Source organism: Zootoca vivipara, chromosome 7, assembly GCF_963506605.1.
Source record: "Zootoca vivipara chromosome 7, rZooViv1.1, whole genome shotgun sequence".
In the NCBI taxonomy this organism is placed as follows: domain Eukaryota; kingdom Metazoa; phylum Chordata; class Lepidosauria; order Squamata; family Lacertidae; genus Zootoca; species Zootoca vivipara.
The window spans coordinates 54,011,105-54,083,193 of NC_083282.1; positions in this window are offsets into that span (position 1 = coordinate 54,011,105).

Genomic DNA, 72,089 nt, shown 5'->3' on the forward strand with positions numbered 1-72,089 from the left:
GGAGGAATTAAAGAACCTTTTAATGAGGGTGAAAGAGGAGAGTGCAAAATATGGTCTGAAGCTCAACATCAAAAAAACCAAGATCATGGCCACTGGTCCCATCACCTCCTGGCAAATAGAAGGGGAAGAAATGGAGGCAGTGAGAGATTTTACTTTCTTGGGCTCCTTGATCACTGCAGATGGTGACAGCAGTCACGAAATTAAAAGACGCCTGCTTCTTGGGAGAAAAGCAATGACAAACCTAGACAGCATCTTAAAAAGCAGAGACATCACCTTGCCGACAAAGGTCCGTATAGTTAAAGCTATGGTTTTCCCAGTAGTGATGTATGGAAGTGAGAGCTGGACCATAAAGAAGGCTGATCGCCGAAGAATTGATGCTTTTGAATTATGGTGCTGGAGGAGACTCTTGAGAGTCCCATGGACTGCAAGAAGATCAAACCTATCCATTCTTAAGGAAATCAGCCCTGAGTGCTCCCTGGAAGGACAGATCGTGAAGCTGAGGCTCCAATACTTTGGCCACCTCATGAGAAGAGAAGAATCCTTGGAAAAGACCCTGATGTTGGGAAAGATTGAGGGCACTAGGAGAAGGGGACGACAGAGGACAAGATGGTTGGACAGTGTTCTCGAAGCTACGAACATGAGTTTGACCAAACTACGGGAGGCAGTGGAAGACAGGAGTGCCTGGCGTGCTATGGTCCATGGGGTCACGAAGAGTCGGACACGACTAAACGACTAAACAACAACAACAGTATAGTTACACACCCTGATTCATAAAACAAGAACCTTTGTTTCCAGGCAATGTTTTTTTTTTTATTTAAATAAATAAATAAATAAATAGCAAATGTGAAATACATATTACTTTTTTTGCATGCATCCTGGTTGCACAAGGTTGTGGAGGTCAGGAATGTTTCAGCTTCCAAGAGCTAAGTTTCCCAGTGAGAAATAAGAAAGAAACACTATATTTATTTGACCAACTAGTTTTTCAAACACCAGAAGAGAGCTTTCGGGCAATGCATTCTTTGTTCAGATTGTGGTGTTCAGAGCAAAAAAAAAAGGGGGGGGAATCATAGAAAGAATGAAGAGCAGAGTCAGCCTATTTTCTGGAAAGGGACCCAATCAGGGCCCCTCTTTGTGCCAGCCTGGAGGTCATTGGTGTCTTAAGGCATTCTGAAACATTTGTGTTTATTCACAAATATGCAGGTTGCACATAGTTGGAGGTTTACAGCATTAACACTTCACAAGACAGCCTAAAATCGTCAGTGACTGCATCTGTCTCTGGGACCTGCTGCCTGCAGTCTTGCGCCAGTCTGATGTCAGGGTTTGTCCACAATTTCTCTTGTCCCATGCCTAGGAAGCACAGGCCTGAACAGTTTTCCACTTGACCTACTCGTTTCCCAGGGAAAACCCACTCTTTAGTGCTAAAGCAAATGTCAGTCTGGAGAAAACCCAAATTGCTGTTTGCTCCACTTAAGTTCTAAAGAGTGACTTTCCCTGAGGAAAACAATGGGGCAAGAAGAACTGTAGATAAGCCCCCAGGTGCACTTTTGTTATAGCTGCACTTACATGGACAAGTATGGACACATTGCTTAGGAGAAATCCTTGGTTTGCAGCAATGTTTCCCAAACTCGTCAGCTGTTTTTGGACCACAGTTCCCATCATCCCTGACCACTGGTCCTGCTAGCTAGGGATGCTGGGACTTGTAGTACAAAAACAGCTAGAGACCCAAGTTTGGGAAACTGGTTTACAGGTATTGGCTGTGGACTTCCTCTAGGAATTCCAAATCTTTGGCTTGGAGACAGGTAGAGGGCATAATGGAATGGTCATTTCATCCCAACCAACCATTCATCTGCAGAGGTTATCCTCTGTTCTCTGACCAAAAAGCAAGTGGAGCAGATCCTGTCTATCTGCCTGTTTTTGTTTTTGTTTCATTAAAAAACAGTTCTAAAAATCTCATGAGTAGTCACAACAGAATAAAATATGCAAAGGGCAGATTTATTCTGTTTATTAGCCCAAGTGCTTTGCACAAAAGAAGGATGGAAGGGATTCATACATTTTTTTCTGAGGGTTATAGTGCTGGTGATGAACTGCTCACTTTTACAGGTTGGAGCAGAGCAAAACAAATGATATATGTCGGGTGAGAGAGAGATAATCAAAAAGGAACAGACCCAAGTAATAGATCACAGAAGAAGCTTGCTGAGATCAATGACATAGCGGAGCACCAAAACGATATTGCAACAGCCCTGGAGAGAACCATGTGTTGAGTCATCTGACAGTTCTATTTTGTTTATTATTCAATATAGTTGTTGATTATCTCCACATGCCTGCAGAATCTCAGACTCTTGTTACAGAGAATATCATGAGATAAAAGTGTATCCTCATACCAAAACCAAGAGAGTAACCATACAGTCACGGTCTCTTAATGCCCTTGGGGAGAAAATGATTGGTTTATGTTGTTGGGGTGGGGGTGGCTGTACTTACAAAGGTTAAATAAGATCAAATGGCTTGGAAATATAAGAAGCTACAATATGCTGAGTGAGACCATTGCTCCATCTAGCTCCATCCTGCCTGCTAGTTTTTCTCCAACATCCCAGCCTGCCAGCTGAGGTCCTTTTAGCTTGAGGTTCAGGGCCGGCTCGCCCATTGATTCTAGTGGCGCGGGGCGCCAGGGCGCCTGGGTGCTCAGGGGGCTCTGAGGGGCACCCCAGCAAGTGGGGGAGCTGCGCGGCGGCCTCCCTTTTCCGCTCTGCAGCGCCCATCTTCCGGCGCTTGTTGCTTGCCGCTGCTGCTGGTCTGGCGCTGCTCCGGCTCCGGCTTTGCCTCGGGGCGGCTGGAAGCGCACGTAGAAGGCGGCCAGCTGCACGCCCGGCCCAGGAAGGCCGGGACTGGAGAGGACTGGGACTGGAGAGGTAAGAGCCCAAAGGAAGCTGGAAGGACTGGGGGCGGGGTCAACTCTGGGAAATGGGGGGGGGCGCGCCGGGTATGCTTAAGACAGCCCTGTTGAGGTTGAGGCCCAGATGATGATAAATCTAAAGCATATACTTTCTCTCCAAACTATGGGCCTGTCCCTAAACTGGACAAATTCAAATGAGAAACAACAACAACAACAACAACAACAACAACAACAACAACAACAACAACAACAACAACAACAACAACACAAGATGGAACTAATCACACATGAAAGAAAATGGAAACATTCTCTCAAGAATCAAAGTGAATTGTATCTAGCGCTGGGATCAATAACCTCCCAGCAGTAGCATCACTCCAGCTTACTGGGAAGGAAAAGGAGGAGGTGGGTGGTTGCGGTAAGTTTGGGGCACCAGAGCCAATCTAGCACAACCCGCCATGCAGATGCACAGCCCCGCCCTCACCACCACCTCACCCCTCCCACTAAGTGGCACTATCACTGTTACTGACAGGTTGCTGTTGGAGTTGTTCCCTATTGAGGGAGCTGCTGAGATGAAGGACCCTTGCTTCCGTCTTATTTATTCTACCTCTCACTTATTAACAGAACTAACAGGGATGGTCTGGGGTAAGCCGAGCCTCCTCCCTATTGCTCCCCTTAGCCTTTCTGTATTCCCTCATGCACTTGAGGGTTTTATTCTATTTCCTCTTCTTTTATACAAAAGAGAGTCCTCTTCCGGCACAACCATGGCCAGGTACCTATTAAAGTTCAGGGCTGTATCTGAGACTATCCCTTGTGTCCACAGTATAGGGAGTTTTGCCTCTAAGAATCCCTTCCTGTAAAAGCTTGCCCCTTTCCTGAGGTATCTTTATGACACCCTGGGTCTGTCTGCCTGGCTCGCCCCAAAGATACAAACTAACAGTTCCACTCTTGAAGGAAATGTTGTCCTTTTAATGGGTGTCCTCATGAATGAGTTTCATGTACCTTGGCTGGAAAATAACACAGACGATTTTCTGATTGGCACTGGAAATTTTATTTCTCAAGAACTTAATGGTTGCTTTAAGGTATTCCTGTTGTACAAGCTTAGTTTCAATGGTAATAACCTTGTTACTCATGTACTAGATAACCTAACTCTCCTAGATCTTCTTTACAACCACCCTCACACTCCCGCTCCCCCAGCACCCTCTCAACTGACCAAACGGCTGTCCCTTCTCTTTAAACATACAACCATTCCCCTCCCCTCATGGAATGTCCATTCAGTCAACACGGAGTCTGAGTTAACCCTTGATAGATTGATAAAGCTATAACAAACAGCGTAAAAATGTCACACTGCTCTTGTCGGGAATGCCACAGGTTCCTTGTCCCTCCTCTAGATCACACTGAAAGATCTTGATCTACCTGTGCATATTCAAATGTTGGCAGGTGTGTGTACACACCCCTCTGAGACCTTTTAAGGGAAGCAGTAACAGAGGGAAGCAAGTGGAGTTTGTTTTCCTCCTCCTGATCTGTCCCTGCTTCCCCCCACCCTTCCTCAGGATTTTATTGAATTAACTCCCCCCTCCCCCCACAATCTAAGGAGACCAGAGCACCAAAAGTAATAACTCTAAAATGAGCTCTAAGGAAGTTGGAAAGCCCCATCTCACAAAAGAGCAATCCATATGTGACAGGCTGGGTGTGGAAATGGAGAAACATTTCTTGACATACGGGCATCAGCTTGGACTATTCAGTTTCTCCAAGGAAAGCTCTGAGTTGTTTACTGAAGCAAACTTGGATGCTCCAAGCTGAACTACAACCAGAACGGAAGGAAAGGAGTGGAGACAAAGCAAAAACATCTTGGTTATGCATTTCCTGTAGGGCAGCTCCTGCATCTTCATAATAAAATCCATTTCCACATCTGTCAGGAGCTGAAAGATCCATTTTAGGAAAGCTATGCAGCAGTAGCGATGGAGGGGAAAACAGTCCAGAAATATTACATTTCCCCCCACCTTTTTGAACACTGGGTTCCCTAAGTGGCAGGTGGGACGCCTCTGGGGTTTACCATTCAGAATGTACTTAAATCTCTTCCACTGAAATCAGTGTGATTGAACAGCTGGCTTGTATTTAATGGCAATGACAAGTGTGAACCAGCTCACTCTGGGACAAGGGAAACAATGTGTAGGGAAGGAGGTTCCTGGTCCACAAAGCAATAGATAACAATGGGCCTTGATCCAGGGTAAGCATAAAACCAGTTTTGTGGGGCAAACCTCTATTGAGGTTAACTTTCTTTCGGCCTGAAACTACTATCTGATTTAAATGTCAGATCAGAATAACTAAAAGTTATGTCAAAACGTGAGCATAGTTGTTGTTGTTTAAAAAAATAAATCAGTTATGCTCATGGCTAGACATACTGAACCTAAAGAGAAGGCAGCAATCTTGGGAGGAGCGCCAAATGACCCAATTTCCTTTATATTGTTACAAATCCTAAGTGATTCTTTAATTAGATGCTTCATTGCCCTTGCACGTGCCCAAGTGCTTAGGAGACAGAGCAGACAAGGAGAGAGAGAAAATGAGGATGGGGCAGAGGGGAGAAGAGAAGTCTGATCCACAGAGGGCCCTTTTCAAATCCTGGCGTTTCATAAAAGCCAGCTTGTCAGCTCTACTAAATGGAAGACTACAGTCACCAGCTGCTCTGTGAAGGAATGTACTGTAATCTATAGCTATGCACACTTAGGGAATCTGTGGTCCTCCAGACATCATCCCTCACCCACTGACCATGCTGGCTAGGACTGATGGGGCAGAATCCCACAACATCTAGAGGACCAAAGGTCCCCCATATCTCACTTAGAAGGAAGTTCTACTGAATAGAGTTGGAGTCTGGCAGCATGCACACCATGCTTTGAAAGCACATTATTTCCTCCAAAGAATCCTGGGAACTGTAGTTTGTCAAGGGAGCTTGGAATCGTAGCTCTGTGAAGGAGCAAACTACTTCCAATGTGTGTTGTGTACAGAACCTTACTCCCAAGTAAGTGTATAAGAGTCCAGCCTTAAATAATTAGAAAATAGAGTGCGTGACACAAAATTGCAGCTAGTCACGGTGGCTGTCCAACCTCCTACAGGGCCATCCGAAGGTGTGTGTGAAGAAGGGCGTTGACCCAGGGCCTCTGACCAGCTCTGCCACTTCCCACCTCCATCTCCGTCCTTCCTAGAGCAAGGCAAGCAGGGAAGAGGAGGAGGTGGAAAACCTCACTGGCATGGCAGCCACTACTGCAGTGGCAAAGGGGGGTGGAGGCAAGCTGAGAGTGAGGGAATGGCAGGAAAACCACAAGTAAGCTGGGGGATGGGAGGAGCAGGGCCTCCATTGCCGCTGCCACCATCACCATGAAAAGAAGGAGGGGCAGCAGAGACAGGGAAGGAGATAGAGGCAACTGGGAGACCCCACCCCCCTAAGGACATGCCTGACCTCCTTTGTGAGAGTCTGTTTACCTTGAGTACTCGGTACTGGGGAACACAAGTGGTAAGGGGTCATTATGGGCTTCCCATTGGCATCTATTTGGCCACTGCGAAAGCCAACTTTTGGTCTGATCCATCAAGGCTCTTCTTCTGTTCTTAATATCCTCCAGCTTATTCATTCGTTTTTGAGCTCTTCATGTTCTGATCTCTCAGTTCATTATATAGTATCCGTCCCGTGTTTGTAGCATGCAGTCCTCCCCTTTTCCCATTGGACTCAGAAGCAGATGGCATGCAGACTCGACCTCTGTGCCTTGGCAGGTCCTGTACTTCTGATACATGAAAATTTAGCAGAATTTGGATAGAATTCCTAGATAGAATTTCCTAGAATTGAGATGTGGGATGTGGGTGGCGCTGTGGGTTAAACCACAGAGCCTAGGGCTTGCCAATCAGAAGGTTGGCGGTTCGAATCCCCATGACGGGGTGAGCTGTTTCTCGGTCCCAGCTCCTGCCCACCTAGCAGTTTGAAAGCACGTCAAAGTGCAAGTAGATAAATAGGTACTGCTCCAGCGGGAAGGTAAACGGCGTTTCCGTGTGCTGCTCTGGTTCGCCAGAAGCGGCTTTGTCATGCTGGCCACATGACCTGGAAGCTGTATGCCAGCTCCCTCGGCCAATAACGCGAGATGAGTGCCGCAACCCCAGAGTCAGTCACGACTGGACCTAATGGTCAGGTGTCCTTTACCAGAATTGAGATAAGCAGTGGGGGGGGGGATTCACTTCCTAACTTTGTGAGTGTCTGGATGCTGCCAAAGGAGCAGGGGCAGTTTTCTAAAAGTGGAAGGAATGGATGCCCTGTTTCTAAGCACTCAAAACTGTGTTTTATATTTGGGAAATACAATCAATGCTGTCTTCTGGTACCGTATTAAATATCACATCTCCTGGAGACCATTTTAAATATCACATCTCGCTTGCCATGGCCATCTATTGAATATATGTGTAATTTAATTAGGGGCAATACATCCATACTCAGAAACTCAAATACACTTCCTCACATGCCCTTATTGTTGTTGTTGTTGCAGAATAATACTTGGAGACCCTTGCTGCACCACTCCAATTCAAGATTGCTCATCTGGCCGTAATGGCAAAGACCAGAAATGATACCATCTCTTCCTGCAGCAACACTCAGTCTTAGTCCACTGTACACTCCTCCACTCCTGGGCAGCTGGTGTGTGTAGCAGGATTATTTTTTCCTCTTTAGTGTAGGAGCAAACAGCACAACTGTCCCTCCTGCATCCCAAATCTTTGCCCTGTTTCAACCAGGCTGTGGAAACTCACAAGGTCTGGAGAGAACTAAAATCATAGAGTTGGAAGAGACCACAAGGGCCATCCAGTCCAACCCCCTGCCAAGCAGGAAACACCATCAAAGCATTCCTGACAGATGGCTGTCAAGCCTCCACTTAAAGACCTGCAAAGAAAGAGACTCCACCACACTCCTTGGCAGCAAATTCCACTGTCGAACAGCTCTTACTGTCAGGAAGTTCTTCCTAATGTTTAGGTGGAATCTTCTTTCTTGTAGTTTGAATCCATTGCTCCGTGTCCGCTTCTCTGGAGCAACAGAAACTAACTTGGAGCAAAACCAGCAGGAGTTTGGCTCAGCAGAGATCAGCTCCATCCTCAAATTTCCAAGTAAGACCTAGTGATAGCCAGAGATCCACCCACAGCTGAAGTTTTAAAAATAATTTTTAAAGGGGGCAATATTCTGGAGCCATGGATGTGTACAAACAGTGTCTTTTGCCTTCTCTGATGGGAACTTTGAGGATAAGAGAGGGTGCCATTTAAGAGGGGTGATTCAGATCTCCGTTTCAAAATGAGTGGGCTGATATTCCCAGGTTTTGGATCTGGGAACTCATAGTTTTTATCCTCTATGGAGGACAGATCTGGGGTCAGTTTCTCCTCTTAGTTTATGTCTGATTGATTCAGGACCTTCTGGGCTAATGCACCTGGCTCAAGGCGGTGCTCAGATGGGTCAGAGTCATCATTAGAGAGCCCTGACAACTAGGTTACAACATCCATTGCATGAGGCTAACGAAACATGGCACACATGGGGATATGAAGCAAGGATACAAAGGGAGAAGGGTAGCAACATTTAAAAGGAAAATGTGCACAGTATAAAGCAGATGGAGGCATATCTCTTATTGGTGTCATGTCTAGCCTTTGCGAACTAGCCAGTCTTTCATACTCCAGTTATACTTTTGGAGCAGGATTAACCCAATGAGTCTTGTCAGTAGAAGCAGTGCAAAATGACATCTACTGGGGCAATGGGCTTCCCCACCACCACCTTCTCCCCTTGTGTGCCCCCAGCACACAAACACAAATTGGTTCTGGGGGTATCAAGAGAACACCCAGAAAAGTGTGCAGGGGAGACAGATGGGGAACCATTCCATTTGAAATACTTTTGCTGATGGAACCACCAGAAGATGCTGAATTCTTCCTCTTCTTCTTCTTCTTCTTCTTCTTCTTCTTCTTCTTCTTCTTCTTCTTCTTCTTCTTCTTCTTCTTCTTCTTCTTCTTCTTCTTCTCTCATCCTAAATGTGCATGTTTAAAGGTAAAGGTAAAGGGATCCCTGACCATTAGGTCCAGTCGCGGATGACTCTGGGGTTGCGGCGCTCATCTTTACTGGCTGAGGGAGCTGGTGTACAGCTTCTGGGTCATGTGGCCAGCATGACAAAGCCGCTTCTGGCGAGCCAGAGCAGTGCACGGAAATGCCGTTTACCTTTCCACCAGATCGGTACCTATTTATCTACTTGCTTTCGAACTGCTAGGTTGGCAGGAGTTGGGACTGAGCAACAGGAGCTCACCCTGTTCCGGGGATTTGAACTGCTGACCTTCTGATTGGCAAGCCCTAGGCTCTGTGGTTTAACCCGCAGCACCACCTGCATCCCAATGTGCATGTTTAGATACTAAATACAAACAACTCTTGGAAAGGGTCACTGTCACAACTACTGTCCTCCTAAAATGGAACACACCAGTCCATGTTGCTGTAGATTGAAGGGGTTTAACTTTAGGGCATACCATTTCCTACTCACTTTAAAACAACAACCTTTAAACCCCCCTGAAGCATTTTCCTTTGAATGAATGAGAAGTGAGATGGCTCAGTGGCAGAGCATGCAGAAGGTCCCAGGTTCAATCCCTGGTATCTCCAGTTAAAAAGATTAAAGTGATGGGGAAGATCCTGAGATCCTGGAGAGGGGCTGCTTATAGACAATGTTGGGCTGGCCAGGCCGATAACCTGTCCTGGTATAAAGTGGTTTTCTTTGTTCCTCAAGGGAGTGAAGTCAGTCATTCCAGAGCAGCATGCAGCATCACAGATGTCCAGTAGAGGGAGCAGAGGCACTATCTCCAGGTAGTTTTCAAAGGGATTTCCACATGTGTCAAAACACACCCTCAGGCAAAAGGTCTGTTTCTTGATTCCTCTTTAACATATTTATTTTGATTCATCCAAAACCCTATTTTTCTCAACAAAAACAAGTCTTGGAAAATCCCATTAAGCAACCTAATGCATGAGTTAGAGCGAAGGGGAACCAAGGGCCATTTCACCCACACCATTCCTGCAGAGAGCAATCTCCTGAACATTGAAAGACTAATGGACTTGACCTGGAGTTCAAAGGCCCATTAGTCCTTCGTTTTTGAATCCTGAGGATCAATTTTGTTTTTCATTAAGCCAAATGGCTCCAAAACAGCTCCCTTAGCCAGGTTGTCTCTGGACCTAAATTGTCTGAAAACCAGTAAGGCCCCTATGTCACTGGCAGAGCTTGTCATCTCTCCAGTCACATCAATACAATTTCTCTGGAGTAAGTAGTTTGAAGACTGCCACTGAAACAACTTGGCTATCGTTCAATAAGATGTTTTAGGACAGTGTTCACAATGCAGTTAAGATATGCTTGATTTCCCTAAAGATATGAACCCTTGAAAGAATCTGGTTAATCAACCCACTCTGCGATCTTCAAATGTGTTACCTATTTTGCAGGTGAGAGGGAGATTACTGTGAAGCACATAGAATCATAGAACTGTAGAGTTTGAATTTTGTGGATTATTGAAAACTCTAGTGAATGGCAATAACTTACAATGTTGACCCAGAACAACAAGAAACTAGAGGATAATCGAGAAATGTTCAGTGATTAGGGCTGCAATCATACAAAGGTGTTTTAGTTTGTGATGTTTATGAATGGTGACAGCTTATTCCAGCATACAATGCACACATGATACCTTGACCAATATTTGGAAAGGTGAGGTAGGTATCTAGGAAAGAAAGAAAGAAAGAAAGAAAGAAAGAAAGAAAGAAAGAAAGAAAGAAAGAAAGAAGAAAGAGTGGAAAATAAAGCCATCAATGTCTATCACATTTCACAGAGTACAAGAGAACAGGTCCCTGTCCCAAGGCACTTACAATCTAAAATTTGGTAAGAGGGGAAACAGCAGAGAAAGAGAGGAAGGGAAAGCAGTATGCAGCTGTTTCAGCTCTGTGTGCTTAAGCAGAGTTATAAATAAATAGGCACTGCTATGTAGAGCTTGAAGCTTTAACGATCAGAATATAATAATTTAAAAAGAGCCCCGCTGGATCAGACCAAAGACAAATCTATGCTTCGAATGCACCTGCAATACTGTGCACGGTTGGAGTTCAGCATCCTCTTGTCACAGTGCCCAACCAGTGACAAGCCTCTAAGCAGGACCTGAGTGCAACAGTCTTCTATTCACGTGATTCCCAGCAACTGGCATTCAGTAACATATTGCCTCCAACATCTTTTTTGAGGCGAGGCAACCAGAACAGTACACAGTATTGCAGGTGCATTCAAAGCATAGATTTGTATAATGGCATTATGATATGGCCAGCTTTACTTTTAGTCCCTTTCCTAAAGATCCCTAGTGTGGAATTCACCCTTTTTAACAGCTGCTGCACACTGTGTCAATATGGTCATCAAGCTACCCACTGCAACGCCAAGGTCTTGCTAAGAGTTATTCTCTGCCAGTTCACATCCTATGAGCAAATATGTGAAATTAGGATCCCCCCCCCAATGTGTACCACTTTACAATTGCTTAGATTGTTTTGTATTTGCCATTCTACCGCCCATCCACTCAGTTTGAAGAGATTCTTTTGGAACTCCTCAAATCCTTTTTTTTTTTACCAGCCAAAATTATTTGACATTGTCAGCAAACTTGGCTACCTCACTGCTCACCCCTATCATTAGGTGATCAATGAACAAGTTGAAGAGCACAGGTCCCAAGACGATCCTTGGGGATCTCCAATTTCTACACCCCTCCACTGGGAGAACTGTCCATTTATCCTTTCTCTCTGCTTCCTATTTCCTAACCAGCTGCTGGTCCATAAGACGGCCTCTTCTCTTGTTCTGTGACTGCTAAGCTTACACAGGAGTCTTGTAAAGAATGATTCAAAAGTCTATGTACACAATGTCAATTGGATCACTGCTATCCATTTGCTGAATATACATGTTTTCTTAAGCACTTTATTAACAGGAGATGAAGACAAGATGCAACATTTCAAAGTGTTTACTACAGTCCTCCAGCTATAACGCGGGAGCCCAGCTTGTTTCTGCCTTTGCAACTGAAAATGGCAGGTTCACACACTTGCTAATTGAATACTGGCTCAGCTGCTTATCTTGCTTCAAGGAGAACTGCTGCCCTTTTTTATTTTTATTTTTTAAGTGCCACTCGATCATTAATGCTTTTATCTGGTCATTCATATTCATTTTGAAAGAAAGCACCCGTGGAAAACTGCTCCAGTGATGATGGAGGTTTCTTGGTGACATCACAAGTGGCCAGCCACTCTGCCTCACAAACTTGCAGTAGCGGTTGTTGTTGTTTTCAGACCTCCACCCTGGAAAGGAAAAAATGCACCCAGACATTGTGTGGGCGCTTCCAGATTGGCCCCGCTGCTTTGAAAACGTTACACCTGTCTTCACCATAAGTTTCAAACACAGAACAAAGGTGCAGAGATGTTTTAATATTCCTGATTCTAGCTGTTCATATAGCATCACATTCAGCTCTATTTTGCATTCCTTCCCCACAGCATGGAAAATGTCATCTTCAAAGACACTGTGTGCCATAACATTTGCATTTTCTTGTCTGCGTGAGGCATCTTGGGAGTTTTCCAATGCATGTTTATGAAAATATTTGCAGCTGCGTGACTTGCAATGCAGTCCACATTTTTAATCTCTTTCGAAGGCAGAATAACCTCCACCTCTGAACTCCGGCATTACCAATGTTTAGGGATGATAAGAACTGCAGTCTTGCAGCTTATGAAGGACTACAAGTTCTTCGCCCTGATACAGATAGATGCCCACTCAACCACAACAATCTGCAGAACTGGCTCCATTACAGGTGCTACGGCGTCACACTCATTCCATACTTGTAAGAAACGAACTCCCTGCCTATTGGCACCAGGCAGGCTCCCATGTTGTACTCTTTTCAGCACCTGCTTAACCGCAGCCATTGGGCTTCACCCCCAGAGGCGCACTCCATTGTCTCTCAAGACAGACAGGTTCCAACAACGGGCAATCCTATTCAGACATGTAGAAGCCGAGATTTAAAAACACACATCTCTTTAGCCTATTGTTGGTTCTAAACATCTTTTGGATGTTTTTAATACCTGTTTTTACAGTCTTCTGTTGATAAGTTAAATGCTTTATTTTTATATTTTTGTAAGCTGCCTAGAGGTTTTGTCATGATCCAGTGTTAATTAATAAAAATAAGAGTTCTAATACAAACAAAAGAGAGGGAAATAATTGTAGTGGGCATCTATGCCCCAAACAATAGAAAATATAAGTTTTACAAGAATTTAGAAGAGAAACTATGGGGTTATATTAGTGAAAATATGATAATTATGGGTGATTTAAATTCATTTAGCATGAATTTCTAAAATGCACACATCTGTGTATGAAATGTTGACTGATGCACACATTTTTGCAAGCAGGTTTCCCTTATGTAATGCATTTTTGTATGCTGTTTCCACCAATACGTGGCGTTTGATACACACTCAATCCTAGTATATGTGTTTTATACATATTACTTTGTTGGAGAACTGCACTGCAAAATTAAGAGAAGCGGGAATTTCAAAGCCTGCCTTTGTTTCAGTTCACATATTGTTTCAGAAAGTGCACACTGAGTAGGTTTCCTCATAAATACAAACTGAATCAAATTTATCCCTCATTTTTGTTAGAATCCCACTGGGGATGCTCAAACCTAAAGCAATTCTTTAGATCCCACATTTTCAATTATTCAAGCAACCCTATTTTAATATCCAAGTGATTTTTGATCTGTCAGCAGAATGGGGAGGGGAGAATTCTTGGCAATTTCCCACTTTGGAGGAGATTTGGGGAGTGGGGACTGCACTGGGGAGGAGGAATTGCCAAGAATTCTTCAGGAATTTCTCAAGAATTGAGAGTCAGCATTGTGTAGGGTTAAGGCATAAGACTAGGATCTGGGAGGCCAGGGTTCAAATCCCTACTTGGCCATGAAGCTCACTGTGTGACCTTCGGCCAGTCACTGCCTCTCAGCCTAACCTACCTCACAGGGTTATTGTGGTGGTTAAATGAAGAGGGGGAGAACCATATACAGGTGAAACTCGGAAAATTAGAATATCATTGAAAAGTGCATTTATTTCAGTAATGCAACTTAAAAGGTGAAACCAATATATGAGATAGATGCATGACATGCAAAGCAAGATATGTCAAGCCTTTATTTGTTGTAATCATAATTATTTGTCATTAGGCGGGTCAATTATAAATGGACTGTAATTAATGAAATGTAATGGCGATGTTTATTTTTGTTTATTTTTGCATTATTGTAACTATTTGTTTTATTACTGTGGAATTTCCAAAAGAAAGCATTTGTAAAAATTAAAAGAAAAATAAATAATAGTAAGTTGCATTACTTAAATAAATGCACTTTTCGACAATATTCTAATTTTCTGAGTTTCACCTGTACACCACCTCAAGCTTCTTAGAGAAAAGGTTGAATATACGGTAAATTGCCTCCCTTCTCATTACACCGATGGAGGCCTTCCATCAGAGAAGGGACACCAATGATCCCACTCTAAACTCTGAATTAAGGGTGTGATCCAATTTCCTTTTTGAAATCAAAAGTCAAATCACATAACCATTTGAGGATTTCTTTTCACCTGAAAGAATTGTTTGCTTCGAATTGATTAAATATGTGGAAAGCAGCAGCTGAATGTGTTCAGGAAAAGCACAAATATAGGTGCACAGAATGTATATATGAATCCACACTGAATCCATTGGTTTTGTGCTTATATTGGCTTCTTCACATAGCCTCTGAACATTTAAGCTCTACACAGATTGAAAAAAGAGAGGCTCCAGGATGGGAAACGTGAATTAGTGCTTAAGAAACTTGCCTGCCTATGAAGTCTTAAATGGGACACACAAGTGAACAGGAACCTCTGGGAACTGCGGAAGTTGTCTTCTAAACAACAGGCCGCCCTCCCTCATTTCCGAAGCATGCACCCATAAGTCTTTGGATTATCCGGCAGTCTGGCAAGCTCTCTCAATATTTGCATAGGTGACTATATAACTCATTAACATTTTAATTAGGAGACTCAATAGAGCATTTTACTCAAAGTCCAAAAGTCACTCTGCCTTTGTGCAATAGTCCGTCCAAAGGAAAACCTTTAAAAGCCAAGTTGCACTCTATCATCTGTCACAGCAGGAAATGCCAGTGGGCAGAGCAATGAAACCCAGTTACAAGGAGCCCCAGGGTGTAGCCAGCCAGCATGTTCTGCTTCCATTGGATGGGGGGGGAAATGACCTCACAAAGAAGAATCCCCAGATATCTCAATGAAGACAATGAGTTATTGAGTGGAAATGAATTTCTCAGCAATGTTGGATTCAGAAGCTCCTTCCTTTGCACCCATTACATGCTAGAGTAGATACGCTACCACCAGCCAGAAAAAAAATGGCATCCTGCTAGGAGAATAACTTAAGCTCACACACTCTCCTCCCATCTCCAACTATTTTCTGCTCATGGAGAAACAGGGTTTTACTCAGATTGGTTAACTATGGTTTAAGAAAAAGGTAGGACTAGCCAGTTTAAACAACCACAGTTCCATGAGGTTAGGTGTCATGGGGAACTGTAGCTAGTTTCCAACTAGATGCAAAAGCTTTCAGTCTCCTTCACATAGATGTGAAAGAGCAGGGGAAGGAGACACATGCAAGCCTCGGGCTTGGTATGACTTATTGTCACGGTGGGAGGGAAACCACCATTTCCTCTTGTTCTTGATTGGAATCAATGTTGTGTTCAGGTGCAGTATGGCAAGACTGGATAGCTGAGGGCCAGGACCATGGAGAGCGCCTTTGTGAGGAAGATTAGGCAGGATACTAGACCCCTGGGCATTAGGGAACCTAGAAGTGTTGCTTCCTTACTGGTCTGGAGATATTTGAAGGTCTAAGGAGTCCTGATGTGTGGGTATAGCTTGCAACAGAAAGGCTGTTGCAATTATTTACACCCCAGCTTTCGAGATGCTAAACTTTCCAAGACACCTTTAAGGAACATTAAAATACATTTGGAGAAAAAGACTATAACAATGATTAACATATAAAAATTAATTAGGATCCTTCCTCTGGAGAAGTTGATGGTAGATGGCAGAGAGGAGGGGCCAGTTCCTAAAGCTTGCTGTGTGCCTCATGTGGCCCCTGGGTGTGGCAGAATGGCAGAACAAAGCCCTCTGGGGCTGCAGGCAAGTGAGTGGAAGAGTCTGAGGGAGGACTGATTCAAGAAAGGAGCTTCACTGCCACCTGAAGCTCTTCCATTAGGAAGAACTTTCTGACCGTAAGAGCTGTTCGACAGTGGAATTTGCTGCCAAGAAGTGTGGTGGAGTCTCCTTCTTTGGAGGTCTTTAAGCAGAGGCTTGCCAACCATATGTCAAGAATGCTTTGATGGTGTTTCCTGCTTGGCAGGGGGTTGGACTGGATGGCCCTTGTGGTCTCTTCCAACTCTATGATTCTATTATTATTCTTCTGTGGATTTCTGCTGAGGTTTCTGCTTCCTCTCGGGAAGAAGACTGCCTCCTGAGCTTCTGGATCCCAACTGTCTCAACCCTTGCCGATTTCACAGCTCTCTCTGCTAAGAGGAATCTGGGTCCTGAGCTATATCAGGTTTTGCACCGCACACAAACGGAATCAAAATCCTGTGGGCTCGGTCACTGTACTTTCCTGGAACTGTTACCCGACTGTTTTACCATTTACAGCAAGAATTTTGGAGTCCTTCGTCTAATCCTATCAGAGGCAAGGTTATTGCTGACAGTTCCCGCATAGATTGCTCAGCAAGGAAGGGCAAAAGAGAAGTCGGGGAAAGGGTAGACAAAGAGAGGGAGAGGGAGACTGCAAATGAGCCACAGGGCTGCACTTACTATGTCTGGAAGATTACAAGGGAAAAAAGCCTGCCCAGGATGACCCTCACCATCTGCTGGCAATCACAGCACAGGAGAGTAGGGCTGGAAAACCTGTGATTAATGACATCCCTGGGAGAGAACATTGCCCCCTGCGCACTCCGGAGGCTGGAAATATCTGCAGCCATGCCAGCAACTGGTTCTCTCATTGCAACACCCACTTCTGAAGGACGCTGGGGCGAGCTTGTTTGTGTGTGTGCACACATACAAAGGCTCACCTCTGAAAACTGGCAGCAAGCGTGGTTGCTACTGCTGCTGTTGCTACAGCTCTGAAGAAAGCGCTATTCCTGGCAAGGATATGATTGCTGCTGTAAGAGATCTTAGATATGTCACACCATTTTAGGCTGGCCCAGGCAGGCTGATTCTGCCCAAAGAAACCTAAATGTGCTTAAATTATGAGGGGCTACACAGGTCATATGCCAGCAAAGCAGGACTGTAGATATAGAAAAGGGATAGAGAAAACTGGTACCCTCCAAATGTTGTTGGGTTCCAACTCCCATCGGCCCCAGAGAAATGGCTAAGTATTATGGGAGTTGTAGTCCAGCAATATCTGGAGGGCACCGGGTTTCCCAGGCCTCAAAGTCTCCATTTGTGCACATTGCTTGAATGAAGGAGCTAATTTTAAACAAAATAAGAGTCAGGAGTCAAAATTTATATGGTAGGTGCATCTTCTCACCTGGTAAACTCAACTCAGATGGGTCTGGGCAGGCTGATGTTGATTCAAGCTGATTCAAGCACACATTCCATATCACATTTATGATGGATTTAATTTCATTTATATCACATATTTCATAAGGAGTTCAAGGTGGTGTGCAAATTTAAAGGCCCCCGAACCCATCTAAATTAAACACCTTCTTAGCAGTCAACACTTCTGGGTCAAAAGGAAGCCTGGTACTTTCTCACTCCTAGTTCATGCAAAGCTACGGATAAGAAATACACCTACATTGGCCAGCAACCATCTAATTTCAAAATCATCAGAAGTTTCATAAAATTCTGAAAAGACTGAGGGAATCTATCCCTGAGTTGTATGAAGTGCAAAACAGAACACAGTACATTGTCGTCAATCTGTCCTGATCCTCACACAAAGAAGATCATTTATTTTCCTGTTTAGAACTTTCCATTAGACTACGGAAACACATCATCAGAATAATCATTAGTATTTATGTAGTCCCTTTTTTAAGGGCTCAGAGCATTTCACTTACATTATCTAAGCAATCATTGGTATAGTTGGAAGACAAGTATACTGAAGTCTGTACTTCAGATTGTGTGTCATTCAAACATTAAAAAAAGAAATGTCTGTGAAGCAAACAGGGCATGACAGCAGACTGGCTGCATGAGAGAGGCACAAGCATGAAAATGATGAGGGTCACTGAAATTCTAACAGTGGGAGCCAGTGCTGCTGATAGCAATTACAGGCCGCAGAAGGCATGTGAGTAAATGAGTTAGGCCTCAGGTCTCCAGAATTGAAGAACTGATTCCGAATCCCAGAGATAAGGAGCAGGTTATAAAGGGCATCTGTCACTGGAGTAGAATTAGTATACAGTATATACATGCCATGTTGTCAGTCAGGCTATGAATACAAATCAGGAAGCCAGAAATATAAGGTGCTTAAACAAAGTGAACTACAAAAAGCTCAAGAAAAGCAAGATCTTTTCCAAGCTGACAAGGAATTAGAGGTTATGGGGAGGGGTGGATGTCATAAATTAACACAGGATCTTGAGATGATGATTGGCCACTGGCTCCAGGTAACCACTTTAGGAAATGTATCAGCCTATGACTTGTCCGACACTACAGAGGAAATCATCGTAGACTCAGAGCCACAGTAGCCAGAACAAAAGCCATCCCTGAATCCCTACTTTCTCCCTTTCAATACTTGCCTCCTGCTTAAATGTAGCCAGCTCCTTGAGAAAACACGTTCTTCATTCATGACTTGGAAATAAACCCACTGTGGGTGGGACCAAGATCAGAAGAGCTGAAGAGCCAAGAGGGAGAAGTGGGTTTCATTTTCTCATTTATAGAAATCTGCCTACACGTTTTCCCCTCGGCATTTGTTTCCAACGTGGGCAGCATTGGTGGCGTTCCTGCTATCTCACTGCTTGGCCTACACCCAGCTCAGCCCCAGATACACTCAAAGCTTTGTCTATTTCTTGAGTTCAGACCCAATCCTTAAGGCTCACTCCAGCTTGTCTGCCGGCAGGAAAATTACTAGGTCTGCTTGGCCTGTTGAGCTCCCTATTTTCTGACTTCAAACAGTGCAGAATTAATTTGGAAGCAGGGTGGGGTGTGTGTGTGTGTAAGGACAATATTATCATCCTCAAGCCAATGTGATGGAAATAAGGATTGCATCACACTATTCCCATGAGACTTGGCTAAGGACCAAGAAGCCTCTTGCACTTTTCCATCCACAAAGCTCCTACTGCATGTTGTTCTCCTTTCCCAGCCGGATCCAGCTGCAACAACAATATCCTTTGTGCTCCATTGACAGAGATGGCAGCAGCCATTGGCAGTGAAAGAGCTTCTCCATAGCTCCATTAGATAAGAATGATCACATAGTAGGGCTAGCCATGTGCCTGTCATTACGATGGGTGGAGTGTGGACAAAGGGAGAGTTTGTGTTTTGCAAGGTCCCCTGGAAGATGCAGGGCACCTCCATGTGCTCTGCATATAGGCATAGCTTGCAGTCCTCCCTGTAGGGTTTCTGTTAGAAAGGGTCGGACTACCAAGCAATGGGGTAGAGGGCATGTCTTGTTCTCATCACTACAGTGCTCCTCAAACACAGCATTTTATTTTATTTTCTTCCATGTTGGATTGAACGGCAACCAATCATTTATATGGAAGAACAAAGGGTGGGGTAGGGATGGGGACACACCAGTAAAGTGTGAACTGAATATGGCCACTGCTTCCACAGGCCTGGCCCTACCATGGAGCAGTTGTCTGAGTTGAAGGTGGGTGGCACTCCTCACTAGGCGTTCCAGTTCTACTTGGGTGGTTGTTCCCAGAGGGTGATGCTGAGGGAGTGCCCTTTGACTCCATGGAGCCTTCAGTGTGGGGTTCCTCAAGGTTCAATTTTATCCCCCGTGCTGTTTAACATGAAACCACTGAGTGGGGTCATCCAGAGTTTTGGAGTACTTCGTCAGCAATATGCTGATGACGCACAGCTCTACTTCTCCTTAGCATCTGCAGGTGAGGCAGTGAACGTGTTGCACTTATTGCATTGCCTTGGAAATGGACGGAATGAGAGCCAACAAACTGAAGCTCAATCCAGATTAGACTGAGATATTATTATTATTATTATTATTATTATTATTATTATTATTATTATTATTATTTGAATTAGAATTTATATACCACCCTATACCCGGAGGTCTCAGGGTGGTTCACAGAAAAGATCACAATATATAAAATCAAAATAAGAACAATACCTCAATAACACACACACCCCCCAAAAATCGGCCACATTTTAAAAAGGTATAGGCCGATGTCAATCAGGTCAGCCAAAGGCCTGGTTAAAAAGGAACGTTTTTGCCTGGCACCTAAAGGTGTATAATGAAGGCACCAGGCGAACTTCCCTGGGGAGAGCATTCCACAGACAGGGAGCCACTGCAGAGAAGGCCTGTTCTCGTGTTGCCACCCTCTGGACCTCTCAAGGAGGAGGCACATGAAGGAGGGCTTCAGAAGATGATCTCAGGGTCCAGGTACGTAAGTCCATATGGAAATAGGCAGTCCTTGAGGTATTGCTAGTTAGTGGGCAGTTCCCAAGACCAGATGGATGGGCGGTGGCTTGCTCTTGATGGCATTATTTTTCCTCTGAAAGAGCGGGTATGTAGCTTGTGGGTACTTCTGGATCCTTTGCTGTCACTTGAGCAGCTTGCATCCCCTGAATCAAAAGGGAATATAAGCAAAGGAAATTGCACGTTTGCAGCCTAAGCCGTCTTGCTTCTTTCAGGAGGAAGTTTAAGTTCAAATAATTGAACCCAGCAATAGCGAAGCCCCCGCCAAAGCCAAGCTAATTTTCCAGTGCTTAAAGCAGAAGGCATTGTGCTCTGCTTGAAATGAACCCTTTGCCCTTCAGTTGCCCTCTGAGAAGCAGCAGCAGATTTGTAACATGGAAAGATGATAGTCACTGGGGCAATATTTTTATTTATTTTTGCTACTGTGGGAGGGGCTGTTTGGTGGGCACGGAGCCCATTCTGTTTTGTCATGCGTGGCGCAAAGATGCCACCAATCCCCGACATCCCCCAGGGTCTCTGTATAACAGCTTGCGCCTGAAGCAGTCTCCATCCACTAGCATCTCATATTCTCTACAAGTTGGGACCTAGGGCAGTAGCATCTGTCTTTGCAGGAGAAAACTGCTGACACATGAACAGACACACACTGCGAGGAGGGGGAGGGGGAGGGGGAAGAGAGTGGAAAGCTCAAGACAGAAATAAACAGCAATCCAGGAGCAGGAAATGCAAGGAAATATGTCCTGGAGGTTGTACAGACAATCGTGTATTCAGAGGAACAAATGTGCCCTTGTTTTCTTGTTGTTGCATGTGATACACAGGTTTGTTTGTTTTCTGTTACAACATCATGTTCAGCGAACCAGTTTTGTGGGAGGGGGGGCGGTTTCGTGGCATTTCAGGACGTACCTGTTAAAATCTGATCCTACCCTCAAGAAGTACATCTCAGGGGCATGCGCACACTGCGTGATTATGTGCATTTAGTGTGGGATGCAGGTGCCTTTTTCAGGCGCCGTACACACGACATCTTCCTTGTGTCATCCCTGTCCCACACTATTTGTCAATTGAAAGTGCATTCTGCTAGAAAGGTTATAATTTACAGTACTTCTCAAGCACTCACTGCACACATGTGTATACAGAGAGCACTTCTTCCAGTCACCTGCTGTTGGGACAGACTGTAACCTTCCCATGTTTACCTTGTCTAGGAATAAAAAAAGGCAAAATAGGAAGCAGGACAGTAACTTAGCTGCCTTTGTATACTGGTTTAAATCCTCTGTATATCAGTATATCAACACAAAAGGATCTAGGAGTCTTGGTAGACCACAAACTTGACATGAGTCAACAGTGTGATGCAGCAGCTAAAAAAGCCAATGCAATTCTGGGCTGCATCAATAGGAGTATAGCATCTAGATCAAGGGAAGTAATAGTACCACTGTATTCTGCTCTGGTCAGACCTCACCTGGAGTACTGTGTCCAGTTCTGGGCACCACAGTTCAAGAAGGATACTGACAAGCTGGAACGTGTCCAGAAGAGGGCAACCAAAATGGCCAAAGGCCTGGAAATGATGCCTTATGAGGAATGGCTTAGGGAGCTGGGTATGTTTAGCCTGGAGAAGAGAAGGTTAAGGGAAAGTTAAGGGAAGGGAAGGTTAAGAGAAGGTGATATGATAGCCATGTTCAAATATATGAAAGGATGTCATATAGATAGAGGAGGGAGAAAGGTTGTTTTCTGCTGCTCCAGAGAAGCGGACACAGAGCAATGGATTCAAACTACTGTACAAGAAAGAAGATTTCACCTAAACATTAGGAAGAACTTCCTGACAGTAAGAGCTGTTTGGCAGTGGAATTTGCTGCCAAGGAGTGTGGTGGAGTCTCCTTCTTTGGAGGTCTTTAAGCAGAGGCTTGACAGGCATATGTCAAGAATGCTTTGATGGTGTTTCCTGCTTGGCAGGGGGTTGGACTGGATGGCCCTTGTGGTCTCTTCCAACTCTATGATTCTAACACACCAATTTCTGACACCTTCTTCTGAAAAACTGAAAAATATCCTTAAAGGGGATATGTTGTTGGAGACATTATTTGAAGGGATGGGAATATAGACAACACTGTTGCACACTAGTATGAAAACATGCATACCTGTGTGTACAGAAAACTTGGGTAGGAGCTGCAGCTGTGGATGATGTCATCGTGCGGAGGTATATACAATTGCAAACCTCTGTGTACTGTAGGGAAATGACCTCTGTGTATTTCAGAGGAGGCTACACGTGTACACAGAGGTGTTTTGTGCAAAGAGAGGGACCACAGCTTAATGGTAGAGCAATGCTTTGCATGCCGAAGTTCCTTAATTCAATCCCTGACATCTCCATTTTTAAAAAAGGAACAAGGAGCAGGTGGTGGGAAAGACCTCTGCCTCTGAGACCTGGGAGAGCTGCTGCAAGTCAACAGGGCTAGAGATAGACATTTGTCTGACCTGATAGAAGGCAGCTTCCTACCCTGTTTCTCCGAAAATAAGACGTAGCCATAAAATAAGCCCTAGCAGGATTTTTAAGCATTCAAGGAATATAAGCCATACCGCAAAAATAAGCCATAGTGATAGGCAGTTTAAGACATCTCCTGAAAATAAGCCATAGTGTGTGGGGTGGTTTTTTTAAGGAAAAATGAATATAAGACGGTGTCTTATTTTCGGAGAAACACGGTAGGTATCCGTTGAAAAGTGACTGTGACATCACTGGTGATGCAATGGCCCTCCATGGCTCTGCAGAATGTGTGTGCATAAAATGCTTTTAATGTGCAAACATACCTTTTATTATGGACCATAAAACACACCGGACAATAACACACACCTAGTTTAAAGGTGTTCAAATAAATATTTTGCTTAATTCCCCCCTCCCAAAGGATATACAGTGATGCCCCGCAAGATGAAATTAATTCGTTCCACGAGTCATGGCAAAAAGAAACCCGCAAAAAAATTCGTCTTGCGAGTCACCAAAAACATCGCAAAACGCTTTCGTCTTGCGGGTATTTCGTTGTGCGAGGCATTCGTCTTGCGAGGTACCACTGTATTCTTTCCTCTCTACTCTCCAGCACCAGAAAGCACACCCTGTGAGCATCCATCCATCCCAAAAAAAGGGGGGGTATTTTACAAAGTCACTTCCAGGGCAGAAGGAAGAATCTTATGACTATCTTGCATGAGATAATGCAATCATTCTGAAGGGGGGAAATAAGCCCATGCTGTGTCAAACAAAAAACAAAAAACAGTATCTTCGGGGGTGCTTATCTTTATACTTCGGATTTTTGCATTTAAGTCTGAAAAATTCAAGACCGTTTTCAAAAGTTGCTACTTGTTGTTTGGTCTTGAGCAAGCTGTAAAGTCAAGATATGCCCCTCTATATAATTTGCAACCTCTTGGCATGACTGCGAATTTTAAAAACAAAACAAAACCAGAGTCTCAGGCTTTGGCACCAAAAAACAAAAAAAATAAAAACCAGAGCCTTTGGGAGAACTGTTTGTGATTGCAAAAGGCCATTGTCCATGAATACCATCACCTGATCTGCATGCAGACAATGGCCTCTGAATGATATGCACATTTATCCTCACAGCTGGGGCTCTGTCTTCTGGAGGGGGAGGGGAGAGGAAACTACAGTGACCTTTAAGGCCCACACATTCATTTTGTTTTTGAAAGCCTTGTCTGAAGGACAGAAAGGAAGGATGCTCCAGCCCTTAGAAGAAGGTTCCTGCAATTGCTTGGCAGGCAAGTTCCTTTAATCTCAGCCTTGGGGGCAGGGGGTTTGAAGCTTAACCATAAATTATTATTATATCAGCCATTAGGGTGTGGGCCTCGATGTCACAGGGAGTAGGTACAGAAAATCACCCGAAACAAAATGTGTTGTATAATTTATGGGCAGCTCCTTTCTGAGGTCACAAAAGGGGCTGGATGCTTAAAGGCTGACATTCTAGGATAGAATGCACAAGTGAATGGTGAGTACAGTGCAGCCATCCCCGTACAGAAAAAAATACATGAGCCGGAAATCCCTGATGTACCCATTGCCTAGTTTTCCAAACCGAGCCTTCCACAAAAGAATTAAGCGGGGAAATATTTCAGTGGAGGAAGAAAAAATTCCCTTTGGACATCAAGAAAGTCAAAGAAAAAGCCAATAAGGCAGAAGGCTGTGTGCTTCTGGTATTACATTTTCCTCAGTTGCATTTTGAAAATATGTAAAGGGTTGTAAAAAGTCTTAAGTCCTGTTATCAGAAGAGTTAATCTGGGCGTGTGCTCAAACTTCACCAATTTTTCTGGCCCATCCTGACAGTGGTTTGCATACATGGGCTGAACCCATGTAGGGTAAAAGCAGGAATGAGTCAAAGTTTCGGGGGGCATTGGACAAAGTGCCCTCTGGTGAGCCTTTTCCTCCATTGGTAGGCCCCAGTGGGTGTGCAGTAGCGCACCATGGTGCACACCTGGTCTAACTGCCATTTTAATTTCCCCTGATGCAGCAGCTCTCAGTGGATTATGGGAAATTAAAAGGGCAGTTAGACCCAGTCAGCTTACACTGGGCAATGTGGTTTGGTTTGGTTTTTTTTAAAAAAAGGGATCTAAGTAAAGCAGTAGGCCTATCGAGGCACTGGAGCCATGAAGTTCTCCAGGTAACTGTAAAGCTAAAGCTAAAGGGCCCCCTGACTGTTAAGTCCAGTCGCGGATGACTCTAGGGTTGCGGCGCTCATCTCGCTTTACTGGCTAAGGGAGCCGGCATTTTGTCCACAGACAGCTTCCGGGTCATGTGGCCAGCATGACTAAGCTGCTTCTGGCGAACCAGAGCAGCTTAGGGAAACACCGTTTACCTTCCTGCCGGAGCGGTACCTATTTATCTACTTGCACTTTGACGTGCTTTCAAACTGCTAGGTTGGCAGGAGCAGGGACCGAACAACGGGAGCTCACCCCGTCGCAGGGATTCGAACCGCTGGCCTTCTGATCAGCAAGCCCTAGGCTCTGTGGTTTAGACCACAGCATCACCCGTGTCATGGTGTCTTGGCTTTCTGGAAGGCAGGTCCATATCATCAAGTTCCATATTAATACATATTAATACTAGCATCCTGGTTAAAGAAGACAAGACAAATTTTGTTAGCAGTTCCTACATAGCAGGGGTTTATTCCACAGTGAAGCAGAACAGCCTGGGTTGGGTTAATGATATTTTCTGCTTCATATCTTGTTGCACACCACCAGTCTTGGTTCCTGCAGTCCTTAGGTTCATGGAGTCTTTATGATACAGTATATGGTTTTAATTGCACATAAATACAGGCAGAGCATAAGATGGAAGCACTCACAGGATTAACACCACAACAGGTGTCAAGCCATAGCTTTGGATTCAGCAGAGAGGGCAAATAAGACCTCTGTGTCTTTCCAGCTCCATATAAGGCACGGGTGTCAAACACAAGGCCCGGGGGCCTAATCCGGCCCGCCAGACCTCGTCATGTGGCCCGCGTAGCCGCTGCCGACAATAACCGCTTCCCCCGTTTTCTCCTCATAGACACTCGGGAGGGTGCCTGGCTTTTGCTCTGCCCCCCACCCCCGAGCCGCCCTTTGGCTTCTCAGTTCCGGCGGAGCTGCTCCCCGGGGGGCGGCCGGGAGGGAGGCGGCGGCGACGGCACGGGTTCCTGCTCTTCCCGCTCTGCCGCCGCCTCCTCTCAGCCCCTCGTGATGTAGGGCTCCAGATGGAGTCGCCTCGCGGTTTGAGTAGGTGGGAGGGGCATTTTTTTGGGGGGGGAGGTTTTCAAGCCTCCTTTGCCTGCAGTCCCGGTAGGGAGAGGCGGCGGCGAAGACGACAACAGCGCGGGTGGGGGGAAGAGCAGCTCTGAGGCGAAGATGCACGTCTGCTGGGGCTGCCGCCGCCTTCCTCCTCGGGAAATCCGCTGCCCTCCCTCAGCACGAGGGGAAGGGACTCTGGTGCTGAGGAGGGAGGATGCAAAAGCAAAGCAGGGAGTTGGCTCTGAACCGCATGTTCCTGCCCCTCTCCAAAGCATGGGGTGGGTTGCAGCGTGTGGCATCCTGCCTAGCGGGGTTTGGGTGTGCCACATTGGCTTTCTCCTTCCTGCCGAAGGTTTAGTTGAGCCCCCCCCCCCGGAAGCCATCGATCCCCACCTTTTGTTCAAATTTCCCTCGTTTACATCCCATCCCACACACGCGCCACGACGCAGGAATGTGATCCGCGTGGGGGCGGGAATGAGCTTACATTATTACAAAAAACAGTAATAATTGAATGCAGTGACAATAATTTATGATAATAAAGAGTGGACACATAGTCCTACAGACACAACCGGCCCTTTGAGGGTGACCAAACTGCTGATGCGGCCCCCGATGAATTTGAGTTTGACACCCCTGATATAAGGCTTCTTACAATCACCAATGGCATCACTTCCAACCAGGGGGAGGACTGCCTTTTAGCCCCTTCTTGGAAACAACTTCAGCTAGCCGTTTCTGTGTCAGGCAACCAGTCACCTGTACTCTTTAGTCATGCAAATAACACATTGCAGATTTGGCTAGAGCCATTGGTTGAACAAAGACTCTCTTTCTACAGAATCCCATCTTGCAGACATAAAACCACTGGCTTGGAGAGAACACAAGATCATAGCTGCCAAGTCTCCCGTTTTTCCCGGGAAACCCCCATTTTTAAAGCCGTTTCCCGCTGTCATCCCAAATGGCGAAATATCCCGTAATTCCCCTGGATTTCTTCCGGTGCCGCTCTGCTCATGTCTGGGCACTGGAAATCAGGCAGCGCCAGCACCGGAAGTTGCTTCTACGCATGTCTGGACATGCATAGAAGTGACGTCCGGTGCCGGCGCTGCTGATCCCGTATTTTTCTAACCGGAATTTGGCAGCTATGCACAAGATGATATCAAGGTGAACCCCATCCCTATAATGATAGTTAGATATCTCGATATATTTTCCAAAGGGGTGGGCATGTTGCTCCATGTCAAGAAAAACAACAAAGAATCATGTGGCACCTTCAAGGCTAACATGTTTATTATGACATAAGCTTCTGTGGCGTAGAGCCCGCTTCATCAGATGTGTAGTGAATATGAGTGTTTCTGTATGTGTGTTTGTGTGTGGAGTTTTTAAAGCTGCAGACTTGTTAACTGATGACTGTTAGATGGAAACCTGCACCTGTGAAAGAGTACAAAATGTTTTCCTTCCTTCCTTCCTTCCTTCCTTCCTTCCTTCCTTCCTTCCTTCCTTCCTTCCTTCCTTCCTTCCTTCCTTCCTTCCTTCCTTCCTTCTTTGAAAGAAAATAAGCTTCAATTAGACCTTTGCACAGATTACCTTTGCTCTGCTTCTTCACTGCTCACCCATGTCCACGGAGCTGTTTGTCTCTGACAGATTTGCATTTAGTCTGTACTCCATTCTCTCTCTCTCTCTCTCTCTCTCTCTCTCTCTCTCTCTCTCTCTCTCTCTCTCTCTCTCTCTCTCTCTCTCTCTCTCTCACACACACACACACACACACACACACACACACACACACAGAGAGAGAGGGAGAGAGGGAGGGAGGGAGAGAGAGAGAGAGAGAGAGGCAATTCTGCACACATCCTTTGAGGTAGCCTGGGATTAATTGAAATCCCTCCCAAAGCCCAGTCTTCATAATGGTCTCAGATGCTGAGGAAAGAAAGAAGGAAAGAAAGATTTCACAAGCAACCATGTTCAGTGACACTCCCTCCAGCTGTCCTTGCAAAATGCCCTCTTAATAACCCTTTTTTTAAAGCTCTGGTTGTTCTGCTGTGATTAACTGGCTTTTTTTCCAGTCACAAGGGCTAACTGAAGAAAAAGTTTCCATACCACGAAGAAGCAGAGTAATGAACTCTCCTAAGGAAGCTGGGCCCACTATATCCTGCCTCCCTGCCTCAGCAAAATAGCAGGTTTGAATTAGCGTGTTTTTAAGTAAGAGCAGATGCAGCCGTTTCTTGGGGCTAGGACTGAGCTAGCACAGTGCGGATGGCGCAGCTATTTGAGGAGGAATATTTTGGACAGCAAACAGCCTTTTTCTTTTAAACGGGTCATAAAGTGGGTTTTTCCCTTTCTTTCCTTCATAGCCCTGATTGTTTCTGAGGTAGGGCTGGGCCTTTTTCTCACACAGTGCGACCTTAAGCAATTTATGGGGACAATATTTCAAGTCCTCAGAGCTCTTCATAATTGGAGCTGAGTTTTTTTACATGAGATTTTTACATTTGTCCCAGGTGAAAGCTGGGGGTGGGATAAGTCTGACATTATTATGCAGTAGGTGTCTCCATACGTGACGTTTCTTGGCATCAGTTGGTGGAATAGTTATTGGTACTAAATAGCTGGCTGTGTGAAAATGTCTTTGATAAGTGTCTGGGTGTGGATGGGATGCCTCTTTTAACCCCTCTTTTATCATGGTAAGAAGGATTACATCATCAGGTATGGTATATCAGGTGCTTGTACATATTCCCTTCCTCCCTTCATTTCAAGTTTTTGGTTGCTAATAAATAATAATAATAATAATAAATAATTTATTATTTATACCCCACCCATCTGGCTGGGTTTCCCCAGCCACTCTGGGCGGCTTCCAACAAAATATTAAAAATACAATAAAACATCAAACATTAAAAACTGCACTAAACAGGGCTGCCTTCAGATGTCTTCTAAAAGTCAGATAGTTGTTTATTTCCTTGACATCTGATGGGTGGGTGTTCCACAGGGCGGGCGCCACTACCAAGAAGGCCCTCTGCCTGGTTCCCTGTAACGTCGCTTCTCACAGTGAGGGAACCGCCAGAAGAACCTGGGCGCTGGACCTCAGTGAACGATGGGGGTGGAGACGCTCCTTGAGGTAAACTGGACCGAGGCCATTTAGGGCTCTAATGGTCAGCACCAGCACTTTGAATTGTGCTTGGAAATGTGCTGGGAACCAATGTGGGAGCCACCAGGGGTAGTTTTAGGGCAGTGTGAATGGTGTAGTTGCACTGGGAGCCACACGGCACAGGGCGCCAAAAAAAAAAAAAGTGGAACAGAGCATGAGAGGTAGGGGGATGCTAAATTTTAGCATCACACAGGGAACCACTGAAATGGAGAGTTTGCCACTGCTACCATGACACCCTCCCTCCAATTTGACTTTTCCATTACTGAATCCTATGATAACACTGGCAGGCTCTTACTGGGGTTATATCCTTTTCATTGCTTGTCATACCTATAGCTGCTAAAAGAAGTTAGCAGAGATTAGCAGTCAAGGGCCTGCAGTTTCAGCCCAGTGCCCTGTCTTCTCAGTACAATATTAACAAGCTCATCTCCACTGTTGACACCAAGGGCAGCTGTTTGCTATAAGGCAGGCAAAGTTGCATCTTTTCTCTAAATAATTATCCAGCTGTTCTGAAAACTGTCAAACTTCATAAGCACTCTTCGCCATATAAAATGTGGGTGGTCACAACAGACCAGTCCAAAAGGGAGGGAATACTGAAGATGGACAAATTGCTATATTTCTACAAATGGATTGTGGGTTGCATGGATGCAATTGGACAAATGCAACATTTACTGGAATTTATTGAGCCGATAGGGAAGAGGTGCTTGTAAATTTGAACAGGGAAAACAGGTAGAGAAAAACAGGACTCTACATCGCCATCTGGTAACACCAAGGCCATCTTACCCATAGGCACTAGGGGTGCAGGGCACCCGGGCACTGGGCTCTCAGGGGCGCCAGGCCGAGAGTCCGGGGCCTGAGAGTTGAGTCTGGGGAAGAACCCGCCCATTGGTCAGAGCGCCGTGGCAGGCTCTTTTGCTGTGGGTGGCTCTGCGACATGAGTTCGGGAGTGACCGAGCCACCAAGACGCTGAAGTGGGCACCTGGCTCCGCCCTCCTGTGCACTTGGGACTGGGCAACTGGGGGAGGGCGGGCAGATCTTTGCACCCCAGCACTGCATATGCTTAAGACAGCCCTGGGTAGCACAATGTTCTATAGCACATACAACAGTCTGAGTCCCTAGTTTGAGGACAGTGAGGGGTGAAAGGGGAAAGAAAACGATAGGCAAATTGCATGCTGGTGGAGCAGACCTTAGATCATCTTTCCACATCTGATAATTGGGACCTGATTCCAGCTGACGATCTAATCTAACTCTAGATGAAATTTAGCAGGCAGTGTTATTCTTTCGCAATTGATTAGGTTTTAATCTCATAAGCAGGGGTTTGCACAGTTGCTTGGAAACATGTTGCTGAAAGCAACTCGGTTACAGTTTAGATGAGAATGTGCCTGTTTTCTTCTAATAGAGAGTGAAGGGTTTTTTCTGTACATAAAACCTATTCCTCAAGGCTCGCAGTTGGGCATGCTCTTTCATTGTAGTTGCACACACACACTCTGGTTCTGATACAATGCTTACTATAGATCAGGCCTTGGCAAAGCAGAACCATCTCTGAAGGGCAGCTCAGCCTTCTATAAAATGTTCAGCTCTGGACTTCTCTGCTCTGCATGTTGCTCAGGGCAGTATACGATGATATGATTTGTGTGAACCAGTCACATTCCTATTGAATGGTTCTGAAACAATGGTGGAATGTCTCTGTCTATCCCTGCAGTGACATTTGCTCCTAACCTAAAGATGGCAGCTAAGTAGCAGATTGCCAGCACACACACCGCATTTAAAAGCGGTCTTAGAGAAAACACCAATATTATCTAAGAAGGGAAAGAATCAATGTGGCTTTATTAAAGGCAAGTCCACAACCAACTATTTGGATTAAAGACAGTTGGAGGGGATGGATGCTAGACCAATATTCCTGCTGGTATTAGAACAGAAACTTTATTCTAATCCAATATGACCCCCTCTATGAAAGACTTTAAAATGCTGACTTCTAGAAATGAGAAGAATGCTTCATTATGTGACTAAGCAATTTGATGACAAACTTAATGTTTGGAAAGCAGTGCTTATGTGTTATCTACAAAAGTCATTATTTAGTCCAGTGCTGTTAAGGATTTTCATGAATGACTGAAATGAAATGAAATAATAGACTGAGTATTTATCAGATTGGAGAACTGTACAAAATTGGGAAAGGCGGGAAACACTTGAGGGCAAGCTAAACATATGAAATGATATCCGTTCACTGGAAAGCCGAGAAGACAGTAGGCAACACGGTGACATGTAATGAGGCAGAAGCAAAGCTCCCCACACAGGAAAGGACAAAATGTTCAGCTATAAAATGGAGGTTAGTGGGCTGCAGCACCTGCAAGAAAGATTTAGGGGGCTACGGTGGATTACAAACTGCACATTAATCAACAATGTGATGTTGCAGCATAAAATCCCAATGGTGGTTTAGGTTGCAGTAATAACTGGGACACAATTTTCAAGATTTGTGATGCATTCGCCAGCTGTGTCCCATACAGGAGTGCATGCTATTTGGCTGGCTGATGCCAGGAAGCAACAGCCGCTGAGCAGGAGCAGATGGTCCCGCTGCTCACACTTCATCATTGCCATGCAGCGAACCAGGAAAAGCTTCCACCAGGTAGCAGGGATGGAGGTAGGTATATAAGGAACTCAGGACTGCAGATCAGGACAAAAACGAAACAGGGCACTGGTTCCCCATAATTGTATTTATTCTTGCATTTATGCTTCATGGAACTCAGGGTGGCACACACACCTCCCCTTCTCACACAACAATCCTGTGTGATAAGTATGGCTGAGAGATGCTGAGTAGCCCAAGATCATGTTAAAATCTGAGAAAGTCTGGAGAGAGTAGTTGTGTGTTAGATGAGAGAGCTGTGTATGGTAACTTGTAAATACTTTGCTTTTGCTCTGCTGTATATAATAAAAGCAACTGGAACTCAAGTTACTGTTCCTGAATTTCTGTTCCTGAACCAGTGCACTGGGCTGCACAGTCTTGCAGGGTGTCCACTGCGGGAGGATCGGCGTAAGATCCACCAATAGATCAGCCAGTAGAATTATGGCTGAGTGGGTATTTGAACCCTGGTCCCCTAGGCATTTGTCCGGCACTGTGATAGGGCAGTGGTGCTCCCCTGACCTCCCAACAGCTAAGTTGTTCGGGAGGGAGAGCAGCAAAGCAGTGGGGAAGTCAGTATGGTGCAAACAATGGCAACTTCCACTTTAAAAAAAGTAATAGGTAAAGGACCCCTGGAAGGTTAAATCCAGTCAAACTTGACTATAAGGTTGTGGCGCTCATCTCGCTTTCAGGCCAAGGGAGCCAGCGTTTCTCCACAGACAGCTTTCCAGGTCATGTGGCCAGCATGACTAAACCACTTCCGGCGCAACGGGACACCGTGACGGAAACCAGAGCACACAGAAACGCCGTTTACCTGCCCACCACATTGGTACACAGTGGTACCTACTTGCACCAGTATGCTTTCAAACTGCTAGGTTGGCAGGAGCTGGGACAGAACAACAGGAGCTCACCCTGTTGCGGGGATTCAAACTGCCAACCTTCCAATTGGCAAGCCCAAGAAGTTCAGTGGTTTAGACCACAGTGCCACCCGCGCCCCACTATACCACAACTTCCACTATACCACACTGTCTCTACTTGCAGTGGACTTATAAGTGAACCTACTTGTAGACTCATTGACTTGATTGCTTTGAGACATACTAGTAAAGTCTTATGCCCTAGAAGTGAAGCCCACTGTTAGCCTTTTTGTTGCACCTTCCCCAAACACACTGCTAGCATAATATTCCTGTAATTTATAGGCAGGTTCTCATCGCCATTTCAGAACCAGCAAACTAATGAATAATGGATGAACTAAAATGGGGTATCAATGCCTAGATCTTTTATTTAGGCATGGGCCAATATGTTTCACTGCTTAAATCCCCTTATTCACTTCCAGGAAACTGGCAAAGGCTGCTAACCACTAAAGGCTTCTGGGATGGTGCTTTACATTCCAGACAGAGATTATGAGTAGTTTCTTGCACAAGCCAGACAGAGATTATGAGTAGTTTCTTGCACTATTCATGAAAGGCCTGTGCTGCACATAAAGATCAGAATTGCATCACCCCCTTATGAGAAAATCCATTCAAGGCACTTTGTATAAATATAAAAGTGCAACTTAAAATAGTAGCAACAACCTTGGCATGGGGTGTGTTCCAATGATTTGTGATTAGTGTGGGTTAATGGGGTCTTTGGATGCATCTAAGTCATTAAAGTCCTCCCAGTCAGTCATTAATCCCCAGGAAATGCCCTGTGACTGGGATAATTGATACTTAATTAATTAAACCTCCCTACTCAGAGCATTGGGCCAGATCTTAAAGTCATTATGCTAGCCCATGATCCAAGTCATGCTGAAGCGAATGAAAAGGCTCCCCATGGTGGGTTTCAGGTTTGTGGGTAAGAAATCAGATCGCTAATCCTTACCTATGAGATTCTGCCTCAACAAGAGTTTAGTAAGAGGCACATACGATGTGCTCGGCAGATTGAATGACTAGTGTGGAAAATAAGGGGTGTGCAAAAGATCTGGACAGATCCCAAATCAAGAACCAAGTTGAGGTCACTTCAGATAGATTTGAGGCTTGTATGAGCTGGAGCAGGATTTCTCCAAAGTGCCCTGAACCTTGAAAGCACTTGCAAGCTTTGGAGCTCCCAATGCTTAAAATGAAATGCTACTACAGGCTGCAAAAATGGAAACCTTTTCCTCCAAGCTTTCCATACAAGTGTGGGGAAAGAGGGAAAAGAGAGCTGTTTAATGACTGACAGGTCTAGCATCTAATCAGAAGGAATTATTTCACCAGGGTTCTCCGGTTATGGTGATTTGGCAAAGAAGTTTGAAGTGACATCCCCCCCACTCCATTTAAAATGTCCACCATGTGATAAATGTATCCCTCCAGCTATCTTTCTAGAGACAGGAAAACCCACATACTTCCCGCCGACCCTCCCACGGCTGCCTTCTCAGGATTTCTTGTTAGAAAGAGAAATAAAAAGCAATTTATCAAAATAATGACTTTAATTTCAATGTGTCTTTGGTGATTTATTGACATGCAGTCCAAGGTCATATTTCTACTAAGCAAAAAATAGACGAATGGTGCTTAGTGTTAAGCTATTAGGAACTAACGGTGGAAAGGAAGAGAGGAGGCCATCTTGAAAATCCCTGAATTTGGAGAAACAAAATCCAGTCGGTTCAAGTCATAAAAGCAAGCAAATCAAGGAAACAAATATTTTCTTGTTCTTCTTGCAGATGTAATGCGATGCCATCACGGGGAGTGGTAACAATCCTGTTGCAAACATGGGATTTCTCATAAGCAAAGCTTCCAGTTCATTGCGCACCACCTGCTTTTTGCCCCTTTAACTGACAATATCACATCACACTGGCACAAGAATGTTGGTATGCCAGCAGACATGTTTTCCACAGGTATAACGCTTCCAGTGCAGTTGAAAGTAGGAGCAGTATTTATCTATTTAAAGGTATTTATAACCTCTCCTTAATTTGTACTGGAACAATCTTGTCTTGTGAAGCAGATATACTTTAACGATGAGATTACTCTGTAATCAAAGAAAAAATTCTAAGCACTGGGCATTGGAAAAAAAAGTGGGGGCACAACAGCATTAAAATATAGCACTAAGGGTCTTTCAGGGGCAGTTATATAAAACAAAATATGGCTACATATATTGTTGTTATTTTTTGCCTTCACCTGTCAAAGTGTCTCATGTGGGTGGGGAGTTCAGGCATCTGGACTGTGTCTTGTCGCAGAACTTTCCCAAAGTACACCAGTGAAAACTAGATGATGCATATACTGTACAGATGAAAAGCCATATTGCCCATGAAATAAACAGCCCAAAGCTCACAAGAGGGGAAGAGCATACTGGGCTCTCTGTCCCTTCTCTTCCATACCTCCTGGGACCTCTTACAGCAGCAGCACCCCCCCCCCATGTGTAGTTTAATCCCAGCCTGTGACAACTTCCTCTTTTGCAAACAGATAAATTGCTTGAACATCAGAACATTCGGCCTGTCACTTGCATTCTGAGTCCATCAAGTGTCAGGCTTCATCACAGACACCAATATAAAACAAAACAAATAAAAGACCAAAACCAATTTCTCACAGGGGCATTGTCTAGAGACAATGAAGTGCACCTCCAGGAGTGAAATCGAGCTGGTGTATTAGCAGCAACAAAGTGAGCTCCTTGGGGTGCAAACTTGGGCAGTGTGTATGGAGATCCTGGGCTGCCCAGATGACGACCCCCTCTCAGCCTCACTAAGGACCTCAATACCTCAAGGTCCACCTCTCTCCAGATGAACCTACCTGGACCCTGTGATCATCCTCTTAGGCCCATCTTCATGTGCCTCCTTCATGGGAGGTCCAGAGACGAGAATGGGTATTTTCTGCAGTGGCTCCTTGTTTGTGAAATACTCTCCCCAGGGAGATTCAGCTGGTGCCTTCATTATATATCTTTAGGTGCCAGGTGAAGAGGGTTCCTCTTTAACCAGACCTTTGGATGGTTGACTTCTGATGCCCTTTTAAATGTGTTGTGGAGGGGGGCGGGATTATATGTTTGTTTTTGTTTATATATTGATAGTGTGTGTGTGTGTGTGTGTGTGTGTGTGTGTGTGTGTGTGTGTAGTAATTTTATGTTGTGAACTGCCCTGAAATCTACAGGTATAGGGTGGTATACAAATGATGATGTTGATGCTATCCAATGGGAAGGAAAGCAATACATATGGCACCAGCTTGGCTGCAGGACTTGCCAGAAGAAGGCATACAAGGTGCCATTCGACCATCTTAGAGACACCACTCTGGATATGTGTAGGGTTTGCTCCTACATTTTCTTCTTCTCCAAAATATATCCCAGAAGGCAGTGGAGGTTTAGGATCAGGGTTCTCATTCTCCTAGATTGACTACGGCACTTTCCCATCTGCCCCTCACTTTCCTGCGCAGCATATGCAGAAAGTGCCTTTTTGACCATTGGACCTGTCTTCGCATGCAGGGGGAAGTATCTAACTCAGTGAGGGTTTGACACCCATTAGCTACCCTCACCTGGTTTAGCAGGCCAGTCAAGGCCTTTTCACGGGGTGTAGCCACTGGTGGGAACTGGGTGCAGGGTAGGGACCAAAGTTGGAGAAATTCCCCCAGAAGGTGCAGAACGTGTTCCCCACCAGAGGTACCACCCCTTCCTTAACACTCCATACATCCAAACATACAGTAAATTGCTTACAAAGCTATTATTCCTAGATATGGGGTTCTCAGATTCCTTTGCCCCCCTCCTTCCTTTACTAGAATATTTGCTAATTTTCTCATGTCTGACTCCTGCAGGCACCAGAGCACAGGGAAGGCTTCCTGGATATGCTTGGCAAAAAGAGCTGCAGAGATAAATGGAGCTCATAAAAATGAGAGTGATGTAGCAAATAAATCCCCCAAGTGCAACTGGGCAAGAGCTATTAAAATGTGCTGTGAAAGGTCACAACTTGTGTAGCTTTTCATACAGTCATAACTGACGATAGACAAATATTTTCTGGCTTAAATATTGTAAATCTATTTATGGAGCAATCACTGGGAGCCATTACTATCTTTTAGACTGGCACCACAGCTATTAAGAGGCTAGAAGTTGGGGAAACAGAAGAAGAAGTCTTCCAGTAAAATCCTGTCCTACCTAATGATTTGTGGAGAAGTACTGTCTAAGGCCACATTCACAACATACATTTAAAGCACTATGGCACCACTTTAAGCAGTTGTGGCTTCCCCCAAAGAATTCTGGGAGCTGTAGTTTGTTAAGGGCGCTGACAGTGGCTCCCCTAACAGAGCTACAATTATCAGAGTGATTCAACAACCAATCCCTCTTCACGGGGAATTGTTTAAAGCGGGATGATTTAAAGGCTCCATTCCAGTCATATCTCAGCGCCTCAGAACACTCTACATATTCATTTTCTTTTCCATTTTTTGGGGGGTGGGAGTGGGTTTATTACAGTAAATCATACAATGCTTGATCTTCATGATTCCTCCGTATGTTGGCTTGTGAACTAGAAAATACCAATTTCACAGAAGAGAAACTGGTGATGCTCAAAAGCGCACGCCCCCCCCAATTAACTTATAGGGATCATAGCTGCCAAGTACCCCGTTTCCCCCGGGAAACCCCCATCTGTTTTTTCGTACCATTTCCCGGCGGTCCCCCGTATCGGTTCCTCTCCCGTTATTCTCCCTTATTCTGCTCCTGCCGGCTTTTTTTTTTTTTTTTACTGCTTTGCCTATCTATGGACACTGAAAATGGCCGGCGCCGGAAGTCGCGTCTACGCATGTCCGGAAGTGCGTAGACGCGACTTCTGGTGCCGGCCATTTTCGGTGCCCATGGATGGGCAAAGCGACACCGGAAGTTGCGTCTACGCAGCTTCCGGTGTCACGAGTCTGCAGATCCCGGATTTTGCAGTCCAGGACTTGGCAGGTATGATAGGGATAAACAGTTGCTCATACCCTGAAACTAATAAAACAGAACAATGCAGACGCCACTCCCCACCTAAAGGGCACTGTGGTGTCTTAAGGGTTTGGAGTGCCATGCTGGTGACTCTGGAATTACACATACCTGCCTGTGAGTTATCTAACAAGTATTCAAGCTTTCTCTCTTTTTAAAATTTTGCTTTATTAGTTCCAACAACAAAACCAAACAATCAACATCAACAATAAACACTTTAGCACAATACATGTAAATACAATAATTTCTATAAATACACATCTTCTATAACAACTTCAAGCTTTCTCTCTTCAGAGGACCCTTTACATATAAATGTGTTAGCTGTATGACTCATTGCCACAGAACCCCAACATGTTGCAGGGGGGTGCTGGCCCTGATTGACTACAAATGCTCAGGACTGTAACCCAGAATGCACCTAGCACACCCCTGCAGGAACAGATTGTGGAGTAATCAGGGCGGACTTGGGTAATCTTTCATAGTATGGTGCTCTGTGTGAGGCCAAAATCTGGTGCTCCCAAATGGAACTTCCCAATTCTGTATCTTCTCAATTTTGTGCCCCCTCAGTGTGGCACCCTGTGCAGGGGAACCACCCACACCGCCCTAAATCAACACTGGCAGTAAGTAATCTAGATAATGGAGCCCGTTTAAATCAATAGTGGAGATGACACAGTGTCTTACACTCTCTCCCAACACAAAGACTTCCCTGGCACCTTAACGTGAGGTTAAGGCTTCTTCTTCTTTTAATTCTGTCAGACATTTTAATGGCTTACACATTAAAAACCCTATTGGGAGGATGCCATATTTTATGACATTAGAACTGAAGTTTGCCTTTGCTGTTGGTAGTTGCTATTTTAATGTGTGTATTGTGCTGTTTATTGCAATTAATTGGCTTCTAGTATAGCTTATTACAGCTTTGTTTTGAATGGCATTGTAAGCCACTCTGGGGAAAATATTACGAAGGGCAGTTAAGAAATACCTTAAATAAAAAGAAAGAAAGAAAGAAAGAAAGAAAGAAAGAAAGAAAGAAAGAAAGAAGTCTGCATATAACAGAATGGGAACTTGGATTTTGCTTTTCAGTTCTGCCGCTGATAAAACTCATAAGAACCTGAGCACAGCAGCACTCTCCCCTACTTGTGATTCCCAGCCAGTGGTACCTAGAGGCATGCCTCTGCATCACTGGCTATTAGCTAGTGACAGCTGGCGATGGCTACTAACCATTGATAGCCTTATGACCCTCCATGAATTTGTATAACTCCCCGTTAAAACCAGCCTAGTTGGTGTCCATCACTACATTCTGCGGCAGCGAACCCCACAGTTCCCACGAAATCTTGAGCCTACATTTCAAATTGCGTTCTCAAAAAAGGAGGCCCCAAACACAACTACTCTCTTTTAACTGCACCAAATTCCATGGCACTGTTCCTACTTGCTGACTTACTTCCTACTTGATTTCATCCATCAGATTTCTCTGCACAGGAAATGTGTATAAAACTTCTTGAAAACTGTTGTGCTTCTTGGGCTAGCAGGGCCAGTCTTGTCAGCATCTCCCTTTTAGAAAGTAAGCGCCGACTACAACCTGCTCTGCACTCTGGTTCCCATGGTAATATTCAAGGCAACTAGCCTCTGTTGACAGTACATTTATCATAGGCTCAAAAAAGAAAAAGAGTCACAGCACGGCTCTACAAAGTGTTACAAGTTGAATATTAACAAATTGTTTTCAATCTTATCAGTTGCCCTCCTGTAGTCCTTCCCTCACACAATTATTATAGGAGCAAATGAAGATGCCTTTTACTGACTCAGGCCACTGGTCCATCTAGCATCATCTACATGGACCAAAAATGGCTCTCCCAAGATTTTAGATGGAAATATCTCTCAGCCCTACCTGAAAATGCCAGAGAATGAACCTGGGGCCTTCTGTATGCAAAGAAGATGCTCTACCACTGAGCCACAGACTTCCTCTGTCCCCCCCCCCCTGCCATTGCTTCCCTATGCGCTCATCTCCATCACCGTCCATGCACTAAAGGGAAATGTGTGTAAGATCCCCACATGATTTGGAATCCTGCATGTTCAGGGTTCTAAATCATGCAGGAAGCCGATGCGTATAGAGCAGGCTCCCGGCTTCACACCTTGGTGCATGAATAGCAGGTGATTAAGATTGATGGGGGACATAATGCAGCCCCAGGTGGTGGCAATTGCATGAGCTGCTAATGCCTCAATAGAGCTAGAAACACATAGGCAGATTTGCACAACCTGATCTATACATTTTAAAAAATGTGCTAGAAAGAAAAATGAAGTAGATTCATGTTTTTAAAAAAGCAATTAATTGGCTAATTTATTTCGTTTTTCACCTGTTCCCCTCCTCCAAGTTGGGCAATCAACTGAAATAAAAACCAATAAAATGTTTTAAATGTAGAGATAGAATTATGAGGTCCAAAACGGGCTAACTCTGTTCTTCTGTAAGTTATCAAAAATCACAGGTAACATCATTATTTGTAAAAGATTCATATATAAAAATGCAAAAAATATAGTCTAACTTCAGATGAACATTGTATTCCTATCATCTGTGAGTCAGGCCAACTCTGCAGGCCAGGACCAGCCCAATATATTTTGCTGCCTGAGGCAAAGTACCAAATGCCCCTCCAACCCCCTTACCAGTCTAGATCCATTAACATCCAAGGGCAGCCAAGGTATGCTGCCCTGCAGAGGCAGAAAGTCCCACAAGCACCTCCCTTCACTCCCCTGGCACAAAAATCCAATAATAATAATGCATTTGCTGCTTGTTCATGGCGCCCAACTTCTGTTGCCTGAGGCAGCTGCCTTACTCTGATGGCTAGCCCTGCCCCAAGCTTTCCACCCCCTTTTATACTCCTGAGTCCTGCCTTGGCAGCTGAGGCAAACTCAAGAACAGAAGCTTTCTCACTAAGTCTCTGTCACATCATCATTCAATGAGTATGACTCACTCTCCCCTCCAAAAGGTAATTCTTTCTAGGGTTGTATCGTCATTTTTTTTCTGGGTTTCTGTGACTTTAACAGCTTTGTGACGCGCAATGATTCAATAAATGAAGCTTTCCTTGCCGCTGCTTTTCCATTTCTGTTTCTTATGCAGGTATTTAAATGCTCTGGGGATCTGTCAGAAGAAGAGAGAGGCAGCAACTCTCTTGTCTATTAACACTATTTATTATTATTATTCCTTATTATTCTAAATTTATATCTAAAAGGAACCTGGGGTGGCAAACACACAGACGATAAAACAATTCCAGATACTGGGGAAGATCTTCATAGAATAGAATAGAATGGAATGGAATGGAATGGAATGGAATAGAATAATTGGAAGGGTCCTTGAGGATCATCTAGTCCAAACCCCCTGAAATGCAGGTGTTATCAGCACCACACTCTAACCAACTGAGCTACCCAGATTATCTGTACTTAAAAGGCTTGTTGGAAGAGGAAGGGAACCAAAAAAAAGCAACAGGGTAATAAAGGTAAAAATAGGTTAAGTAAGTTATAACAAGATTTGAACCATGATTTAGAAATTACTAAAGATGATATACAATGAAACGCAGTTAGGAGGGACATGAGGAAGTCAACAATGTCAGGGATATATAAACAGGACTATATTATTTTTTGTTTCTTTGTAATGTTGCTTTTTATTTTTGTATGTTATTCTTTTTGTATGTTTGTATTTTGTACATTTGTTGTATCCCACATGGGGTGTTCCCCATGTGGTTTGTTATTATGTGTTTTTGTTTTCCTGTTATAAAACCCAATAAATATATATGTATTTTTAAAAAAATGCAACAGGGTTAGCACGTGTGAATATTCAGGGGAGAGGATTCTACAACACTAAAGGTCCAATTCCTATGTCATGCAGAGTGAGCCTCCTGATAAGAAGGTATCTGCAGGAGGGCCTCATCTGCACAACACAGTGGTCGATTGGATATATACTCGGGTCTTAGGATGTATAGCAATATAAGATATTATATATATATATTGTTCTCTCCACCCATCCCAGGCCTGCTTCTATCATTGCCCCTGCCGCCAGCATGAGAGATGCCTGCAGCAACGCAATATAACAATCACAACTTGAGTTGACAGGCAAGCAGCCTAGGAACTGAGGGAAGCAATATCTGGTTGATAGTTCCTCATCAAGTCTGGGTTCTCCTCCTCTCCACTGTTCCTCTGGGTGGGCTTGCTATGGCAGGCACCTTGGTTTGATGGATTGAAATGGGATACACAGGAGGAGGAGAAAAACACAGAAGCAGCTGCGTTATTAAAGAGCTGCCCTTGGCAGCATTGAGGAGGGAGCCTGCCGTGCTGCGGCACACGCATCCAGCTTCAATCGTGCTGATTTAAATGGGATCATCCAAAGGCTGCCAAATGGCTTGACAGAACTGTCTGTTGGTCTGTCTGTCTCCCTCCTTCCCCACCCCAGGTAATTTTTAGCACCAAGAGGGGAGGGGGGGGTACACTCTGGTGACTCAGACGCTGTTTACTTCAGCCAAACCCTTCAGGGGCTACAGAAACAGCCTAGCGTCACCGCAGCAAAAATAAGCTTTCACAGGAAAGGCCTTGGGGTTTAGCGACACAGGATTAAAGGTTTGTTTGTTTGTTTGTTATACTTTATCATATTTATCCTTTCTAAGTAAAATTGATCAAGGAAGTGGTGCGAAAAAAATAATTTGCAATAAAGCAGTAAAACGCAAGAGAAATAAATGCTTTATGTAGATAGTGGCAGCAAATACTTTGATCGATTGTCACTTCCTTTTCTAAAAATAAAAGTCCTGGTAAAGACCAAGGTTTTACTAGTCAGCAGCTTAAGGCATGCTGGGCCAAGCTGGCATATTCAGCAATGCCTGCAGTATCCTGATAGCCATTGCTCCATTCCATTGCTCTAACATAGGCGGTGGTTCACCAAATGGACTGATGCTATTATTGGCTCTTCCCGTCACTACCAGGAATGTCTGGAAATATTGAGCCTCTCCCCATGTGGAAGACAATCATGGGATCTAACCACTCTCCCCACATGTTACAGTGCCATGTGGAGCTTTTTCCAGGTAGCCTCCATGAAACCACAAGAAGAGCGCTGAGGCTCATCCACATTAGTGCTTTCTGTTTGTTTGTTTTTGAAGCTGGTATTATCGCCTCTCACCTCCTTGCGATGCATGTCATGCTCGCCCCTTCTTCTGTTGATACTGCTACTTCTGGCATTTTATTCCAAGATTTTTCAGACTGAGACAGTTATGGCATTTTGCTATGACCCTCCATCTAATGTGCACCCGCTGTGCTGTATTACTACTGATATCCCTAGGAGTGGCTTGGTTTCTGCAGAACTGGTTTGGCACCCTTCCCCCACTCCCTGGCATAGCTGTCAAGTTTTCCCGTTTTTTAAAGGGAAATTCCCTTATGCTGAATAGGCTTCCTCGTGAGAAAAGGGGAAACTTGACAGCTATGCTCCCTGGACCTTCCTCCCTCATCCCCATCTTTGAACTAACAGTGGCTTTGTGAGATGGAAATGTTATTCTCCATTTTATTCCAATCTAGTGAATGGTCCTATTCATTTTTCTATGCTACTTCTCAACGGACACCTGTGGAATTGTGCATGTACATGCACAACTCAAATATAAGCTTTTCATTTAAAAAATATATGCTGCTCTCTATGCTGCTTCCTTAAGTGGAGGCAGCATGTATGCTGAACTGGTCGCCCTGCCCAGACGGCATGGGATATGAGGCATAAGATGGGCACTGTAGTTTGCCTCTCATAGAGTTACAGTTCCCAGAAAAGCTTAACAAACTACCATGCCCATAATTCTTTGAGGGAAATAATGTTATTAGAATGTGCTTTAAAGGCACAATGTGTACACTTCCTAACTCTCTCATGTCCGTCTTAGCTCCATTATGGGACTTGGGTTCTGTGAGGAGTTCATGTTGTGCACCTTGGCTGGAGTTGGGTCCTTTAGGGTAGTGGTCCTCAACCTTGGGCCTCCAGATGTTTTTGGCCTACAACTCCCATGATCCCTAGCTAGCACGACCAGTGATCAGGGATGATGGGAATTGTAGTCTCAAACCATCTGGAGGCCCAAGGTTGAGGACCACTGCTTTAGGGGGACTATTGAGGCTACACATGTCTACTGAGACATGGGTTCAATGGGACTTACTCCCAGGTAGGTGCATATAAGATTGCTACCATAATCAACTTGCAATCCTCTGGGATGTGCAAAGAACTCTGGGGAAGTTTTTCCACCGTCCACCAGACTTTTGAGAAGTTGGGAAACAATGTAAACACTTTTGGCTATTTTTAACCTTCCCTGACACGGGCATGAAGTTAGTGAGCAGTTAGCATGAAACTTAAAGGCTGGGGAGAGGATCAATCTTTCCTTTTGTGCTAGGTGGAAACAATGAGAAAATTAACATTCATACTCACCTTCCTTGAACCCACCTGAGGAATGAAATACAGATCTTCTATCTATCCATATCCTTGGAGGACTCTGAAGGACTCAGAAGAAGATGAGGCCAATCTCTGTCATCCACTGAACTCCCAGCAAGTAATGAGAGAGTCCAATTCCCCAGTGACTGATAAAAGCTCAAGAGAAAAGCTGGGCATCCATCCAGCATAAATCAAGATATCAATATCCACCTCTCCTCCCCTGAGAAGCCTGTGATACAATAAGGGTCTCTCCCTTGGCTCTATGTGTCTGGGAATGTCGGAGGCAATGAGTTTCTATCATGTTGCTTCGTGACCATCTTGAGCGCTCTCAGGGCTGGCCCAAGGCATTTTGCTACCTGAGGCAGAGTGGCAAATGGTGGCCTCCTTCAAATCATGATGCATAGTACTCAAGGCCAGTCACATTATTTTAGCACCTGAGGCAGAATACCCACAAGTACCTCTCCCTCAACCTGGCAATAAAAGTACAATAATAATAAATTCCATAAATTTGCTGCCTCTTCATCCCTTGCACCCCAAAATACAGTCATACCTCGGTTTAAGTACGCTTCGGTTTGAGTACTTTCAGTTTAAGTACTCCGCGGACTCGTCTGGAATGGATTAATCCACATTCCATTACTTTCAATGGAAAAGTTCGCTTCGGGTTAAGTACCCTTCAGGTTAAGTACAGACTTCCAGAACCAATTACCCTCATACTTTGGGTTAAGTACGCTTCAGGTTGAGTACTCCGCGGACCTGTCTGGAACGGATTAATCCACTTTCCATTACTTTCAATGGGAAAGTTCGCTTCAGGTTAAGTACACTTCAGTTTAAGTACTCCATGGACCGTCTAGAATGGATTAATCCACTTTCCATTACTTTCAGTGGGAAAGTTCGCTTCAGGTTAAGTACGCTTCAGGTTAAGTACAGACTTCCAGAACCAATTGTGTACTTAAACCAAGATACCACTGTAGCTGCCTGAGGTGGCCACCTCACTCTGTCTAATGGTAGGGCTAGCCTTGCACATTCAACACAATGGAAGAATGATACTGACACTGCTGCTGCTGAAGGGATGGTTTCTAGGGCCTGCCCAGGGTGTGTTTCTGGCAGAAAGGAGGAGTATTAATGAAATATATCCATTTAGTTATGTATGAGCACTGTGTAGGTACATACGGAACTATCTGTCCATGCTTAGATTCATCTTAGAATTTTAGTCTTCTGGAGAAGCAGCCTCCTGTTTGAGGCCTTGAAATGTTTTTATTTTAGTGTAAAGGGAAGAAAGCTCAGGTGGTTGTGAAGAGAAGTCAGCAAGTTCAATTATTTACTAATAAGCATCTCCTGGTTATTTAATTAGCCCTGTTTTAGAGAATTCTCATTAAATATTTCCTTACTAGAGCTCCCTTAATGAAAGGAGCTACTTCTGCTTTCTCCCAAATCTCAGGCAAAAGGAAGCCACGTTTGGAGGTGGGCATGGCAGATGGATGCTGTTCTCTTCTCAAAATGTGGGTTCCCATTGCTGCTGAAGCTACTTACTTCCTGGCATTATATCCTGCTGCAGACCCAGCCCTCAGAAACCTGACAAATTTTGACAGGAGCTGTAAGCACTGATGGTGCTCTGCCAGTACTGCCACCAGTGTTGTTAACTCTTGTCAGAAATATTTACATGCCCAAGCCTCACAGTATGCTCTGTCACACCAAAACGAACCTACTGCTGTGCTGTCAAACTTCTGGGAGCTGGTTTCAGCTTTAATAAGGTACAGGCAGAAGAGCTATGAAAGCCTTTAACGTAGTTTGACCAGTAGAAGCCTTCGCATCAGGAGACTTTAAGAAGGAATGTGTGGATTGTAGTAATGAGGATTCTACAAGAGTTCTGAGCACCAGGAGCCATTGATACTCATCTGCCCAGGTAGGGAAGAGACCTGCTGCCTTTCAACACAAGCATCTCAAAATACCAAACCTCTGCTCAGTAACACAGTTCCAGGATGCTACTTCTCTGTGGCCAACATGGCCCTGATGAGTAACAGCAGCAACTCAAGGACCGAGGAGAGGACTTGTGGTGTCACAATTTCCCCCAGCTCGCTTTCTACAACCTTTTCCAGAACAAAGGCACTGTTGATAGTTTCCGTTTCTGTGCCATAGCATATAAGGTATTTCTAGTTTATTCAGGATCACATTTCACTGCATAAGCCTTCTCTTCACATGTTCAAGTGTTTGCATGAAAAAATGTGCTTTGTTGATTTGTACAGCTCAACTGTTTGTGTACACAGGTATTTACCTATTTGTCTATCTTGCTTACATTTATATACCAGCCTTCATCCATAGATCTCAGGAAAGTTCACAACATAACCAATTCCAATTGCACAACTTGATGAATGTAAAGTGTGAATAGCCCTTGTGTGATCAGGTGACCAGTGACGAAGCATTGCATCCACACGATGAACTGGCAAGAACTGGAAACACTAAAACTAGGGTTGCCATATTTCAAAAAGTAAAAACCAGGGCACCCCAAAAGTTGTTGAGCTTTCTGTAGGAAAATCCGGAAAAACACATTTTTTTCCCAATTGACTTGCGTAAGATGCAGGACAAAGCACCACTTTTCAGGAATTCCCCCCAGACGTCAGTTCCTGGTAATGTCCAGGAAAATCCAGACGTATTGCAGCCTTAACTAAAACTATCCATTCAAGATTCCTTAAATCAGGAGTGTCTGGGCAGTAATGACAAAGTGGGCAATCGATATAGGGTATAACATCGAATATGACAAATGGACTAAGTTATGGACCTCTGGGATAAAATTTACAGCATGCACGTTGCTAAGGGAAAATCTATATAAGATGATGTACAGATGGTACATTACATCATCTAAACTGCAGAAAATGTACAAAACAGGCAATAAGAGCTGCTGGAAGTGTGGGGAGGAAGTAGGAGATTTTTTCCACATGTGGTGGAGATGCAAGAAAGTTACGAATTTCTGGGGGGAAATATACAATGAACTAAAGAAAATCTTTAAGTATACTTTTAAGAAAAGACCTGAAGCTTTCTTGTTGAAGATGGTAGCTGAAGATGTCAAAAAGAATGATCAAAAGCTTTTTTTATATGCCACAACAGGGGCAAGACTGTTGTCTGGAAGCAATCACAAATACCTACAATAGAAAATTGGTGGCAAAAACTAATAGAATATGCAGGAATAGCTAAATTGACAGGGAAAATTAGGCATCAAGGACACGAAATATTTGACAGAGAATGGAAGAAATTTACTGAGAAATTAACATGAAACTCAAAAAGATAAGATTAGTAGACTGGAAACAAATGGTATAATATATCGATATTTGAAATCTATATTTATTAAGAAAGTAATGAACAAAATAAATCTGAAATAAAATAGACAACAAAGGAAGAATGGAAGTCAGTAGAAGGAATGATATGGCAAAACATACTGTTTGATTGTGAGGTAAAAAAAAAATGTGAAATAAGATATGTAACAAGGAAGGAAATATAACAAAATGTAAAATATTTGAATATGTAATTGTGTATGGGGTACGGGGGGTGCTTGAAAAATGTTGTGTGTGTGTGTAAAATCAGGAGTGTCTGGATGGCTCATTTTTAGAAGACGTATTCTGGTACAAAATTACCCTTAAAATATTGGAATCATAAGAACATAAGAAAAGTCTAATGGATCAGGCCAGTGGTCCATCTAGCCCAGCATCCTGTTCTCACAGTGGATGACTAAATGTCAGCAGGAAACCCACAAGCTGGACCTGAACACAAGAGCAGCCTCTGCTGTGTGTTTTCCAGCAACTGGTATTCAGAAGCATTACTGCCTCTGAAAAATCTAGAGGGCAGATAACATCAGCTTTTTCTGGTTCCTTGTACAAGTGACAGGAGAAGCAACTTGAGAGACATTCATTTCACTCTTTGGCATATGACAGGCCTCTTGGATATAAAACACAAAGTTCCATTTTGTATCTTCTGAGTAATGACTGACAGGAGAAAGACACAGCCACTTGGCTGTCCCTGTAGCTCACACACAATGTCCTTGGAATCTGGAATTTCGGTTTTTTCTCTTGAAAATAGGCCTTGGGGTACTGAAGCTCTGGGGAAACAGGAGACCTTCCTGGCTTCAGTTCAGGGCTCCGTCGCTATAACCTGTGTTGATTCTGCATGAAGCTACTGTGTGTTCAAGGTTAATTCAAATCTTCCTTTAAAACAGGTCTCTCTAGAGGGGGTTACAATTGTAAGCAACCCACCTTTTTCAAGTTGTCTAGCTATAATCCATTGTGCTTTGTTAGCAATGCACAGGAGAGGGACAACTAGAGTTAAGAAGGACAAGTGTGATGCACCACAAAAGGTCATGCTAAATCCAACAAGAGGATGACAATTGGTGCAAAGTCTGGGTTACCAGACCCACTGAGCACCCACAGCATTATTCTTCTGCAAGAACAGTAGTGTAAGTTCTACAGCTAACTAATAAATTATAGTGAAATTAACTAAAATGTATATGTAATTTCTTGCTTGTGCTGGCAGACAATATAGGGCTCCTCCAAGCACCCTGTTTATTCAGCATTCATTCTGATGTGCTTGCACAAAGCTTGTGCAAAGGTTAGACTATGCCTGGTCTTTACTGAGCATTTGTTCTGATGTGATCTGTTTACAGGGCAGTTATATGACTATGAGCATTCATCTTCTTCTTAGTCAGTTATTCACCCCACACTTTTCTGTGCATTTCCATATCACTTTCCAAACCCCAAAAATCTGGTTTGTTTTTTTAAAAAATAGATTTGTTATGCTAGGGTAACAGAGTTTCCTAGCAGAGTGTGGAAGGCTCTGTCTGTATGATACATTTAACGCAGTATCTTACCACTTTAAACAGCCATGGCTTCCCTCACAGAATCCCTGGAACTGCAGTTCACAGAGTTCCTTGGGAAGAGGGATTGATAGTTAAACGTCTCCAAGAACTGTAGCTATGTGAAGGGAACAGGAGTTTCCTAGCAACTCTCAGCATCCTTAACAAACTACACTCCCTAGTTTTCTTTGGGGGAGGTTGTGTCTATTTAAAGTGCCGCATTCCTGCTTTAAATATATAGTGCAGATATGGTCCTGAAGTTCTACTATGCATTTGAATCCCATCCACAAAATACTGACATTTCAGAGGCAGCCACAATGAATTTTCCAGGGTGTGGGGAGGGGTGTTTGTTTGTTTGTTTGTTTGTTTGTTTGTTTGTTTGTTTGTTTGAACAACCACCACCTTGACTTCTTGCTTTTGAAGTGCATAGGCTGCACCAACATTGGTTACATTCTGTGGAGATAAGGGCTAAAAGAAAACAGAGCAGGATGAAGAGCAGAATATTCCTGGAATGGCATCATTTTCTCACCAGAGTGTATTTATTATGCCTGAATTGAGTTAAATTCATCAAAGGATGGATCTTTTCTTTCACGACACATGCGAAATTCTAGGCTGGCTTTCTAAAATGCTCCGCCCATGTTTTTGTCAAAATGGAAACAGGCATCAGCACAATCCAAGTCGAATGAAACATTGTGTGTTCTCGTCTTTCTTACAAAAGCAACTGGAGAGGATGCAGGAAAAGGCAGAATTTTGCTCAAACTCTGCTGCTAATAGGTTTGAGCAACTCAGCAATTACTGCTGATAAATGTTTTAAGGTTGCCATGGAAATGAGAGAGCCTGTCTAATCCTTGGGTTTCCTTTCTTCAAAGAGAGGAAACTTTCTGCTGCAATTCAGGGTTGGCCAACTCCAGTCATCCCCAGCCCGTATGGCCTGTGGTAGGCACATCTGAAGGGCACCATGTTAGCTACTCCTCTTTTAGTTAGAGCGGCTGCCATTCAGCATAGACAGTGCTGAGCTAGATGGACCAACGATCCAACTATGTATAGGACAGCTTTCTATGTTCCTGTGTTCTGCATGTGCTCTAGGCAGACAGCAGTCACAAGGACCAACTTGCTAGGCTTGCCTTTCCTTGCCTGAGCCAATGCATCTTCCCAGTCCCCACACTGGATTTCTCCATGTGCATCAGAAGTTCAGTGCAACAAATCAGCTTTATAGAATTATCCCATGATAATTCCCTTTCTTGCAAAGGCCATATGAGGAAGTTTTAGTCATGCAACCACCCCATGGCACACACTGCTCAGGCTTCAATAAAGCTTACTCTCACACCTTCCACCGTGGACAACTAGAGATGACAACTGAAAGTGCCCCAGAAAACCCATTTGAACAGAGCTTGAGACACCGGGAGTTACAGTAGGAAAACACCTGCAAGGAACAGACGGAGCTAAAATTAAAGCAAGATAAATAAATGATCAGCTCTTTAAAAATCTGGGATGCATTAGGAGCTAGGAATTCTAAGAGCTGTTTTGCATCATGCCGTGGCTGCTAAAGGGGCGGTGGAGAGGGGACATAGGAAGCTGACTATATACGGACTCTGACTGCTGATCCGTCCAGCTCAGAACTGTGGCTGTCAGGTGCTCTCTACAGTTTCAGGCAGGAGCTTTCCACAACCCTGCTTGGAGACACCCGAGACTGGACCTGGGACCATCTGCTCTGCAGTCCTTTCCAATTGCTGCAGTACAATGGGGTACTTGCCTGATATCTCAGCTTATGCCATTTAAATGAATCTTGATTCTTACCCATTCTCATTATGGCTGGTGTTTGGTCGGATTGCATCGAATTATTTGTTGTGTTTCAATATTTATTGTTTTATGTGTAACCAACCCTGGGGTAGTACAATGAAAGGCAGGAGATAAATAGATATAGATAGATAGATGATGGATAGATAGATAGATAAATAGATAGATAGATAGATAGATAGATAGATAGATAGATAGATGATAGATAGATGATAAATGAAAGGAAATGAAATAAATACGCTGCTGTACAGTAAGACTGCACAGCAATACCTATGGAAAGAGCAACAGGGGGGGTTCTGGACTTCAATGAGATGCACACATTAAATCAGGAATGGGGAACCTTTTATAGGCTAAGTGCTATATCCCCATGTGGGGAACCTTCCAGGGGCCACATATTAATTGTGAGCATAGCTAGAGGCAAAAATGGGTGGACTCTTGCCTTTGTTTAGTAGGCAACATTCAAGCCACACACAGTTCAGAGGTTTCTACAAACAAATATCTATGCAGGCAGGCAAGAGGCATAGTCAAAGTTCAAGGGCACAGTGCAGCCATGCAAAAGGACTCAATGAGTGGTTTGGATCAGGGTCACTGAGGGATGTGGCTTGGGAAGAGTGCTGAGGACTGGACCTGAGGTTCCCGCCCCCTTATAATAAATAATAAAAGAAACAGGGACCTCTAGCAGAAGCTACAGTAAGAGGGCCTCATTGCTGAGAAGAAGTAGACCAGAGGTCAGCAACCTTTTTCAGCTGTGGGCCGGTCCACCGTCCCTCAGACCATGTGGGCTGAACTATTTTTTGGGGGGGGGATGAACAAATTCCTATGCCCCACAAATAACGCAGAGATGCATTTTAAATAAAAAGACACATTCTACTCAAGTAAAAACACGCTGATTCCCACACGTCTGCGGGCCAGATTGAGAAGGCGATTGGACCGCATCTGGCCCACGGGCCTTAGGTTGCCTACCCTTGAAGTAGACAAATGCACTATACCATCACACAAGAGGCCAAACTGTTTAATTAGTGCTGGATTTGAATGACTCAATTAACAATCACTCCACCAATGTGAGTTCTGCAAGTATCGCTTTTTGGCTCTGCAAAATCCTCCCAATTCAGGAGTCAAGGTGGGACCACAGGTTCAATTGTTCATGTGATAATGGCAGTATTTACAATCACCACAGATCAATAACCATCATGGACCATCGCTTCTTATTGTGTCAGGTAATTATGCAGCAACAGAAGCCAGCCTGGGGCATAGTGTATTCATTCACTGGCACTCATACTGAATGGGCACACTCACCTGACTCAGGGGAAGGCATCTTAAATGATGCAGTAATTTCTACCTTTTGGCTTAAATCCTGTTACATAAGTTCTGAATCCATACTAGACTTCAGTGATAGGTCGATATGACTTAAGCAAGCTGCTCAGTTCCCAATCTCTTGCTCCAACTTGCTATCAATCCACCAGTCTCCATGCCCTTACAGCCTCCCATTCCCACCTATCAATCCATTCTTCCCCCTGTTCTTTGAAAACCTGTTTCCTTTACAACATATAAAATTTGCAAGAATGCAATTTACTTCAGTTGTACCATTCAGTCCAATAATTGAATCTGAGTTTCCTTGGTGTAAAATTTTCTAGCTATAAAATTCATGCTTATTCATGTTTATAAATGAGCATTAAAGGGACTTTCTAGAGCAGCTGTGAATGGACTGATGGGCACCATACAAAAGAATTGTGGGACTAGGACCTATAACAAGGGCATCTCTTGCACCAGGTCACTCACTGGATCAGAAATTAGGAATTCAGAAATGTAGTTTTGTGCAGCTGCCATGTGTCATTATTATTTGAATTATTGTTTTAAAGCATTTATATACTGCTCTTCATCCTATCTGGGTGATGTGCAATGAAAATTTAGCCTCAATGAGCAAGCTAACTTTTCTTCAGCTTGTCCGTGAAGTCCATAGCCCAGTCCCACTTAGTGTTGGCTGCAAAAATCAATGCAGGGCAACGGGGGGAATAGTTATCTGTATCCGTCCAATCACTTTTGAAATAAAATGCAGGTATTCTGCTTGCTAGCTGATGGTTCTCAGTGCTGTGTCCTAATTGCTTGACAAATCTGCCTCCCGGGGAAGAACTATGTAGGTCCGTTTAACTCTCATCCCTGGGAAATTAGTAGCTGAAATGTCACTGGCACCAAGGATGAGAACATTAGTCCTAGCAAATATCCTAGACAACAAAGTAAGCTCAAGCCAAGTATCTCATCTGCTCTAATGCCAGTAGGGGACTTTGTACTTGAGATCAATACGAGAGATAGATTTCCATTCTAACTTCACCATGTATAGATTGTAGTCACTGAGGAAGAAGGATCTCAGTTACCAGGTGCATATACTAGTCACAGCATCAAAGAGCAGGAAGATATTGGTGGACCCAAAGACCACCTGATCAGTGCTCATCATGGGGCCACCCATATCTACTAGATACCCACTGAAACATCTTGGTAATCCAGACCAATCTTTATGCCATAAAGAGTGAGCAGGTGTATGTCACATTTAGGCTTCCACATACTCCTAGAAAGCAGTATCTACTTCCAGCATGTGATTGATTATTTTGTTTTAATTTCAACTTCTTTTGCTGGCAAGGAGTAATCCACATTTTATGCCTTTTGGCTGCTTCTCAGAGACATGTTCCAGGATTGCTTAGTTGCTAAGAGCCCATGCACAGGGCTCGTTCCAAAACACAAGGCAAGCAAGCTTATGGAGCTATGTGCTTACATTGTGTCCACTGCAAGCATCACCAGCCCTAAAACGTCAGCCTAAAAAGGGATTACAAAGCAAATTGTTGCTTTCATTCTCCTAGCAATGCCCTCTTCTCAAAGGTTTCTCGCCGGCGCAGCACAAATTGTTTGCTCATTGGCTGGGTTTCAGTAGTTGTTGCAGAAGATCCTGCACTTACATTTTGTAAGGTTCCATTTTTCAAATGCAGAAGATTTCATGTTTTGTTTTTCCTTTTTTGTCAAGTCATTCTCAAACTCCCCCAGGCAGGCTCAGAGAGCATCCCCAATGGAAGGCACTGATAAAACACACACCTGCCCGAGTGTGGATATTTTCCCCCTCAATGTGCCAAGCAAGCAATCATCCAGATTTTTCAAAGTAAATCTATGAAATTAACACATATCAATGCACCAGAGACAAAACTAGTACCACAGCTGATTTATTAATGGTCTAGTAAGATTCCTGATATGCCTTCAATATTCAGAGTCAATTAACAATCAATCCCTCTTGCTAGGAACAGTCGAAACCGTATCCCTCTGAGGGCAAAAGGGTCTCATTACAACTTTCAGCACCCTTAACAAGACACTTCCCAGGATTCTTTGGGAGAAGTCAAGATTGTTTAAAGTGGTATGATACTGCTTTAAATGTATCGTGCAGATAGAGCCCAAGAGCCATCAAAGACAGTAGGACACACTTCCCAGTAAGCAAACATATGACTGTGCTATGAGATGGCAAGGAAAGAGTGAGCAAGTGATGCCATAAGCAATACTGGCCTCTCCTCAAAATGACATCTACAGTATATTGACTTTGACTCAGTCCACAGAACAAGACGGAGGAAGATGGAGCAAAAGCAGGGTGGGAAGGAGCAGATGCCATTAATTGGGAAGAAGAAGAAGAAGAAGAAGAAGAAGAAGAAGAAGAAGAAGAAGAAGTTCGGATTTGATACCCTGCTTTATCACTACCCTACTCCTTTCCCTTTCCCCCCAGCAACAAACACTCTGTAAGGTGAGTGAGGCTAAGAGACTTCAGAGAAGTGTGACTAGCCCAAGGTCACCCAGCAGCTGCATGTGGAGGAGCGGGGAATCGAACCCGGTTCACCAGATTACGAGTCCACTGCTCCTAACCACTACACCACACTGGGAAAGCAGTGAGAGCAGATATAAGATAAACGAAAATGAGATTTTACTTTGTTTCCATTAATTGTTATTTAATTTGTGTATTGAAGGGGGGGAATCACCTCTTATTGATTGACTTGTATTATATGTGCTGCAACTGACATCATGATTCTCTCATACTTTGTCTTAAAATTATTTCTTACATGAAAAGCAAAAATAGTCAAGAGAGGGTGAATGTTCCACTTTATCTGTGCTACTCTTTGCAAAATTACAAGGTAGTGATGCATGCATAAGCCTAGGCTTTTTCATTGTTCCTTTTATGGTGTGAGTTAGCAATTTTCTTGGAGGACCAGGTGGAAAACGGGCTGGTAGCTGACATGCTTTGTAAAATTAGGTGCTTGTTCTGCTGCTGATCTTCTTTAAGCCATATACAGTACCAGGCATAGGCAAACTCGGCCCTCCAGATGTTTTGGGACTACAACTCCCATCATCCCTGGCTAACAAGACAAGTGGTCAGGGATGATGGGAGTTGTAGTCCCAAGACATCTGGAGCATAGCTGCCAAGTCTCCCGTATTCCCTGGGAAATCCACATTTTTCCAGCTGTTCCTGGCTGAAGAAACAGATTTTTTTGTTTTTCCCCGGTTTATTCTGGCATGGCGGCCATTTTGGAACTGGGCGGAGCATGCTCAGAAGCGACTTTTGATGCTGCTCTGCCCAGTTCCAAAATGGCTGCAGTGCGACTTCTGGCGCGGTGGCCATTTTGGAACTGGGCAAAGCAGCATCAAAAGTCACTTCTGAGCATGCTCCGCCCTGTTCCAAAATGGCGGCAGCGCTACTTCCGGTCTGCTACTTTCGGCCCGGTCCCTTATTTCTCCGACAGCAACTTGGCAGGTATGATCTGGAGGGCCAAGTTTGCTTATGCCTGCGTAAGACTGTAAGTTGCAATCAAAAATATCTGAAGGGCACCAGGTTAGAGAAGGCTGCTTAGAGGTGGTGCTAATGGGTTAAGAACCACACATTCCTCAAACATTTCCTTTTGCTGGAGAGGCCTTGAAATACCTTTTGTTGTTATAGCCTATGCTCAGGTCAACACACCTGCCAGGAAGCATTTCTCAGTCTTGGAATTTAACCACCGCCTTGCAAAGCACTGAACTGGAGGCTGCATATATTCCTTGCCTGCATTCGTGCATTGACTGATTGAAAGGGCATGCAGCTACCAAGAAATATTTCATTGCTTGTTCATCAAAAAAATATCCAACTACTCAAAGTCATAGGCCAAAAGCTTGAAGAAAGGGAAAGCAGAGCAATCGAGGAAGATGAGCCACTGGGCCCAGAGATGTGGGGTTGGATGGTAAGGGGAAAGAGAGTTTTTGCTTTGGAGAAGCTCGGGGCTCTAGAATTAGGTCATCCTGCACCTTCAGGTGGGGAGTCTTCCCATGTGGCAAACCCACACATAAAGGCATCTGATCAGTGCTGATCATATCAAGAGTGGGTTCAAGGAGACAGGTCTTGTTTGTCCCAAGGATGGGTGAATCAAAAGGAATGGCAAATGAAGGCTGGCGCCTCCTCTGCAGCAAGGCATGCCTTCCCCTGTGTGCCGCTCACTGAATGATTGATGTGGGAGACTCCACCGAGAGAAAGTTTCTAACCAAGAGAGGGAACAGGCACAGACGTTTAAGGCCTCCAGAGATGTGGAATTAATTTCAAAGTAAGGCGGAGGAAGAGCCTGCAAAGCCCCCTCTTCCAGGACGAGGAATATGATTTGTAAATTAATTTTAAAAGCTCCTCCTGGACAGAAACGAGTTGTAGAAGATGACGGCCCCCGAGGTGCTAGGATGAGCTACCTGATCTGCCACTGAAAGAGAATATCTTAGCTTGTCAGCGCTTCCGAGCCCTCTTTTATTTTGGCAAATCAGAGCCTTGTAAAACGAAATGAAACGAGCTCGGCTGTTAAGTCCCCCACATTGCCTGACTTTGGAAGGAGAGGAGGAAGCATCTGCACCACACTGTGATGTTCTGAGTGCCAAGCGCCCTCCTGCTGAATGAGGTATGTGCCCTTCCTGCCTGCCTGGCAACAGTCGGCAGGGCACAGCAAGGTGATCGTGCTTTAAAAACCACCCTTGCGAATATTGTCGCCCATGAGGATGTCATGTTGCCAACATTGAGGCAGGCAAGGGAATGCTAGCAATGCTGAACGCCTGCCCTACTTTGTAAGGTTCATATAAGGTGGTTGTCTCTGTGGCAGATTGAAATGCAAAGATACATTGAAAGCGACACTCCTTGCAGGTTTCTTCATAGGCACTGCTTCCCTTGCCTGGGCCTGCATTTCCCAAACACTGATGCCCCCAACAGCCATTGAAACTTGAGGATGTTGCCAGAACACATTGTAAGGTAGCACAGATCATGTAAAAGGCAAATTGGTCACACTCCCCCCCCGCCCCCACCATACAATGCTTTCCTCGTTGCTCCTTATTCAATCAGAGATTGTTTTTCATCACCTGTTTTCATTTCATGTTGTTTTATTTTGCTCTTATTTTTAAGCCTGTTTCCATTTTGCTCACCAGGGGCTATAACCAACCTGCTTGCTTTTGAAAATGTTAATTAAGGCATTAAAACTGGAATGACAGCCACAGGCGAATTGGTCTCGGAAAAATCAGGGGGAAGAAAAAGGAACAGATGTTTGGTTCTCTTTTGGAAATGGGGAAAGTTAAGTTGTAGCACCGATCAGATGTGGCATTTCTTCAGGATAGGCAATAAATGTTCAGATTTGCACATACGATGGTCTCTAGCAGGGCTGGGGAAACTATAGTCCTGCATAGTTTGTTGGACTCCAGCTTCCCTCATTTCTAACTCTTGGCTATGCTGGAGGCAGCTGATGGACTACACTACCCATCGTTCTGCCCAGACACGAGGTCCAGCGCCGAGGGCCTTCTGGCGGTTCCCTCACTGCAAGAAGCAAAGCTACAGGGGACCAGGCAGAGGGCCTTCTCGGTAGTGGCGCCTGCCCTGCGGAACGCCCTCCCACCAGATGTCAAAGAGACATTTAGAAGACATCTGAAGGCAGCCCTTTTCAGGGAAGTTTTTAATGTGTGACATTTAAATGTATTTTAAATCTTTGTTGGAAGCCGCTCAGAGTGGCTGGGGAAACCCAGCCAGATGGGTGGGGTACAAATAATAAATTACTACTACTACTACTACGCTACATTATGAGCAGAGGCAGTTTGCCTGGTATATGTAACAGCTGCTCAATCAATTCTGCAATTTGAATGGAGGGAAGAGTCATCCAAAAAGATATTTCACGGCAGAATCAGGCTCAAATCATGCATTGCATGACATTTTTCATGTGTGTTTTCTCTCTATTCCTTTTTTTAAAAGTAAAAACAGCCCAAATCATGTGTGACAGTGCCCAAGTGTTATTTTATAAGAGTAATATAACTGACGAATCAACTTTTTTTGGTAAATGGTAGGAGTGTGCATTCATTTTTGAAATTAATGAAAAAATAAATGAATGAATTCCCATGTATTTTACATTCTTAAAAATGTAAAATGAATGTAAAGACAAAAATGATGTAAAGCAGGGGACCCAACTGTGGGTACATTAGTTTCATTTTTGCTTTATCGAATCTGCAGGTAGGATGGCTAGAGAATTCCTGAAAAATTAATGTCATTTGAATAGAAAGCACCAAAGCTCATAGATATATGAGCTACCTTATACTGAGTCAGACCACTGGTGTATTTAACTCAGTTCTACAGAGGGGTTCTACAGAGCCAACTCCTAGGCGCCATGGGGTTTTCGGCCCCCACAAAGTTGATAGCCACTGCCATTCAAATGGTTTGTGTGCACTGTGTCATGTGATTGATTATGTGGAGTTGGGCTTACCTGGCCCCCCACAATATTTTATTCAAGTTGGTACACCTGTACAGAGATAGGAAATACCATGTGGGCACAAAATTCAGCAAAGTGCGAATTTTGAAAGATAACTGTTTAAGTTTGTAGAATGTCTTGGAAAATGCCAATTTAGGTAGGTTTGCATTGAATTCCATGCTGAACTTAATTTCTCCTCCATCTTAGCTGGGAGGAAAATTGATTTCTTACTGCACCCATGATTTCCCGACCTCTGCAAATAACAAAAGCTTAGAAACTTGCTTCTTTAAAATAAAATAAAAAGCTGAAAACTCACAGAAGGGGCTGTATTTTATCCCCGAGGGGCACAAGATCCTGCAGTACCCCTCTGCCTGTGGCTCTGGCCTAGGTCACATTTACACCCTACATTTAAATATATTTTTATTAAAGATGTCTTAGTTTACAAAAATATGTGCATTGTCTCCTTTTTCAAGTTGCGTTTTCTACAGATCAGTTTCATTTGGTGTGAGATTAATGTTACCACACCTTACATTTAAAGCATATCCAAGGCATATTTAAAATACATGGCTTCACCCTAAGAACTCTGGGAATGGTAGTTTCCCTCTCACAGAACTACAATTCCTAGGACCCTTAACAAACTACAATTCCAGGATTATTTTGGAGGAAGCCATGTGCTTTAAATGTGCATGAAGTGTGTTCTGTGCCTGGATACCTGGCCTCTAGACAGCACAGAACAGAATGGGAACAGACGAAGCCCTTTTAAAACCACTTTCAAGATAATTGGTCATCTTGCACTCATTTCTGGAATGCCGAGTATGTCTAGCAAAACAGTCGGATTGCTTTGTATATTTTTGTGTAGACTGGCAATGAAACGCCTTGATGCTTATCTTTAGCAACTTTGCATGCATTTTCTGAAAGTTTGAACTTTGAAATGCATTTTCTGAAAGTCATGCATGTTTGTTTGTTTCCTTTCTTTTTCTCCGATTACTTTGCTTTCTATATTGGATATATATTCGAGACAAGGTAAAAGAAAGATAAACCTGGCTAAGAGGGAAGGGACACAGCTCAGAAGTGGAACATCTGCTTTGCATGCAGAAGGTCTTAGGTTCAATCCCTGTCATCTAAACAGGGGGGCGGGGGGGACTCCGGTTTGATAGCCTGGAGAGCTGCTGCAAGTCAGTGTAGACAGTACTGAGATAGATGGACCAGAGGTTTGCAGTTTCCTATGTCCCTAAGTGGCACTTCATGGGGTTTTGAAGCTGCCACAGGACTTCTTCATGAAAGCAGAGTGGAAGTTCAGTTGGTAGGTGAGGAAGTAGAGAAAAATGATGTAAAGCTATTCCTCTATGAGACAACAGGGGCAAGAATAATCCTAGCTCAGGTTTGGAAACAAGACCAAATTCCAACAATAGAAAACTGGCGTAAGAAGGTGGTGGAATACACAAGGATAGCTAGATTAACATCAAAAATAAGACAGCAAGATAACGAAACGTATGAGAAAGAATGGGGAAAATTCGTGAAATATATGGACAAGATTGTGGAAATATAAACAAACCAGCAGAATGAAAACAACCTCATAACTAAAGTTTAGAATTCTTTATTGGTTATTTAGGAAGAGTAACAAATTCAATGTATAACTAAATAAGACAATTAGACAAATTTATATGGCAAATAAGACGGAATGACATAAGTATGAAAATAGAATTTTGAATGATTGTGAATATATCGAGTAATAGTGAACCTATGATTTAAAACATAAAGAATGTTAAACTGCGTAAGCTAAAGTAAGACTTTAAAAAGACAGAGGAAGGTATGTTGGAAGTCACATTTTAGTATTTGCATAAATGTTAGTTTTATGGATATGTCTTTTTCTTTTCTTTCTTTTCTTTTGGTGCCCTGTTTATTTTTCGCTTTATGTATATACAAAGTTGAAGAAACTGTGGTGTATGTGTAATGAAATTTGGATATTGGATATTAGAAATGGAAACTAAATAAAAATTATTGGAGGGGGGGTTTCAGTTTGCCATGTTGGTCAGGAGGAATGTTAAAGCAGAGATAAAAGCTAATACGTTGCACCATCCAGGGAGTTTATTTCTAATGAAGGCTACCCATCAATCACTCTGAATTGTCTTCAGGGCGGAGAGAAGCTGTGAAGGCAGTGGAATGAAAGACGCATGCAGTCCAGAAACTGCACTTCTGACCCAGCTTCGGGAGTGTGCCAATAGTGGCTGATATTAATGCTCTGAAGTATTGCTCCAATTAATTAAAAGTTGGCCAGCTTGCTAATCTTCCTGCAGATGAAACAGCAGGTTAATAACATACTAGCCTGAAGAACTGGATTTGGGCAGAGTGTAATGTGTTTTCTCAAAGGAGGACCAGAACCAACCAACCAACACCCCCCCCCCAAAAAAAACCCAGCCAGGGTGGAATCTCTGACCAACGATTGGCCAAGACGGAAATACATCCAGCAAAACTTGTCTGCCTGTGATTGACCTCTAGGCTTTCTTCCTTGTGAATTATTTCCTCCATTGAAGATGTGCTGTGTAATTCCCACAAATCTGATGGACACACAAGTCACCAGAGCTACAAATAACATTGCCCTGGGCTTCTTCGGGAGGTTAACAAACTTCCCACTTCTCACAGCCCACATCATTGCCACCATCGGCTGTAGCTAAAGAGAAAGTTGACATTTCCAAAACAATTTTTTAAGAGTAGGTAAAGATCTGTTTGTTTGTTTGTTTGTTTTAAACAAACACTGATTTAAAAAGAAAGAAAGAGAGAAAATAAGTATATTTGATTAGATGTTTTGTATTTCAGAAAGGTACCTCAAAATGTCAACACTTCCACATGCAGCCTGAAGTGAAAATGTGTGTATCTATGTGCTTAACACTTATAAAAGCACCTGAAATTTTCTAAGCATTGTTTTGTGCAGATGTCAAAAGGCAAGACAGTCCCTGTCTGAAGTTTCATGTTTCATCTAACAGACAAGATACAAAAGGAAAAAGGAGGAGTGGGGAAGAGGAAAGCAAACAGCTGCATCTTCGTAGACTGGTGGATAGAGTCAAGCTGGTCTCTCTCTTGCCATAATGTTTACCCAGGAAGGCAGAGAGTTCAGACTTCTACTGGTTCTGTGCAGGGAGCATGAAGTCCTAGTGGCCCTTAGGCTGATGGATGGGACCAGAGTGTGCTTTTCTCCAGTTCTGCATCCCCAAGGCAAGTAGTGGTTAGAGCAGAATGTTATTTTAAATGTATCTCTTGATTCTGCTGCATGTATAGTTTAGCTGTAGACCAACAGCACTTCCAGACCATCGCTGTTCTGTGGGAGGGATTCAAACAAATGGCAGAACTTTATGTTTACAGAATTAAAGTGGATCAAATGGCTTTGTCACCCCAGCATAACAAATAATTTTTTAAAAAACAACAACAACTGGACTTTTTGCGGTTAAGAGCATGGTGGAGAAATGAATAAATGATGATCAGGAAGACCTGTAGACACCTTGCAAGCAAAACAGAATGTATGGGGGTTTTTTTGCCCTATAAGGAAATCAAAATGAACACTTAAAAAAAGACCAGACATAGTCTCACCATTGCATAAACAATGAAGTGTGCATGCACACAAAAGCTCATACCAAAATAAAAACTTAGTTGGTCTTTAAGGTGCTACTGAAGGAATTTTTTTATTTTACATTGCATAAACAAATCGGGGTGAATGCTGAATAAACAGGTTGTCTGGAAAAGCCTCTGTGACGACCCCGGTCCCACTCTACCTTACTATCACTGCGACACAGGAATCCAGAGGGGAAAACACCCACCCTCTTCTCCTGCCGCCTCAAAAATAAACCCCTTTTCCTGATGGGTTTCTAAGTAAGGAGAGCCTTCCAGCCTACGTGGCCTGGTACCTTAAGAAACTCTAGGCTGTCCCCCAGGAATAACCTCTTGCCTCCTGTAAAGGGTCTCCCTCAGTTGGATTCCCCCACTGTAGAAGTTTGCCCTATGCACTCTGGCAACTTCTTGGCACCTCAGGTTACCCTTCTAAGCCTCCTCCGTGTAACTTCAGGACACAAACCACCACCTCCCTGCCTGAGGTGAGTTTGGCCCTCTCTTGAGTCACCACGGCTGTGAGTCCTGGTACCTCGCTGGAAAAATACAAACGGACCTCTTGTTGGCAAAAACAGAGATGAAGTTTTATTGTGTTAAAAACATAAGTGATTCTTTAACGTGTCATTTATTAATTAGCTTTGTTCCAGATGTACAAAATAAACTCAGTCAAACATTTAACTTTAAGTTTTCCTAGCCTCTTAACTGTCTTCATATAAGCCACCACATAACATCACACCACACCTTCCTCCCTCTCCCTCCTAACTGACCAAAACCGACACTCCCTCCTTTTTTAAAACCGGGCACAGTCCTGCCCCCATCAGAGTTCTATGCCAGTCAGGCTGGAGGTGGGTTAACTCTTTGCCAGCCGGGCAGAAATAAACACTTTAAAAGTGCTTCAATTTGTCACATATCTCCCCCACCACAAAGACATTGCGTCGGCTTGCTCTTAATTAACTAGAGCAATGCCAAAGCAATGGGCTTGGGGTCCAAAATACTTCAATGCATTCTATAACATTCATATTACAAAGTCAACTAAATTAACATCTCATAAACTTGTACACAAATAAACCATGTTTGGCATGTGTTAGACTATAATGCCTAAGCACAAATGTTCTGCTAGGGTTATTACAGTTTCATATAATAATTTGCACCATCCTATACCTCTCAAAAATACCTGGATAAGGCGTCCGCTATGATGTTTTCCTTCCCACTTATGTGCTTACCCTGTGTCTATTACATGAGTTGCTAGGCTGGTCCTCCCTGGGATGTTTGAGAAGATCTGAGCAAACTGAGCAAGGACTAATTTTAACTGCTCCTTTTGCTCTGGGGTCAGACTTTCATCGAATGACACCTCTGCTAGAGTTGTGCCCTTACTCAGCTCTCCCCATCCAGTTAAATGAATTCCTTGGGTCACCTTCCCCTTTACTTGCAACACCAACTTATTTCTGTCAAAATAAGGCTTAAGTAAATTTACATGAAAATTCTTACATCGGTTCCCTTCCCCATCTAACTCTACCAAATAGTTCACCGCTGATATCCTCTCGACCACTTTGAAGGGACCGTCCCACGACATCTCCAACTTCTTTCGACGTCTTGTTCTTAACACGAGCACACTGTCACCGGGCTGGAAAGTTCTGTCTCTTGCGTGTGCATCATACCACTGCTTCTGTCGACGCTGTGCCTGCTGCAAGTTGTGAGTAGCTTGCTCCCGTAGCTCTTGAAGGTCGCTCTGCAGCTCATGTAGATACGTCACAACATCAGGGCTGTCGATCTGCTCCTCCCCCGACCACGCTGCTTTCATCAAGTCTAGGGGTCCTCGTGGCTGTCGACCAAATAGGAGTTCAAAAGGACTGAACCCTGTGCTCTCCTGCGGCACTTCGCGATAACCAAATAGGAAGTGTTGCAGCCTCTCATCCCAGTCGTTAGGATGATTGATGGAATAGGTTTTTAGCATCCGGCTCAGGGTCGAATTAAATTTCTCCGTCAAGCCATTCGACTGTGGATGATAAGCCGTAGTTTTAACATGCTTAATTCCACAAAGAGTTAAAAGCTCTTCCATGGTCTTGGACGTGAAGGATGTCCCTAAATCTGTTATAATTTCCTTGGGGAATCCCAGCCTTAAGAACACCGACATGAGGGCTTTTGCTACAGTCTTTGAGTCAATGTCCTTTAGAGGTATTGCTTCTGGATAGCGCGTAGCATAATCCACGAGGCATAAAATAAATTTATTCCCCCTTTTTGTAACTCTGGAGATAGGCCCAAGGATGTCCACTCCTACTCTGGAAAAGGGCTCAGTAATTACCGGAATAGACTGTAACAAGCCTCGCGTTTTGTCCGCTCTTTTGCCTGCTTTTTGGCAGATCACACAGGACTTGCAATACGCTTTGATGTCTTTGCCCATACCAGGCCAGTAAAATCTTGCTTGGATTCTATCACTAGTCTTCCTAATGCCTAGATGCGCTGCTGAGGGTGCGTCGTGTGCCATTTGTAGCACTTGCAACCGGTAAGCTCTTGGCAACACTAACTGTTTCTTCCTTTCCCAAACAGCAGCAGTTTTCCTCCTCCTAGAAATTCTATACAGTCTTCCCTCAATGGTGGTAAATAAGCAGGGGTTCTCCACAGTTACTTCTGCAGTAGGACTTTGTGCTTTACCCCACAGCTCTTTTATAGTTTCATCCTCTTTTTGATCACTCAAGAATTGGGCACCGTGCTCCTGGACCACTGGCACGCTAATCAGCCCTTCATCCTCACCAGGCTCTATGGGTGACTCTATAATTGCAGGAGGATTACTCTCAGTGACTTGAGACTGTGACCTAGTTATCACTTGAATACGGTGTTTCTGACTAGCTAGGTCATTCCCTATTAAAAAGGGTACCTCCAATTCATTTAGGATTCCTACTCTCCATTTGCCACAAAATCCTTTGTAGGTAATATCAACTTCAGCTAATGGTACTTCAAAATGTGGGCCCCATATGCCTTTTAAACTATAGGACTGACCCTTGAGGTACTGCTCCTTTGGAACAAATTGGGATTTAACAAGTGAGACTTCTGCTCCTGTGTCCCTCAAACCTAAAAAAGACTGACCATTTAATTCAATTGGCTCCATGTAATCTTGGTTGCACTCCTGCTCAGCCCTCCAGACCTGTAAGACCTTAGAAGTAGTCTCAGCTGGACTGTCCGCTTTCTCTGAGCCTTCTGTCTGAGGCGAGCTATTTTCCTGTGACTGCATTACCAGTTTTACTTGTTTAGCTGCAGTAGGTGTAGTTTGCGACTTAACCAGCAGGGGGCACCTGGCACGTACATGGCCCTCACGATTACAGAAAAAACAAGTGATTTTCTTAGACCCTGTCTTGTCAGAAACTGATTCCCTGACAGGAAAATTTTCTTGCCTGTCTTTATTTTCTCTGTTTCTCCATGGATTACCCTTCTGTGAGTGTTTTGGGAATGCTATTTCATTGAAATCTCCTTGTAGTTCGTCTAAGACCTCGGCAACCTGTGCCACAGTTTTCAGTTTTTTATCCCTCAAGAACCAACGTAAATTGCTAGGGATTTGCTTAAAAAATTGTTCTAAACAAATTAATTGTTTTAACTCCTCAAAGTCCTTCACTCCACTCCCTTGAATCCATCTGTCAAGTAATTTATCTAAGCGGCTAGCTAGTTGGGCATAAGTCTCTTTATGTTCCTTTTTTGCCTCACGAAAAGCCTTTCTGCTTTGTTCAGCCGTGAGTCCACATCGAACCCTGACCCTTTGCTTAAATACTTGGTAACTTGACAGCTCTTCTTCCCTCAGGTCAGCATAAATTTCACTTAGTATCCCACAAATTTGAGGTCTTAAATAAAGCATCCAGTTCTCCTCAGGTATTTGAAATTCCACACAAACGCGTTCGAAGGTAAATAGAAACGATTCGACATTATCATCTTTTCCAAATTTGGGGAACCTTTTTAAATTAATTGCGATACTATCATTATTAACTGGGCTACTAGTTAATTCTGATCGCAAACGTATCTCTTCAAGCTTCATTCTGTCCTGTTCTAATTGAACCCTTAACCTCTCGGACTGCATTCTCTCCTCAGCTTCCATTCTAGCTTTTTCCCTCTCACTTTCAGCTTCAATCCTAGCTCTTTCTCTCTCACTTTCAATTCTAGCTTTTTCCCTCTCACTTTCAGCTTCAATCCTAGCTTTTTCCCTCTCACTTTCAGCTTCAATCCTAGCTCTTTCTCTCTCACTTTCAATTCTAGCTTTTTCCCTCTCACTTTCAGCTTCAATCCTAGCTTTTTCTCTCTCACTTTCAGCTGCTATCTTTTCCCTCTCAGCTTCAATTCGGGCCATCTCAATTCGTAGTTTCATCAGTTCTACCTCAGAACCTGGGCTTCCCTCAGCCCCTTCCGTTCTTTCATCTCCTTTTGCCTCTCTGGGTTTTCTTACGTGAGTCATTTTCCTCACAGGAAAATCCTGACAGACTCAAACCAAACTAGGCGCGTGAGCTTTTAATTTCGATCCCGACGCTGCCACCAAAAATGTGACGACCCCGGTCCCACTCTACCTTACTATCACTGCGACACAGGAATCCAGAGGGGAAAACACCCACCCTCTTCTCCTGCCGCCTCAAAAATAAACCCCTTTTCCTGATGGGTTTCTAAGTAAGGAGAGCCTTCCAGCCTACGTGGCCTGGTACCTTAAGAAACTCTAGGCTGTCCCCCAGGAATAACCTCTTGCCTCCTGTAAAGGGTCTCCCTCAGTTGGATTCCCCCACTGTAGAAGTTTGCCCTATGCACTCTGGCAACTTCTTGGCACCTCAGGTTACCCTTCTAAGCCTCCTCCGTGTAACTTCAGGACACAAACCACCACCTCCCTGCCTGAGGTGAGTTTGGCCCTCTCTTGAGTCACCACGGCTGTGAGTCCTGGTACCTCGCTGGAAAAATACAAACGGACCTCTTGTTGGCAAAAACAGAGATGAAGTTTTATTGTGTTAAAAACATAAGTGATTCTTTAACGTGTCATTTATTAATTAGCTTTGTTCCAGATGTACAAAATAAACTCAGTCAAACATTTAACTTTAAGTTTTCCTAGCCTCTTAACTGTCTTCATATAAGCCACCACATAACATCACACCACACCTTCCTCCCTCTCCCTCCTAACTGACCAAAACCGACACTCCCTCCTTTTTTAAAACCGGGCACAGTCCTGCCCCCATCAGAGTTCTATGCCAGTCAGGCTGGAGGTGGGTTAACTCTTTGCCAGCCGGGCAGAAATAAACACTTTAAAAGTGCTTCAATTTGTCACAGCCTCAAATGCTGAAGACTTTTTTCTGAAACTCTGCTCTGCTAGACTCACTAGGTAACCTTGGACAAACCATTATCTCTCATCCCCACCAAAGGGAATATTTACGACCTTTCTTCCCAAACTTAGGAATGAACAACAAGTGGTTGGTATACTATAAAGTGCCACAGGATTCATAAGTAATAATATGTGTTTCCTGCCCTTTTCTGCCGACATTTAATATTATTTGCGCACACAAAAACCCACCACCACCTTTGTTTTTTGAATAATTTATTTCCAGAGCTTCTTTTTGATGATAAGCATGAAATTGTGTCAGCTATCATCATGCCCAGGGCCATGAAGGGCAGAGAGTCACCTCTCTAGTCATATTGCCTTCTTGTTTTTCCACTGTTGTTTGTGCTTACGGGTACATCCAGCCAGCTCCAGAGGAAGAAGAAATATTAAACATTGTATTTCCTCTTGATGTACTGTATAAAGTATGCACTGCAATATCCCCACTTCCAAAACTGCTCCTCTCTACCTCGCCCCCTCCTTGAACTATCCCGTACTCCGCGGTGAGTTTTGCCAAAGAGAAGGGAGTGTTCGCTTGGAAAGAAGCCTCTGAGTGCCGCTTAAGTGCTTCTGCCAGGGATTAAGCAGCCTAGGGCAATTCAGACCAAGCCACCAGACTTACTCTGGGGATGGTGCCAGTAGCCACTTCCATCCTACTGGAGAAGCTGCTCCAGCTTGATAATGTCCTCCCCAAAGGGGAGGCATTTAAGCTCTGGGAAGAAGCGAGGCGCTCTCTCCTACCTGCAAAAACAAACTGCTCTACTCGTTCAGTTGGTGAAACTGGCCAGTTGCGTTGGGCCTTTCAGAACGCTGCTTCTCTTCTTCATAGCAACCATTCCTGCCTTTTTCCTTGCCTCTCAAGGTCAGAGTCAAGCTGGCGAGCCTGCCCTTCCCTTCATCCCTTCCACATTATTAATCATATTCAGCTAACCATGGAGAAAGCAGCTAAATACTAGGGACACCTGTCATGAAAACAAACAGGTGAGCCAGAATAAATTATAGCAAATGCAGAAATGCCACACCAGTGTGTGTGTGTGTGTGTGTGTGTGGAGTCAGCACTGGGAATAAGCTAAACTCAGCAGACAGCCAAGGTGGCTGCTGATAGCATACCAGTCTGAAACCGAGGGGACTTCAGTCCAAAGTGCCAGTAGCTGAATATTTAGAAGGAATGCAGATTAGGAGGGGAGGGGGAGGAATCAGATTTTTTTTCAAACAGATTTTTTCCACTGAGGTGGAAGTGATGCTGAGAGATCATACAGCCCAGCCCCCAATCCCATCACAATATAAAACTCAGAAGCGCTCACAAGTCGTATTCTGCACTGTCAGGCATAACAGAACATTGTGTTGCATTGTGTTATTCATCTCTCAGTATTCACCCTTTTATTTTTTTAACCTCTCCGGTTGAGGGGAAGATTTTAGAATGGCCAGATGTCCTGGAGATCATTTGACAGACATTCATTCTGCTGCTCCAGAAGGTAGGACCTGAACCAATGGATTAGAATTACAGGAAAGGAGATTCCGATTAAACATTAATAACTTTTTGTTCAACAGTGGAATGAACTACCTCAGTAGGTGGTGGACTCGCCTTCACTGGAGGTTTTTTAATAATAATAATAATAATAATAATAATAATAATAATAATAAAAATTTTATTTATACCCCGCCCTCCCCAGCCAAGGCTGGGCTCACAGCGGCTAACACCAAATATAAAACAACTAGTTAAAATACAATTCAACAACAAAACTAAATACAATTAAAATTAAAATATAATTAAAAAATTAAAAAATAGAAAATAAAAATGCAGCCTCATACAAAAGGGAAAAGGAAAGGGAAAATGGGGGAGGGGATCAGGTTGGCTCCAGGCCAAATGCCAGGCGGAACAACTCTGTCTTACAGACCCTGCGGAAAGAAATCAGGTCCTGCGGGGCCCTGGTCTCAGGAGACAGAGCATTCCACCAAGTCGGGGCCAGTGTTGAGAAGGCCCTGGTTCTAGTTGAGGCTAATCTGTTGTCCTATGGGCCCGGGACCTCTAAGGTGTTACTATTTATGGACCTTAAAGTCCTCCACGGGGCATACCGGGAGAGACGGTCCTGTAAGTATGAGTGTCCTAGGCCATAAAGGGCTTTAAAGGTCAAAACCAGCACCTTAAATCTGACCCTGTACTCCACCAGGAGCCAGTGCAGCTGGAAAAGCACTGGGAGAATATGCTCCCATGGCAGGGACCCCATGAGAAGCCTCGCTGCAGCATTTTGCACCCGCTGGAGTTTCTGGGACAGCTTCAAGGGCAGCCCCACATAGAGCGAATTACAGTAGTCCAGCCTGGAGGTGACCGTCGCATGGATCACTGTGGCCAGGTCAGGGTGGGAAAGGTAAGGGACCAACTACTTAATGCGGCGAAGGTGAAAAAATGTCGCCTTAGCTGTTGTAGTAACCTGCGCCTCCATAGAAACAGGGTTGGATGGCCATCTGTCATGGATTCTTTAGCTGTGGTTGCTGCATTGCAGGGGGTTGGACTAGGGGACTCTTTGGGTCCCTTCCAATTCCACAGTTCTATGATTCTATAATAAGTTTCCACGGTGACACATACCATTTCTCTGGTAGCTTGATGCCCAGCAGATGCCACTGCAAGGCGCAACAGTGCATCTTCCCAAGTGCTTCACATAGATTGCCACGAACAACGTCTCTTTTCACTGGATGGAGAAAGAAGGCAGGGAAATTCCTTATATATATCCCCAGCAGTTTTGGAACTGGGCGTAAAAGCATAGCAACCCGAAAGGACTGTCATTCCCCATCTGCAGACAAAGGCAACTGATATCAGCAAACTGTTCCAGTGTATCTGAAGAAGCGTGCATGCACACCAAAGCTCATACCAATGACAAACTTAGTTGGTCTCTAAGGTGCTACTGGAAGGATTTTTTAAAAATTTTGTTTCGACTATGGCAGACCAACATGGCTACCTACCTGTAACAGCAAACTGCCTGTTATTCTAAAACTCTGATTTTTGACTCTCAACGCTCCTGGCGCCCTTGAAACGAAGTGATCCCAAGAGATGCACAGACACTTTGCTGCATTCTCCCTGTTGCCCAGCCTGCTGCCACTTTTGTTCTGCCACCTTGTCTGCTTCTGCATTTTTTGCTTTGAGCTGTTACCTGGAGACACATCCAAAGCCACTCTTAGCTTGGCCCCATAGTGAAGTGATAATGGAATTGAGCTGCCTGCATGACACAGCTGCGGGCTGGATGATTATTTAGATAGCACCAGAGAGCTTTCATACTGTTGGGTTAAGTGTACTCGAGCAAATAACAACCCATGGAGATAGTCTCCATTTCCTTAATTAGGACCTGGGTGGCAAAACAGGGAAGTGAACCCAGATTCTTGGGTCAGGGCTGTTTATTCTGCTAACAGTTTCCGTGCAACATTAAATTATTTGTCAAGAATGAACGCAGTGCATGTTGTTCAGTTTTTTTTCTCTTCCCCCTGACTGAGTAATGTAAGCAGTGAGTTCCTAGCCAGATCCATGAACTGGGGAAGTGGCTCTCCAGCTCCCAGGTCTGGCTGCGAGCTGTTCCCATGAATTGCTCATTCATTCATGAGAAGTGGTCTGTCGTTTGGAAAATATCAGCACCCATGCAGCAGCTGGAAAGGTGTGCTTTGAAAATGGAGCTGTCTATGTGCCTTGCCATCAAACGAAATAAGAGGGGAAGCTTTCAATCAGTAACTGTAATTCAGTGCAACTCCTTTCAATATGAGGCTGCATAAGAAATACAAGACAAACTAGAAGACCCCCAAAATGCACTGGAGAACACACCACCAATTACATGCCCTCTTAAACAATCCAGTAGTAAAATCAGCAGCAACTAGGCCCCTGACAACCTTCGAAAACCTCCTCCTAACAACAAAGGGACACGGCAAAGGGATGGTATCCGCAATATACAAAATACGACTCCAAAATCCCACAAACCCCCTAGACATAATTAAAAAACCAATGGGAGGATGACATCATAGGCTATGAGATTAACCCCACTCAATGGACCAGAATGTGGTCTAAACCTCCCTTTAAATCCATATCAACGAAAAGGAAAGAACTCACTCTGAAACTCACTTACAGGTGGTACCTAACACCAAGGAAACTAGTGCTCATACGCCCAGGAACCTCACCAAAATGCTCCATAGGCACATACCTCCACATGTGGTGGGAATGCCCCGAAATCCAACTATTCTGGACAACAACCATACGAGAAATATCCAAAATAACTAAGCAAGTATTAGAAGTCACCCCAGAACTGGCCCTACTAAATATCTTCCAAGATAATAATGCTCACTCACATCACAAAGAGCTCATAACCCACCTACTCTCAGCAGCCAGAAACATCATAGCCAGACACTGGAGAGACCTGTCAGGAGTAAGCACGGACCAATGGTACCAAATAGTATGGGAAACATCCTTATTAGAAAAACT